Raw genomic sequence first — 72,089 nt, 5'->3', positions numbered from 1 at the left:
GTGCCGGCAGAAGGCAGAGAAGGAAAATTTCCCAGTTCTAACCTTGTCAGCTGGGACAGAGGAGCAGACGCCATGTCTTTTGTTCCACCAAAGTGGAATTAGGCAGTTCACGTCAGGCCGGAGAAGACAGGGAATTTCCCCAAAACAAGTGGAATCTTGGCAGCTGTTTGGGAATATTCCTTAAAGTCCCTGTCTTGAAGTAGACTAAGCACAGTTGGCTCCAATTATAGCCCTTAACACAGGAAATGAATGAGGGAGAGGCCCTCACATCTATTAGGCAGAGTAACAGAGAGAAAGAGTCAGTGTCCCCTTTTCAGGGATGGCCTGTGTTTCCTTCAGCGACTGAGTTGTATCAGGAGGCCTGTCTAGACATTGGTCATTCAATATATCAAGAGGGAGCTTACTGGCCTGGTTACTGACCAAACACATTCTTTAAGAGGCCCCTGGGTCCGGGTAGCCATGAAGGCCTGGACCTAGGGTAACCTCTGTCCATTTCCCCTGTTTACTAAGGTCAGGCACTGTTACAGGATCAGTCCTTTCTACATTTTGCAATCCAAATTGTTTCCGGTGTGTTAAGAAGGCATCCCAAGGGAGAATCCTTGGGGACCAAACAGGAGCTCCCATGTTCCACCTAGAGATAAAAGGAGAGAGAGAGAAGGTCCACTACCCCTAGACTCCATCCCGACTCCCCAGTAGCGTCCCAATGCACAGGATATGTCAGAGGTTCCTGAGGTGTCAACGTGACCCGAGGCATTCCTCGAACAAAATCGCTATGACCACCAACCAGCTGACTAAGGGCTCCTGAAGGAGGGATGCTAGCATCCCCCCGCTTCCCTGTTGCATTCTAGAGTACAGATGAGTGCCTGACATATGGACCTGAGTCTGCCTTGCTGAGAAGGCAGAGAAGAAACTGCCATTTTGAACCCGTGGAAAACACTAGAAAAGTTTGACAATGGGGAATTCCCCAATTGTAAGTAGTAGTTAGTAGAGGACATTGATAGAAAACAGTAAAGACAGAAATCCGTCATGATCTAAGCGACATTCCAACCCATATAGTCTTTATAGACAACTTCCCTAGGAAATGGCACCCAGTTGGGTTTTAATTCAGTGGGGTACTGGTTTCCACCAGCTCTCATGGAGGTCTCGTGGCCAGAAGGGGCTAGACCAGAGATGTGGAGGGGATCACGTTAGACCAATGAGGAGGGAACTTCACACGGGAGTCTTAGGATTGGCAGCCATGCTAGTCACTTAGGCGAATGTCCCCTGCCCAAGACAGACAACTTTATATAAGGACAGGAATAAAGAGAGGGCATCAAGTTTCTAGATCTTACTACCATTCTGGCCAAGGTTCTATCTTCCAACCAAAAAGCAGGCTTTCTCCTCCTGGTAGAGTAGCCACAGGCTAGAGGATTGCAGTCTGAGCAATCCACATGAAAGTGTTCCAATAAGACCATACTCCTCAAAAATCCCCTGAAATGAGGGGAAAGGAGGAAAGAGAAAGCATACCCACAATATTTGCACTGAAGCACAGAGTCCAGATGAAAAGACTCGAGGCCCCACATTTGGACACCAAAATGATGACGTTTTGGAATGATGGTGGGGTGATCCAGAGCCGACGACCAAGAAAGAATTCTTGAAGACGTCTTTGGTGCAAAAAGGTAATTTTATTAACGCATGGAAGAGCTGCACTGGGGTCCTGGTGGGTAGCTCACCATTTTACACCCTCAGGTTCGCAGGAGGTCAGGGATAGAGTGAGTCTCTCAGGAATTTTGGAAGCAAGGTTTCCAGCACATTGAGGGGCTAGCTGTTTCTAGGGAAACACCATTTATTACCTTTTAATAAAACTTCAGTCATGAGACCTTTTAGATGTATATCAGAGGCTTAGAGTATGATTGCCAGCATATATCTTGGGGCAGTTGAGATAAAGGAAGTTGACTTACAGGGTCCATGAGGTTTGGGTAATGTTAAGCTAAAGTTCTCTTTTGCCCCCGGCAAAGTGCCATTATCCAGGCAGCTGAGCTCCTAGAGGGAGGTCACTCTGCTGGTTTCAAGGACTTGTCAATGGGCTATATGCAGCAAGGGAATTTAATTTTTCATTCGCTTTTGTTTCTCACATTACCACGGCAAGGACTTAAGCCCCTTTTCCTTTGTTCTTGGGTAACCAGAAGTGTCCAAGGGATGTCACCCCCTCCCCCCGGGGTGGCAGGGGATGCCAGCTTGCACTTTACCCCTCAGCCTGCCTCATGCTCCCTCATCATAACTATTACCATGCTAACTCCAGCCTTTCGAGCACCAAGTCATCAGTGACAGGTCAATGGATCCTTTTGTATATCAGAAGCTGATTGCTTTCAGGTAGCATGGGAGCAGGGAGCATGGGAGTTTTCCAACAATCCCTGGTTTTTCACTGAGTTCTTGACAGGCCCAATGTGCCTGGTGGGAACCAAGATATAATTAGAAAAACAGCAAGGGATGGGGCGCCTGGGTAGCTCAGTGGGTTAAGCGGCTGACTCGTGATTTGGGCTCAGGTCATGATCTCACAGTTCCTGAGTTCCAGCCCCATGTGGGGCTCTGGGATGACAGCTCAGAGCCTGGGGCCTGCTTCAGATTCTGTGTCTCCCTCTCTCTCTCTCTCTGCCCCTCCCCCACTCATTCTCTCTCTCTCTCTCTCTCTCTCTCTCTGTCACTCAAAAAATAAACATTAAAAAAATTAAATTTGAATTTCCCTGTAAGCTGCAGCTAATTGACAAATATTTGAGGCTGGCAAAGTAAAATGTTTCTCCAGGAACTCCTTACTGTCTTAATGCTTTGCTAGAGGGGAAAAACAACCTTAGCTTGACAATAGCTATGCCTCCAGTGATCTGTGAGTCTTTAGCATATAAAATCCTCCTTGGAAACTTCCCTTTGGACTTTACCTTCCCAAAGCACAAAGTATATAACCAGTCACTCTTCACAACCCCAGTGCAGGCAGCATTTCCTGCTCACAGGTCCTGTCCCACTGCTTTAATAAAATCACCTTTTTGTCACCAAAGAATTCTTCAAGAATTCTTTCCTGGCCATCAGCTCTGAACCCCACAAACCCCACCATCATCCCCCAAAACTTTATCACGCTAAATCTGAGAGCCCTGCCTGCAAGCTATGTACATTCTTACCTCAGATAGGTCAAGGAGTCTTTTGGCCATCACCTTTTTTCCAGCCCTTTCCTTCAATGGATAGAGGCAGTGGTAATTAGGTGATGGTGGTGTTGGCTCACAGCTAACACTTAAGTGTGTGGAACGGGGCTCTGGTCTTGTACACTTTGATCTTTTTCTTGGCAGACCAGCTCAGGGATTGCAATGTGCATAGGCAAAATGCAGGCATTTCAGGCAGCAGGGGGGGAAGGTCTCAGCAGGGTGACCATTGTCATGCCAACCACAGCCTGCCAAGCACCATCTTCTCAGTAAGAAGATGACAATGTTTCCTCAGTGATACTGTTGGGAAAATGAATAAAGTTTTACACCATAAGATGGCTGATGGACTAAAACAAGCTCTGGTCTCTACCTTAGAGACCCCTCTTCCAGGTTCTTCTTGCCCTGTTTGCCACGTGCGCAGAAACCCCCACAGATATGGAAGCTGACAGCTATAAATTACCCTTCCCACTTGCATTCGGCGCTCAGATCTTTGGAGAAACGGTCTCCTCTGAGCCCGCCAGTGTTAAATCTCCGATCCACCAAGATCTCCGAGCGCCGCTTGGTTTTTCCGCCTGCGTTCCAGCCTGGTTCCGTAACAATATCAGAAACAGATTTGTCCAGATTGGCACAGAAAGGGAGTGGGAGCTTGCTGCCAATTACTGGGAGATTGCCGTCTAGGTGACAGCTGCATTGCCCCTGACTCCTTACTGCTGTTATATTCGCTTTGCCCTAGAAGTAAGGCAGGCTGCTTTCAACACCACCCTTTGTCTACAGGCAAACCTCTTGCGCTTAATGCTTTCCAACACCCTAGGGCTCCTGCTTCCTGTTGCCAATGTAAGTTTGGCAGGGAAGCCGATGAGGCACCCATTGTCCAAGCTATCCCAAAATCAGGGAACTTGCTATAAAAGACTTGACAATTAAAATCGGAGGAGAGGCTTGCCTCCCAAAGCCCCACAGGGAAGAACTGGTTAACAACAACAACAACAACAATAGTAATGTTTCTGCTGATTTAATAATAGCAAATAATAATATTAATAATAATAATAACATTATTATTATTATTATTAAATCAGAATAAACACTGAGGGCCAAAGTTGTTCACCTCAGATGAAAATGGGATGAAGCTGGGACTGCTGACATGAGCACTATTTCCTGGGCAAGCTTCGTGTCCTGAGAGTAAGAAGGGAACACCTTTGGGGTTGGGATGAAAGGAAGCACAAGCCCCAAGAACACTGTATCCTGACCTTGATAGGGCAGGAAGTCTTCTGGCTCTTGGTTTACACTTCCAACCAGTGGGCAGAGGCACTCGTGATCTAACATAACGTTGGCTTCTTTCTGCTGGCTGGCAGCCATGTCTGTGGAATTGGGTTCTGGCCCCAGAGTCCTTGAATGGACTCTCTTCCCTGACCATCTGGGGAAGAACAATGTTCATGCTCAAACTTTGATCTTTTCAGATTGCAGGAATGTCACAGGGGCCAGTGGGATCAGGGTAACCAACCCCCCACCCCCAGGCCAACAGAAGCATACCAAGCACACAGGTCTCGGGAAAGGAGGGCAATATGTCCTTAGGAATCACCATGTGTTAGCTGCTTGTGAATGCTAGGCACTCTCTGAGTCAAAGCCACATGGTTCGTGACTCTGACCTCTGATCTCCATCTCCCCTTGCACAGAAGTAAGGATGGCTCCCTCCTAATAACACTTGTGCCTTCCCCATGCTTTTTGCCTTCTGTTGCCAAGATAGGTCTCACGGGTGAGACCCATTGCCCACGTTCTCCTCGATGTAGGTGAACTTAGCAGGACTCCACATTAAAGTCAGAGGGAAATACTTCCAGGCTCGGACTCTCCCTCACTGGAAAACCTGGTTAGAAAGAGACCAGGGAAGTTGGAAGGGATGCACTTGGGTCCAAATTCTTTGTCTCAGATGATGATGGAATAAAGCTGTGAATGAAGTTACTTGCACGATTCCCCAGGGAAGCTGGGTGTCCTATGTCTATGGAAAACCTGTGGGCTATAGTGAAATGGAACATATTTTAGCTACACCTGGGAGCCCCAATGTAGCATAAAAACCCTACATTTGACCTCAAACAGTGTAGGAGGGCCCTGGACTCTTGCCAGCTTTGCAGCATTTCCTGTCAGTGGGTAATGAGAGACTAAGAGAAAAATTACCAGGTGTACTCACAACTGCAAAGAAAAGACCTCCCCCCTCCCCCCCCTTCCCGAAACCAGCCAGGGCGTGCCCGGTTGTAGTCTGACATAAAGGTGGGAACCAATCAAGTTCTGCTGAATGGTTTGAAATAAAGGCGGGAACCAATCAAGTTCTGCTGAGCGTTCAAATTTAAATGTTAACCAACAACAGCTCTGTAACCTCTAAAAAATATCCCTAACTTGTTTGCGCCTGTCTATAAAAGAAGCTGTAAGATCCTTACTCGGGGCCTCAGCGTCACCGGCAACGAGTGCGCGGAGGACCGGGTTCGAACCTGCAATAAACGACCCTTGCCGCTTGGCTTTGATTCTGGACTCTGGTGGTTTGTTTTGTAAGGGTTAAATTGTACTGTAGGGCTAACGCTTAGCTTGAAAGATAACAACTTTGTTCTGACACTGAAAGTCAAAAGATAACAACCTTGCTTTTATTCTTGTAAATCATACTTCATACTCTTGTGAATCAGGCTTTACCAATGAAGGAAACAACACCTCAAAAAAGAGCATCAGAGACAAGGTCAAGGAGATCCACTGGTTGCAACTTAGTGGCAGAAAGTCTAAAACAATCACCTCATTCGATAACTGTTTCTGACTCATCTGGCAACTGTTTCTAACTCATCTGGAAACTGTTTATCTGTTCTGTTCCCAGATAATGATAAAACGATGTGATCGGCTTTAAAAACTCTGTACCCCGGCTGTTCGGGGCCACACTCTTATCAAGAGTGTTGGTCCCGATCGGTCGGCCTTGCCTCTCATTGTAATAAACTTTGTTGCAACTGTCACTGGTGCCTGTAGCATTCTGTTCCAGGAGTCGCGTGGATACAACAGTTTTTTTTGGGGGGGGGGTCTCTCGAATCGGGGCATATCAGTAAAAGCAGTGGTGACTTGGAGCACAGAGTCTCAGTACGGGCTGATGCCCACGTCTGTGGGACTGGGTTCTGATTTTGTTTAGTTTTTTGAGTTGTTTCTTTCTACCTTCACCTGATGGCGAAACGGCTGGGCATGCAGGATCCCTTAGAGTCTCAGAAAGCAGGATGTTCAGGCAGTCTATGGCGGGGGCAGAGAGCATAGTAATAGTCACTGCACAAACATCAGACTTCGATGCCCCAAGTTTCTAGGAGGGCAACATGTTTTCCTTGATATCAGAAATCAGTTGTTTTTGGGGTAGAAAACTGAAAGGCCTGAGAAAATTGAAACTTAAAAGCTTAAGTTACGGGAAACTGAAACCTAACCAAGCTTAACCAGCTTGTTCCGCTTCTGTACAATTGCTTGGCGCGCCCATGTATTCCTGATCAATCATTATTGCCTGGCACATCCGTATATTCTTGATCAACCATTGTTACTTGGCACATCCGTGTACTCCTGATCAATCATTGTTGCTTGGCACATCCGTGTATTCCTGATCAATCATTGTGATACCCGTACCCCCGGTTGTGGTCTGACCTAAAGGCAGGAACCAATCGAATACTGTTAAGTGTCCAACTTTAAACACCAACCAATCGCAGCTCTGTAACTGTGGAAAATTCCTGATTTCCCCATGACTTGTTTGTACCTGTCTATAAAAGGGGTGTAAAAACCTCTCTCAGGGCCTCTTGGCGTCACCGGCAATGGGGGCACAGAGGTCCAGGTTCGAACCTGCAATAAATGACCCTTGCTGCTTAGCTTTGACTCTGGACTCTGGTGGTTCGTTTTTGGGGGTCTCTTAGACTATGGGCATTTCAAAACCACCTTCATGTATGCTCACTGGGAGTTAATCGGCCCTATCTGTAATGAGAAAGCATGGAATCATACCATTTGCAGCAACGTGGATGGAACTGGAAGGTATTATGCTGAGTGACATGTCAGTCAGAGAAGGACAGATATCATATGTTTTCACTCATACATGGTTCTTGAGAAGCTTAACAGAAGACCATGGGGGAAGGGAAGGGGAAACAATAGTTACAAACAGAGAGGGGGGGAGGCAAACCACAAGAGACCCTTAAATACAGAGAACAAACTGAGGGTGAATGGGGGGGTGGGGGAGAGGGAAAATGGGTGATGTGCATTGAGGAGGACACTTGTTGGGATGAGCACTGGGTGTTGTATGTAAGCCAATTTGACAATAAATTATATTAAAAAAATAATAATCAACCCTATCTGTATGACTTTTATTTTTACTACTGGCTGTGGCCCTGAAGGCCACAACTCCATCAGCTTTTGCCAAAGAAGTGAGGCCAACTGTCTCCCAATACCACCTGCCCCTACCCACAAGCAATCCTCTTGTGCTTAACACATTCGAGTCCCCAATACCTCTTCTTCCAAGTTAGATCTGGCAGACACCCCAAGGGCACTTGTTCCTCAAGCTATTCCAAATTGATGGGAATTTGGCAAGACTCCACAAATAAAATTGGAGAAAAAGGCTGCCAGACTCCGGCATGGAATGTCTTCCAGTGAACACACGGTTAGCATAAGTGTAAGGGAATTGAAGAGGATACACTGAGGGCTAAAGTGCTTCATCTCCGATGAGAACAGAATGAAACTGTAGATAACGTTACTAGCACAATTCCCTGGGCAAGTTTGTTGTCCAAGGAGTAAAAAAGACATGTGGCCTGAAGAGAAATGGAACATCCACTAGATATACCAGGGAGTCCTGTGGGCAACATCAAGCACCCCAACATCAATAAGGTCAGGAATGTGTCGAGCTATCGCCAGATTTCAAGCCCTTCCCATCTGTGGACAGAGGCAGTTGTGACTCACAAGGTAGGCTCTTGCCCCTGGAAAGTCGGCAGATCTGGGCTCTGGTATTTTAGTCTTTGAGTATCTTTGTGCCCTAACCTGCTCGGTGAATGGACTTTACATGCAGGAACGCTGAGTGTCTCAGGAGGTAGGGAGCTCAGGCTTTCCTGAAAAGGGTGGATAGAGAGAAGGGTAATGGTCCCATGCCAACAGAAACCAGCCAAACAGAGAGTTCTTACTGGCAGGAGGTCTACCTTTCCTTTTCCATATCAGAAAATAATTGTTATGTGATGCACACGGTGTGAGTGCAGGCTCCCCGGGAAGGACTGGGCGCTGTCTGAGGGACGGCCCTGTAGCTCCTGAATTTGATCCTAGGCCCTTGCTCCAGAAATGAGATAGGATCCTTCCCAACATCATCTGACCCTGTACACATGCAACCCTCTTGCACTGAACAGTTTCCAATGCCCTATGACATTTTTTGCCAAGGTAGGTCTTGTAGAGGAGCTCCATGAACTCATATTGCCAAGGCTATCCAAGATTACTGGGAACTAGTCACAACTCCATGATTTACATCAGAAAATTCTCCCAGATGATGTCTGTGAATGTCCCCTAATAAAATCCTCATTAATGAAAGAGCAAGGGAATCTGAAGGGATGCACGGAGGGCCAAATGTCTTCGTCTCCGATGAAAATGGTATAAAGCTTCAAATGAAGTCACCAGCACTTTTCCCTGGGCAAGGTTGGTGCCATCACCAACATCAGTGGGCCAGGTCTAAGGGGAACATCCATTAGCTACACTTAGGAGCCCTGTGTGCAAAAGGGCTATCACTATTTTCCACTCATTTCCTTCAGCGATAGAGCAGTGCTTAGGGGCTCTTGTCTGGCTCCTGGCTGAAACCCAAGTCCGTGGAAATGGGCTCTGACTTTTAGTTATGCAGTTTATTTTTTCTATCCTCACTTCTTCAAGGCATGGACTTTGTGTGGATAAACCGTTAGTATCTCAGAATGTAGGAAGCGCAGGCATTCCAGGAGGTTGGTAGAGAGCAGGAAGTGACCATCTGGGCCAACACAATCCTGCCAAGCACTGAATTCTAAGTAACAGAAGGACAACCTTTCTTCCCCAACATCAAAAACGAATTGCTGTGTCGTAGCACACCACCAGAGTGGGAGCTCGCCTAGAGTTTCTTGTCACTGTCTGAGGACAGACCAGTCAGTCCTGACTCCAACCCCTGATCTCAGTCTCTTTTTGCCACCAAAGTGAGTGGGGCTCTTTCCAGCACCACCTGTATTGAAGTGCATCGGGGTTTTACATTCTATACTCTATTTAACATCTAACCTGATTGCTTTGCAGCATGATACCTGTCTTTGAATTGTATTAAACACATAGGGGCACATCACTCTTTGTTTTTATTTCTTTGGCTAATTAGACATTATGATAACATATATGACTAAAGTGGGAAGCCTTTCAGAGGTTGAGGTTTGAGTAAGTCTGTGTGATCTCTGAACAGGTATCTGATATCTGACACAAATACAGAAATATCTAAATCCGCTTGAAAGACAGCCTGCCATTTGTGGTTCCTGCATTTTGTCAAATTCTATTAAGTATCACCTATAAGTGAGGAGTTTGAATATTTTGAAACACTTCTGACTAGGAAATGTCATAAAGAAACATTGAAACTTCATGACAACACATTCTGCTTTCATGTTTTTCTTCACTTATCCTAAATATCTGAGTGGAAACATTTGATTTTATTCTATTCGTGCTGAACTATAAGCATAAAGACAAAATAAAAGCAAGCATTCTTGGAATAAGTCAGTAGGGTCACAATAAACCATTAGGGTTCTTTTTTTTTTTTTTCTTTCGTTTTCTTTTTCTTTCTTTTTTTTTTGTTTTTTTTGTTTCTTTTAAGTGCTCTTTGGAATATGTTCAAAATGATGCCTCTGGCTTTGCTTTACTTTTTCAGGATTGCTTTCGCTACTTGGGTTCTTTTGTAATTCCATACAAATTTTAGGATCATTTGTTCTGTGAAAGATGTCAGTGGTATTTTGATAGGGTTTGCGTCAAATGTGTAGATTGCTTTGAGTAGTACAGACATTTTAACAATGTTTGTACTTCCAAACCATGGGCATGGGATGTTTTCCCATTTCTTTGTGTCCTCTCCCATTTCCTTCATAAGTTTTCAGAGTACACATCTTGTACCTCTTTGGTTGGGCTGATTTCTAAGTATCTTACAAAGTATCTTTGGTGCAATTGTCAATGGGATAGATTCATTGATTTATCTTTCTGGGTGGGTGGGGGATAGATGGGTGATGAATATTGAGGTGGGCACTTGTTATGATGAGCCAGGGGTGTTGTCTGTAAGTGAAGAATCACTGAATTCTAATCCTGAAACCAATATTGGACTGTATGTTAGCTAATGAGAATTTAAATAAAAATTTGGGAAAAAATAGGAAAAAATGAGCAGATGATTTGGTCTTGCTAATTTTACACCTCCATTTTGACGCTGCTATCCTGACTCAGACATTTTATCTTGGAGAACTCTGCTCACACACATGAACAATTTTGTTTTGGTGCTGTACCTCATAAACATCAAAGTCAGAAATATACCAACATAGGATGTTTGTGGATAAAGTGTCTTTCAGGGAAAAGTAATAAAACATTTCAATTACTTGATCAATTTAAAACACTATAGCTCAATGTACAGGTTCTAGTTCCTCTGAATTTATTTTATAATTAATGAAATTTTTTCAGGGCCAATTAATTTTTATGTAAAGAACTTGGTGTTCTATCCATAGCATAATGCATGAAGTATAGATTCTACTTTTTTAAAATTTTTAGAAAGGAAATCATATACTAAGATGTTAGAGCAGGGAGATCAATGGTATGTGATCTGCCATGGTGGACAATCCATAATCAGGTATAGACTAGCCACGTCCAGGTTTCATGTCTATGAAAAAGAAACACATCTGTATCCTGTTTCTTACTTAGACATCTACCACAGGGACCCAAATATCACCTTAACCAAAGCAAGAACTTTACCTTTGGAACACTGTGTGGCTTTGGAAAGGATCTATGTCCTTCTGAAGGACAGATCTCTGTATAACTAGCAGCAGAGGCAGGAGTGGAACTAGTCTACATGATTCAGAGACCTAGTGTTTCTGCCTGGTTGATATCCATGCCCTTTCTACTGGGAACAGTAGGTGGTACTGGGGTGGGGTGGTTGCTGAAGACCTACTTCCTGAGCAGTATTTGCTGCATTACCATGCCTCATAAGGCAAGGGAGCACACTCATGCACTGCTGAGTTAGTGATGTCCTGCGTACCTGGTGGTGGACACAGACCTGATTTTTCTTCACTGGCTCCACACATTTGCCGGTTTTATGCAGGTTTTTATGCCTGTATAAAATAAACTGGAATACTTAGTATACAGGCATGCCTGAGCACTCCCCACCTGACATCCTATCCAGTATTAATGGAACGTGACGTCACATCCTCTGGAGAACTGGCTTTTGTGGTTATGTACCTAAGCTCTCACTGTACAATGGGGTGACTGATCTGATCAAGAGACTAGGACTGGCCCAGACCACAGGAGGTGGGAAGAGTCCAGAGGAGAAGGCTGGGCTCTGCCGTTTTAGGCAATGGCTCAAACCCCTCCAATCATGTTTGCTTTAGAAAGGAGAGACTCTGATATTCTGGGACGAATCATGCTAGCACTTGCTGTCCATTTGGGGTCATTTTGCTATCCAATTCCTCACATGTACACTGGCACATACACTCTGAAGGTATGTTCAAGAAAGAGTGGACACTGGGGAAGTGACAACAGGGAAAGAAGAAAGAGGTTGGAGAGAGCTCTGCCATGGGGCAACAGCATCCATTTTCATAGCTGCATGCACAGAGGCCCAATGATGGTCATGGAATTCTTGAAGTTTGTAGGTTTCTGCTGGACCCAGGCCCATCCTTGGCCCCACCTCCAGAGGAAAGGCCTGGGGTCCTTTACCCCAACTCTGTGGGCACCTGAAATTATGATGAGCTAACTCCTCCTAGTTTATACAATAGATACAGGAGAAAAGGCTTCAGTGTTTTCCCATATAGTGTTGTGTTACCAGTGGGTTTCTCCAGAGTTCCATATAATCATAAAGTGTCAACTGGCCTTGGTTCTCCATCAATGACTCACTGTGTTCTGAGATACTAGAGAAGTGCTTGATATATTCTGGAAGCCTTTTAGGGCCTTAGAGAGGCTTGGGGACTTGGGGTGGTGAGGATTTGGGACAGGGAAGGACATGTCAGAGCACTGAACACTGAGTCTAGAGTCCAAGTACAATACCAGTCCATGTTGGGCCCCCAGGCTCTTCATTTGGAAATAAGGCGATTATTGCCTGGGCTGATGGGAGGATGCCTCATGAGTCAAGAGTATACACTGGAGATGGACAGACAAAGGGGAATGGCAGAAGCCTGAGATCCCTGGCACAACCCTGGAGCCTGTAGGTCCTGAGTTTTACCCAGGGAACTTAAAGGACCACTGCCTTCATGTCAGCCACATAAAGGTGCTAATTTTGTTTGGGGGTTTTCATGCCTGTGGCTCCAGTGCTAGTGCTGGACACCAGGGAACAGGCAGCCTCCTGTGTCAGTGGTACCCAGTGAGGTTTGCTGGGGGAATGGAACAAGAGAAAGGTCATGCAGAGGTCGTTCTTGATTTCCCCTGCCTCAGATACAACAGGAATCTCCCATTACTAGCAGTTATCTCCACAGAGTAAGCCGGCCAAAATCTGGACGGAGGGCCCCACGGTCCTTCTATTTACTCATTCAGTAACTGCTCCAAGCACTCACCTTGTGCTTGGGGATCTGGTGGACATAAGTGCAAGGCTTACAATGACAAAGTGGCCCCTGCCTGCCGGGTCTTCACAGTTTGGGGGGGAGATGAACAAAGATATGAAAGACAAGACATGTGAAAATAAAAGTGAGGGGGGGCACGAACTGTAATAGTGAAAACAACAAGTGTGTTGTGAGGACAGGCTGGGGAGTCACTGGAGGGTATGAGAGGCGTCACTGAGGTGAACAAGCTTGGAAAGCGTGCCTAGTCCTGAAGGATGCATATAGAGCTCAGGGCTATTAACAGGAAACCAGGCTGAGACGCACTAAGTACTAATAAAGAGGAGATATTTAATTGGGTGATGCTATCATTACTTATGCAGGACAAAAACCAGCCCTGGGAGGAAGAGATATTATAATTATTTTCTAGTTGTTGGATCTGTAAAGTGGAGGTAGCAAAGAGAACATAGGGAGAAGGGACACAAATGGTGGTCTATGCAAATTGATTGTTGTGCAGGGAGGCCCAAGTTATGTTAATATGTTGATTTGCATACATTTCACTGTGGCTAATAGTAAGAGTGAAGAAGGGAAGGCCTAGCTTCCAAAGATTAACAAGTCAAGGTCCTTTTAATTTCCCTTTATGCGAAGAAATTAGAGGGCCAGACAAGCCTCCATCTTTCCAAAAACTATTCTTCCTACTAGACTGCTCAAAGGGTATGGTCTTATTTGAATATTTTGTTTCAAGATGTCCTCTAGGACCCCTGTCAATAATAGTGCAATTACCCCAGTGAAGATTATGCTCAGTCTCTCCATAACAGGTTGTCCAAGGAATATTATTCCAGGGGTGGTCTGAATATCTGAGATTAGAGCAAGTTATAACATTGGGAGTGTGAGATATGTTTGTTTTTTTGTTTGTTTTTTAGGTATATCAAAGCTTGTGGCTGAGAAAAAGGTAACATTGTCTGGCCTTGTAGAGGTTTTGGGCTGTACATGAAAAAGCCAGTTGATTTTTTGTTGGAAACAAGCAGATAAGTTGCTAAGTTTAGTAGCACACATAGGAGGTGCTGGAGGAAGCCACCATTGAAGTCTTGGCATATAAAGCCAATGCTCTTGCTCAGTTTGGAAGGCCGGGTTGAGATTGGCTCCTTCCATGAACTCTGTCATTATTGCTAACAGGAATACCCCAGGCTAGGAGTGTTAAGCCAGCAAATAGAAGTGGGATAAGGAGATGAGCCCAATATGAATATTGAGCTTGGCCTGGACAATTGAAGGCAAGGAGAAGAATCAGGGTTACACATATCGAATTTTTGTGAATGACAGAAATCATGGCCATCAGATGTGAATTAGGGGTATATGCCATATTGTGTTCTAAGAGGATGATGGCCTGGCTAGATAGGCATTTAAGGCTCCCCGATGTTATGTCAGGGGCAAGGACTTGCATTTGTGGAGTGGCTTTAGGATGAAGAGTCCACGAAGAGGCTTCTTTCATCTTGAAAAAGGGGGGCAGTGGTTGCTCACTCAGAGTCATTCTCTGGAAGTCCTGGTTCATTGGAAGATATCCTGGGGGTCTCCACCATGCCATGGTAAGGCTTCACCAACTGAGAGGGAATACACAGAGGTTCAGAATCTGAAAGAACACAAGCATATCCTCAACCCCAGGTGAGAAGTTTAGTGGGCCCAGTCCGTGTGGGCCCCCCTTCGGGGGTTTTGCATAGAACCATAGGGTGAGAGGGTTTATCTTATTTTGAAGAATGCCACCCAGTCCTTGAGTAATCCTCAAGGACTGGGTGGCATTCTTCAAAATAAGATAAACCCTAATCAGGTTTAAAAACTTAAGAGTAATCATAGCACAGTCAAGAAGGAGCTGAGGTTGTAATGCAGACAGCCAGGTGTATCTCCCCCCCCCCTTTTTTTTAACATGTTTTGCACATATTATGTGCTCATTTTACATTTGCTTGGTATTGTGGATTGTAAGGAATGTGTGATTCCAACCAAGGCTTAAGTAAAACAACTTAAAAGGGCGTGTTGTCCTGTTGTTTTACCCTTTTGTTAAAACTATATTTATTTATTTACAAATAAATATGTTGATATATTCATTTATTTATAAACATTTTTATATTTGTTTATTTACAAATCAATATACTTATATAATTATTTATAAATAAACATATTTATATATTCATTTATTGACTTATTTATTATCTTTAAATTTTTTTTAAATTTTACATCTTTTTTACATATCTCTTACTTTTTTCTATACAAAGTTACTTATTTCCTTTAGCCTTAATTACAATTAGCAGAATTTTAACTCTTAGAAACCTTAGTCTCCAGTGAAAACTAACTAGTAGCCAATTGTAACCTGTCTGTTATATCAGAATATTTTTTAGGTTGTAGACTTATGAATCCATTAGGCATAAAGCATGTTTTTTAATGGATTTAAATATTTTTAGTTTTTTTTTCCATAAGAAGTCAGAAGCATAAACCTATGTTTAATAAGCAATGTTTCAGCATTCCATTTGACTTGCAAGAGGCTCAAATGTCCGATGAACTTAATTCAATTTATCATTTAAGAAAATTGTTCAAGTTTTAGGTTACCAAAGACCCTGAAAGCTATTTTAACAATTACCTGTGAAAACTATGAGACAAAGTTAACCATTACTTTAATTCATCTTTTTGCTAACAAATCGGATCAGAGATAACATGAGCTTATTTGACCTTTAGTAAACCTTAGTAGAATAAAGTTTTATAATTTAAAAGACGTGCCTATCTTAATATTTTATGTGTGTCCCTTCAAAGTTTACCATTGTCATTTTTTTCCCATGGAACCAGTGAGGAGATCTGAGGTCTAAGCAGTTATTTTTCTTTGCTTCTTGACAATGTGAGGAGGAGGAGCTGATACTACCTGAGGCATTGAAGAGCCAGATAGGCAGGACACACCCCAGATGGTGCAGAAACAGGAGGAGGAGGAAGGGAAGGCAGAAAAGGTGAGGTGCCTCCAAGAGGCCTGAAGGCAGACAAAGGCACAGAGGGCAGAGAAAAGAGTTCATGTGGTCCTAAAGCCTGTCATCTCAGATAGATGAACAGATATTGATTTTGTTTTTGTTTTTGTTTTTTGGATTATTTTGTTTTGTTTTGTTTTCCACTAGTGGAATTAGGCAGTCCATGTCGGGCCAGAGAAGACAGGGAAGTTCCCCGAAACAAAAGGAGTTTCTGCAGCTGCTTGGGAATGTTCCTTAAAATCTCCATCCTGAAGTAGACTAGCCAGAGACAATTGGCTCCAGTCATCATAGTTATTAATCCAGGAAACGAATGAGGGAGAGGCCCCTACATATAGTTAGAGTAGCCAGAGTGTATAGGGAGAAACTGTGTGAGAGAGAGAGTTAGAGTCCCCTATATTAGGGATGGTCTGTGTAAAATACACCGCACTATTTCAGTGCATTGTTTTACTGACAATGATTGGAAGCTGGGCTTGCTGCCTTGGTTGGGAATACTGCTCCATACCGGACAGTTGTTCAAAAGACACCAGAACAGCAGTGTCAAAGTGCTGCACAGCACGAGCCACACAAGCATCATGAAATTCTTGGGCACAGACAGCATATTGGGCTGGGGTCAAAATGATGTTCATAAGAGAGCCCCAGTCCCAGGCACACATGGAATAAGTACCAAATATATATATATATATATATATATATATATATATATTTAATGCTGGTTGTAAAAGAGCTGTGATGGACATACAGCTGAACTGATTTTTGCAATTCTTTTACTATTGGAAAGGCCTTCATGGACGTATTGCCCATTTTGCCTGACAACTGGAAACAGCTGAAATTGACCGGCCTTATGGGCTTCCTTAATGTACTTTTGCACTGGGGTGAGTGAGGACTTTATCAGAACCGGTCTGTGAGGTTTTAAGAGACTCCCTATCCTCCCACCCTTTTGAGGGAGGGGGAGTATCTTTTGGCTCTTAAGGCACAAAAGGCACAGGCTGACTATAAAAAAGCTCAGGTTTTTTTTCTCTATTTTGGGTAATTTTGCATCTTTATATACATCCTCTGAACTCAATGGGAGAAGGGCAGTATGGACAATGGACCAAATGAGGATTACCTCAGGGGGAATGTTAGCCCCCTCAGAATGCCGAGCTTTAAGTGTTTTCCCTACTTGTTCCCAAATATCAAGACCACAAGTTCCTTGTTTTTGGAACCAAGGGCAGTGTTGGTGGGTAATCATAATATAAGGTGTGGGGAATGAGCTTAGGAATTCCCTGGGCTTACACCAATGGGTTAACAAGGCATAAAGAATTACAAAACCATAGGATGCTCACACCCAAGTTTGGACAAACAAGATTAGGTAAATAAGTATAGAGAAGGTGGGGCAGAAGCCCCAGTATAGAGAGGGTGGGGCAAAGGCCCCAATATAGAACATAGGTATATGAAATAAATGAGATTAGATATTTGGGGTGGAAGCACCCCCCCCCCCCCCAAATTAGTACTATAGCAGAAACCTGCTTTCACAGGAAGGAAGGACCAAGCTAGGTGAACAGGTAAATTGGGCTATAGACCGCCGCCCTGCAGGTGAAGCAGCCCAGAGCGGAGATGATTAACAAAAGAAAAGGTGCCTTGTTAACTCTGAGGTCACGTGTCCTACCTGTCTCATCCCCTAGGCTAGCTAAGGTAAACAGAGGTCGTGCCTCCTGTCCCTTGTAAACAACCTTCCACCCCGACTGCCCGGCACCGTATTTTGTTTTGTATTAACCCAAACCCTTAACCCCGAATATCCTCAAGACGCCCTTTCCCTCATGTCCCCAAGTTAGTGTTTACAGATCATTGTCTCTTTGTGCACGTCCATCGCCATGTTTCTAAGCCTTCTGATCCTAATAAAAATGGGGCAAGGACCCTTATTCGGGGCTCTTGTCTTTTCCCGGACATTAGCCATGTCTCACTTTTCATCCTGCGTCCTGCTCTTCTGCTGGCCAAAAGAGAACTTTAGACTTAGAGTCTACGACAATAAGGAGTGCTTTCTGATTGAGGATAGTGTCGACCACCTTTTCCAATGACTGTAAAATAGGAATATATTGTTCCTGCTTTGGGATAAAGAGTCTCCCATAATGAACCTCTCAAAAGTTCCATGGCAGCAAATCCTAATATACTTTTGCTTTATCCCTTACCTCTTCCCCTTTGCTTGCTTCTTCAATTCCACATATGAGTGAATTATTGGATGTTATTTGTTTTTTCTGATTGACTTATCTCACCTAGCATCATACTATCTAGTTCCATCCATGTCCTTGCAAATGGAAAGGTTTCATTCCTTCTTTTGGCTATACACACACACACACACACACACACACACACATAGCCATTCATATCCATATATATCCATATATATATATATATATCCATCCATATATTCATATATATCCATATATATGCCCATATATTCATATATCCCTATATATAGTCATCTATCTATCTATCCATATATCCGTATATATATCCATACATATCCATGTATCTATCTATCTATCTATATATATCCATATATGTCCATCCATCTATAGAATATGGATAGAGGTAGAGAGTATGATGTTAAGTGAAATAAATCAATCAGAAAAAGACAAATGCCATCCAATAATTTTACTCATATGTGGAATTGAATTAACAAACAAGCAAATGGAAAAAAATAGAGATAGAGAGAATCCAGAAACAGACTCTTAAGATTAGAAATCAATCTGATAGTACCAGAGGGGTGGTGGATAGGGGGAGGTGGTAAAATCGGTGATGGGGTTTATGAGGTGTACTTGTCATAATGAGCACAGGATGACATATGGAATTGTAGACCTGAAAGTAATATAACTCTTCATATTAACCAACGGGAATTAAAGAAACAAAAAAGAAAATACACTGTGAAAAAGGACAAAAATTAAATGAGGACCTATCCAATCATTTCCTAGGTGAATTACATGAGAACTGAGTCATGGCACTCTTACATTACCTGCAGGGTTAAGAGCTACCTTGGAGGAAGTTAGTGTCCTCTAAGGCACATAGCACAGAGATTCCTCCTCACGTGGCCCCCTCCTGCTACCTTGCATGCAGAAATATTTAGTGGTAATTGTGCAGGCATTTAAGAAAAATCAGGATGATAATATTTTACAGATAGATCAATGGAATGGATTGCAATGGAAGGTCAGTGGGAAACACTCCGTGCATGCCATCCTGGGCCTGTACTTGTGACCCTCTTGACCCACCTCCAATACAGGTTCATTTTGTATGAATTCCTTTAACCACCAGCCATCCTTGCTCTGTGCCCAGCACTATATCTTTATTAGTGACCATGTCAAAACGTGACCTGTGCCATGTGGAGATGACTTCCAATGAGGAAGACAGAAATGAAAGGGGTGTCCATGTGGTTAGCAGGGATGGTGGACAACAGCAACGGGTCATTTAAAATAGAGACCTGCACTTCAAAGGAATCTTCTTCCAAAAGGAAAACATAGCACATAGGTCTTGTAAAAGGAATGAAGTAGAGCTTTGGGAAAAGTTTATTTTTATATCAAACAAAAGGTGTGTGATAATCTCACTTGTGTACTTATTCCTAGAACAAAGAATTAAACTGGAGTGGACCAGGGCTCTGTCTGGCCATTTGTCTCACCAAATTATAGCATTTTGGCAGAAATCTTCTAGCCTCTTTAATTTTTTCCAAGGGCTTCTCTAATCCTGTGGCAATCAAAGCATTCTCTTTGGAAACCTCCATTGTGTCATCTTCCTTATTCACTTTCCCTTCTTTGTTTATGAAGAAGTTTAACCAAACCAGGGTACATCTACAAGCAGCTTTCTGTACTATTTGGAAAGACAAAATAAGGATAATGAAGAAAATTAAAAATCCTGGCATTCAAAGACAATCACAGCCTAAACTATTTTTCCACTTATGAGCATGGAGTGGTCACAGGGAGTGGACCCCAGGGAGGGCTCAGACTTAAAATAGAGCAAGGGGGTGTAAATGGATAGAGGGAGGGCCAGAGTTCTGCATCAGTGATAAGAATGAGATAATGCAGAGGGTGACTGACTAGCACAGTCTTCCCCGGCTCAATGACTGACTCGGGAAGGAGAGACACCTGTGGGCTTTGGCAAAAATGTGCCGTCCATGAGTTCCACCTGAAAGACCTGTCAGCAAGAAGCCTGCCCAAATTATTTCCTCAGAATCATAAGGAAAGCCCTGGCTCTGTGTATGTGTCCCGCCCTTACCATTAGGACATAGGGGCAGCAGTGATACAGCTGTAGCAGGGATGTGCTCCCGGCTGATGGGCAAGTGTTTGGAAGAGGGACGTGTTGCAGGATTCCATCCAAAGGTACTTTCTGTGCTGGCCACATCCTGGAGCATCCTGCCCACATGAAAACCTGCTGTTGTTCAAAATGAAGGTATCTCCATTAGTGAGGGGAGGGAGGCCAACTGGATACCCATGCTGGTGCATACCCTAGACAGCTAAGCAACACCATGTGCTCAGGGACAGAAGGGCCAACTTTCCTCTGGGATATTAGACCCAGAGAGCCTTCAGTTTCCTCAGGAACTGACTGGGAAACTGGCACCATTCATACAGCCGTGGCTGTGTAAGTAACAGCCCCAGGGTCCTGGAACATGAACTGAGACCTAGCTAGAAAAGCAGCAATAGGATGTGCAGGAGTACAAGCAGTGTCAAAGCTCTGCATCTCCAAAGGGAATAGCATCCATCTGCGAAGGAGATTATCTTTATTAATTAACTCTTGATTCAGACAGGTGGACAGCTCCCTTCCTAAAACCTCTGGCTTAGCCTACACACAAGAATTCTCCAGTGGGCACCTGCACATGCTCTAGGTTTGGTGATGTCCACAAATTCTGAAACACAACTCCCAGGGCCCCTGTGGCCAAACCTATTGAACACTCATCAGTATTGTACCAGACTCCCCGCTTAATAAGAAAGGATATGACTCTGAGACACAGGCTCTGAAAGGATTCCAGGGAATCCCTTGTTTCAAAAGAAGAGCAATTATTTGCTATTGCTATAATAGCCTGCTTAGCAACAAGAGTTCAGGGACATAAGAGTCAGTTGTCCTCTTGGACATCAGGCTGAGAGCCCTCCACTGGCTCAGGAACTGACTAGAAACTAACTTCCAATCCTTGGAACATGGTTGTGTATGAGACAGCCACATGCCCTTGCTGTGTGAACTGAGACCAAGTTAGAAAAGCAGCAATGGGAGAAGAATGACTACAAGATGAGTCAAAGTTCTCCATTCAAATGGGCACAGGTCTAATCGAGGAAGGAGATATCTCTAACATCCCTTCCTCTTGTCCCACACAGGAGGTGGAATCCTCCCCTAAACACTGGCTTAAACTACCCTCAAGCAGTCTCCCTGGGCATCTTTACACACCCGAGGTTTGGGGATGACACATAATTCTAAAACGAAATTAAGAAGGGCCCAAAGCAATACCTATATCACCATCACAAGGACACCACCAAACTCCCAAGCTGAAACAAGAGGCTATTACTCTATGAAACTGGCTCTGAATAAATTCCATGCATAAACTGTCTTCACAAAAACGGCTAAGTGGTGGCAATGGAGACACAAACTGCCAGAGTTCTTCATCACACGTGAGATTTGGAGAATGTTGAGAATGAATACCCAGTGCAGTCTCCTCTCAACGAGGTTGTATCCAGAATAAGAAATGCCTGTGGGCTTAGGCCAAGGGAGCCTCTGAAGGACTACACGTGGGAGGCGGGAATGAGACCAATGTGGCACGCCGATGTGTTTCTTCATTTCTCCTAGGACCAGCAAGGAGGCCAGCTCCCCGCTAACACATCTGGCCCAGCCTCCAAACAAACAAGTCTTGTGTGGACCGCTGCCAAGGCCCCAGGGCTCTGGATATCCATGTAGTCCTGAAACCAAAAGGCTAGGGCTCCTTTGGCTCAAACTGTCCCACAGTCACAAGGGCTGATCCACATTGGACATCTCCAAGCCAGAGATAGAACTCTGAAAGAATGAATTTGTATGGATCCATAGACAAACCTTGATGGATTTTAAACAATGTCATTAAACTTGATATACCTAGGGCCAGAGCTCTTCATTAAAAATGAGAATTGGATCATGTTTAGAAAAAATGCTGAACCTGGAACTCAAAATCGGCTGTCCAATGCACCCAACCTTATGTCTCTCCCACACTCTACCAGGCACTCTCAATTCAGCCTTCCAGGGAAATCTGTGGACTGATATCAGTTCTGCCCCTGAAACCTCCCGAGACCTAACCCTGACCCTAGCCAAGGATCATTCCCTATGGGAGCCCAATTTGCAGGTCTGGGACAGAACGTTTATGGGACCAATAACAGATGCAGGATTATTCAGTATGGATGTTGAAACACCAACATGTGATATGCAGTATAGGGATGGAGCTGCACAAGGTGGATCCTGAAGGCAACCTAAGCTTGGCCCACTCCATAGGCTGGCCCTTGAGCCCAAAGACTAAGCCTGACCTACACCATCCCATGCGCCCTCAACTAAGCCCTCCAGGGAATTCATAGCACTGCTGGCGGGTTGAGACCCTGGCACTTCCTAGGAGCCAACCCTAACCCTAGTCATGGCCCTACTTCTAAGAGGGATCACCTCCTAGGTCTAAGAAACTGAACAGACTTGGCACACTTGGTGGGCGCTGACAAATTCAGTGAGAAACCCTGGAGTTGACCGTGAGATTTCCAGGGCCTGACTGGAACTTCAGAAAATGAGCCAGGGCCAAAACCTAAGCCTGGAACACACAATCAGCCCTGCAGTGCCCCCAAACACTTAGCGTGTCCTTCACACTAACAGGCACTCTCAACCTAGCCCTCCAGGTAGATCACTGAACTGGTGTCATTTCTGCCCCTGAAACCTCCCAGGACCTAACCCGAAACTTATTCAAGGCTCCATCCCCATAGGGGCCCGATTCCTAGGTGAGAACAGAACGGATATGGGGCCCATAAACGGTGCAGGATTATTCAGCATAGAATTTGAAATATCACCATGCCATTTCCAAAGCAGGGTTGGAGCTGCACAAGGGGGAAAATGAGGGCCAACCTAAGCTTGGCCCACACCCTAAGCTGGCCCTTGAACCCAAAGACTAACATGCACCCTCACATGCACCTTCCACTCAGCCCTCCACAGAGACCATTGCACTGCTGGGGGTTCAACGCCTGGAGCCTTCTGGAACCTAACCATAAACCTAGCCAGGGCTTTGGCCCTAAGGGGGACACCATGGACGTCTGGAAAAAAAAAATAATAATAACAGATTTGGGCCGATGATCAATGGGGAATATCTCAGCATGGAAGCCAGAATTTGCCATGACCTTTCCATGGCCGGGATGGAGCTGTAGGAAGGGATCCTGAGACCTTGCTTAAATCTGGCCCACGCTGTTAAACCTGGCTCCTGTTTTTAAACCCTAAACCTGACCCACACCCGGCCATGGACCCTCCATTCAGCCATCCAGGGAGATCTCGCCACTTTTGGTGGTTGTGCCCCAGGCACTTCCTGAGAGCCAACCCTAACCCTAGCCATGGCTCTGCTTCTAAGAAGGATCACCTCCTAGGTCTGAGAAAAGAACAGACTCATGATGGGTGCCCTAATATTGAGCGAGGTATGCTGAAGTTGACCATGTGATTTCTTGGGGCTTGAATGGAGCTTCAAGGGGGATCTGGTGCCTAAACATAAGCCTGGAACACACAATTGGCCGTCCACTGCACCCAAACCGTATGTCTGTCCCGCACCCTAACAGGTGAACTCAACTGACCCTTCCAAGGAGATCAGAGGACTGGTGTTGGTTCTGATCCTGAGATTTCCTGGGACCTAACCCTGACCCTAGACAAGGCTCTTTCCCTGTTGGGGACCAATTTGTAGGCCTGAGAACAGTAAACGGATTTGGTGCCCGTAACCAGTGGAAGATTATTCAGCATGGAACTTGTAAAATCACCATGCCATTTCCAAAGCAGGGATACAGCTTCCCAAGGAGGATCCTGAGGCCAAAGCTAAGCTTGGCACACACCCTAGGCCAACCCTTGAACCCAAAGACAAAGCATGACTCACACCCTACCATGCAACCTCAACTCAGACCCCTGGGGAGAACCCTGCCTTGCTGGGGTTTCAGCCCCTGGAGCCTCCTGGGACCTAACAAGAACCCTAGCCAGGGCTCTGGCCCTAAGGGGACCCACCATAGACGTCTGCAAAGAGAACAGATTTGGGTTCAATGGCCAATGGGGAATACCTCAGCATGGAAGCCAGACATTTTGCCATGGCATCTCCATGGCTAGGTTGGAGCTATAGGAAGGGACCCCCGAGACCTTGCCTAACTCTGGCCCATGCAATCTTCTGGTGCCTGATTCAAACACTAAACCCGACCCACACCTGACCATGTGCCCTCAACTCAGATGTCCAGGCAGATCACTGCACCGTTGGTTGTGCTCCTGGCACTTCCTGGGAGCCAACCCTAACCCTTGCTGAAGTTCTACTTCCCAGGGGGCCCACCTCCTAAGTCTGAGAAAAGAACAGACTTGGGGCCCATGATGGGCACTGAAATATTCAGCAAGGAACCCTGCAGTGCAGTTCACCACAAGATTTCAAGGGCCTGAATGGCACTTCAAAGGGGATCCGGGGCCAAAACCTATACCTGGAACACCCAGTTGGCCATCCACTGCATCCTAATTCTATGCCCATCCAACACCCTAACAGGAACCCTCAACTCAACCCCCCTGGGCAAACCACTGGACAGTGTCGGTTCCACCCCTTAAGCCTCCCAGTACCTAACCCTAACCCTAGCCATGGCTTTTCCCTATGGGGGCCCAATTGCTAGGTCTGAGAACAGAATGGATTTGCGGTCCATACCAGTGTGGGATTATTCAGCATGGAACTTGAATATTTCATGTAATTTCCAAAGCAGGGATGGAGCTGCCCAAGGGGGGGACACTGTGGCTAAAACCTAAGCTTGGCCCACACACTTTGCCAGCCCTTGAACACAAAGACTAAGCCTGACCTGCACACTACAATGCTCCCTAAACTCAGCCTTCCAGGGAGACTACAACACTGCTTGGGGTTCCATCCCTGTCACCTCATGGGACCTGGCCCTAACCCTAGTCAGGGCTCTGGCCCTAAGGGGGCCCACCATGGAGGTCTGATAAAAGAACAGATTTGGGCCCAGTGACCAACATGGGAATATCTTAGCATGGAAGTCAGAATTTTGCCATGACATTTCCACGGCAAGAATGGAGATGAGGGAGGGGATCTTGAGACTTTGCGTAACCCTGGCCCACAGAATCTTCTGCCTCCTGAATCCAAACCCTAAGCCTGAACCCCAACTGCCTGTGCGCCCTCAACTGAGCCATCCAGGCAGATCATGGCACTGTCAGTGATTGTGCCTCTAGCAATTCCAGGGAGCCAACCCTAACCCTAGCCACGGCTCTGCTTCTAAGGGGGCCCACCTCCTAGGTCTGACAAAAGAACAGTCTTGGGGCACAGGATGGGTGCTGAAATATTCGGCAAGGAACCCCGCAGTTGACCAGGAGATTTCCTGCCTGAATCGAGCTTCAGAAGGGGCTCTGGGGCCCAAACCTAGACCTGTAACCCACAATTGGCCATCCGCTGTACCAAAAACCCTATGCCTGCCTCACACCATAATGGCTGCCCTTAAGTCAGCCCTCTGGAGAGATCACTGGACTGGTGTCAGGTCTGCCCTTGAAACATCCCTGTACCTAGCCCTAACCCTACCCAAGGCTCTTTCCCTTTGGAGACTCAATTCCTAGGACTGAGATCAGAACAGATTTGGGGCCCTCTCCAAACCCAGGGTGTGTGAAGGTGCCCAGGGGGAATGCTTGTGGGTAGGCTAAGCCAGAGGTTGGGGATGGATTCTGCCTCCTGTGTGGGACAAAAGGAAGGGAAGAGTGGGGCCTCCTTCCTCAATATCCCCCTTGCCCATTTGAATGCACAGCTTTGATTCACCTTGTAGTCATCCTCTCCCCTTGCTGCTTTCCTAACTTGGTCTCAGTTCACACACAGAGACCCTGTGTCTGTCCCCTACACCAACCAGGGTCCCCGCTGTGGAGGTGAGTTTCCAAGCCTTTCTTGAGCCAGTGCAGGGCTCTCAGAGTCTGATATCCCAGGGGACAGCTAGCCCCATGGTCCCTGAGCCCTTGGTGCTGGGCTGGCTATAGTACTGTGGGAATGGGTAACCACATGGACCCCAGCCACTAATGGATGGAGCTACCCTCATTCAGAAAAATAGTCTGTGCATGTGAAGCATGCTCCATGACCTAATCGTCTCACAAAAAGCCTTTTGAATAAATAGTGCACCAAGGTCTCATTCCCACCCCTTGATCATCACATGGAAGCACATTCTTCATATCTCAGACCCACTGCTGCCCCTGTTGACGGATATGATGGGCAGAAGCACACCAGAGGCCAAAGTTCCCATCTATTTTTTAAGGAGACCCTTAAAAAGCCCCTTTCTCACAGGGTTCCAAAGGGCATCCTTTGGAGCTCTCCTGTAGCCAAAGCCTCCAAAAACTTCTTGTGATTCCTGAGCAAGCAGGCTTGCAAATATATTGTGCTATTCAGGTTCTTCTAAACATGATCCAATTCTCATCCTTAATGAAGAACTCCGGCCCTCGATGTATCTAGTTTCATGACATTGCTTTATTATCCATCAAGGTTCGTCTCGGGTTCCATACAAATTCATTCTGAGTACTATCTCCGACTTGCATATCTCCAAGGGTGACCAGCCCTTGTGATTGTGTAACAGATGGAGCCAAAGGGGCTCTGGCATTTTGGTTTCAGGACTAGATGGAAATCCAGAGTCCTAGGGCATCATAAGGAGTACAGCCAAGAACTGTTTTTGTGGATTCTGTGCCAGACATATTAGTGTGGGGGCTGGCCTCCTTTTGGGCCTAGGGGAAATGAAGGTAAACATCTCCATTCCACATGGATCTCATTCCCATTGGATGGAAATATTGAACGCACTTTGGTCCTGGCTGCAGCTATTCCCTACCCCTTACTGTTTCTGACTCCCTCTTCATTCACCCTTAAGAGCCATGGAGCCAGCATTCACTCAGCAGACACCCAGGGATGGGCGTCGGGTTCCCACTCAGTCCTGTGCTCAGTAACAGCCATGGGCATCGGATACCTCAAAGGAGCATAGCCCTCCTATCCCTGAGCTTGGGGCTTGGTTGTTTGTAGCAAGGGGTTGGGGAGGGGTGTCAGCTCGCATTCTTGCTCTGCCTAATTGAGGCACCTTCCTTCTGAAAAGCAGACAGTTCATACAGGAGCAGTAGGCTCCAGAAGGTGGTCAGCACAGAAAGAGCCCTTTACAGGTAGAATGCACCAATGCCCTCTCCACACTTTGGAGCCACAGCTGGGGTCACCTCCCAGCTACAGCACTGTCACTGCTCACTCCATTCAATCATGGGAAAAGCAAAAAAGCAGACAAAGTTCCAGGGCTCTCTAGGTCCTTCTGAAGGAAGAAGGCAGGCCTGTTGGTGACAGGGCTCCCAGATGGAGGATCTAGAGGGCGATTTTGCCTGAGCCCTCTGGTGTTTCTTCTTCTTCCCACAGCCAGCCACGTTTCTGGGGGCTGGTGCTGGGTACTCCCTTCTCCATAGAATTCCCCTTCCAAGTTCTAAAGAGCTCCGGTCCTCCCTATCCACCGTGACACATCTTTGCTCTCTTGTACAAACAAGGTTCTTCCCACAATCTGTTCAGAGTCAGCCCTATCCTGTGCCTTCCACCTGGGAGTCTCATCCAGTCCTTGTGGTTGGGGGACAAATTTTGCCACAGGGCTCCTTCTTTGTTAAGCCACTGGGTTTCAGAAGTATGCGGCCATTCAGGGACTGAGGACATTCGAAGGATCCCAGCAGAGGATGTTTGGTGTGTAGGCTGGGCCAGAGATTTGGGAAGGGAGCTACTCCCTCCTTCTGGGCCCAGGGCAAATGAAGCAAGACATTCTCTTTTGAAATGGATCCCCATTACCACTGGAAATGCTGAGCTATGGCCTTCTTAGTTCCCATTTACTTCCCCTTGCTGTGTTTCTGACCATTTGTTTTTCCCTTTAGGAGCCAAGGAGCCATCATTCACTCAGCTGGCACCCCTGAGTAGGCCGCAAACTCCCCCTTTGCTCCTGTGCTAGTGATGGCTATCAGGCTCTGTTATACCAAAGGGAAGAAGGCCTTTAGCCCCTGGGAACTTGGTGCTTGGCCTGCTGTGCTATGGAAGGTGAAGGGGAGCCAGCTTGCCTCACTGACCCAGATGACTGAGTTGCCTTCATTCTGAGAAGCAGGCAGTTTGCATATGGGCTGTGTGAACCAGGAGGCGGTCAGCATTGGAAGAGCCCTTGCCAGGAATGAGAGAACCAAGTCCTTGTTGCAGATTCCTGAGCCAGAGCCATCAGATCTCAGTAGCTCCAGATCCAACACTGCTGCCTCCTTCAACTGATGGGAAAAGTGGCAGGGATAGACCAATCCAGAAATCACTGGCTTCTAAAGAATGAATTCAGGCTTCTTGTTCCCAGGGCTCTCAGTTGTAGTCCTTCAGAGAGCTCCCTTGACCTAAGCCCACAAGCCTTTCTTATTCCAGATACAACCTGGTGGATAGACTGCGCTGGGTACTTCATTCTCAGCTTTCTCCAAATCTCATGTGTGATGAAGAACTCTGGCAGTGTGTGTCTCCATTGGCACCCATTAGCCCTTTTGATGAAAGAGGGTTTGCACGGCAGCTTTTCTGAGACAGTGTCTCAGAGTACTATCCTCTTGTTTCAGCTTGGGTATTTGGTGGTGTACCAGTGATGGTGATAGAGGTGTTGTATTGGGTCCTTCTCAATTTGGTTTCAGAATGATGTGGCCCTCCCCAAACCAGGGTGTGTGAGGGCGTCCAGGGAGAATGCGTGTGGGTAGGCCAAGCCAGAAGTTGGGGGTGGATACCGTCTCCTGTGTGGGACAAAAGGAAGGTATGGTCAAGGCCTCCTTCCGTGTTTTCCCCCATGCCCCTTTGAATGCACAGCTTTGACTCCCCTTGTAGTCATTCCTCTCCCATTGCAGCTTTCCTAACTTGGTCTCAGTTCACACACTGAGACCATGTGACTGTCCCGTATACAAGCAAGTTACAAGGATTGGAAGCGAGTTTCCAGTCAGTTCCTAAGCCAGTCAAAGGCTCTCAGTGTCTGATATACCAGAGGACAATTGACCCTCATGTCCCTGAGCTCTTGTTGCTTGGTCGAGTATTATTGCAATATTAAATAATTTCTCTTTGGAAACAAGGGTCTCCCTGGAATCATTTCAGAGCCCTTGTCTCGAGTCATAATCTTTACTATTAACCTGGGAGTGTGGTACAGTCCTGGTGATTGTGCAGTAAGTTTGGGCGCAGGCACCCTGAAATTTGGGTTTCAGAATTTGTTGACATCACCAGGTCTAGAGTATGTGCAGGTGCCTAGTGGAGGATGCTTGTGTGTAGGGTAAGCCAGAGGTTTTAGAAACGGAGCTCACCTCCTGTCTGAATCAAGAGTTGATTAAGAAAGGTATATTTTTTGACAACAGATGCTATTCCCTTTGGAGATGCAGAACATTGGCACTGCTGGTACTCATGCTCATCCCATTGCTGCTTTTCTAGCTAGGTCTCAGTTCGGGTTCCAGGGGCCATGGGCATACAAATGGTGCTGGTTTCCCAGTCAGTTACCGAGGAAATTGAAGGTATATGCGTCTAATATCCTAGAGGAAATCTGGCCCTTTTTCTCCCTGTGCATATGATGTTGCTTAGCTGGCTAGGGTATGCACGCGCATGGGTATCCAGTTGGCCCCCCTCCCCTCACTAATGGAGGTCCCTTCATTTTGAACAACAGCAGGTTTTCATGTGGGCAGGATGCTCCAGGATCTGGGCAGCACAGAAATTATCTTTGGATGGAATCCTGAGCCAAATCCTGCTTCCAAACACTTGCCCATCAGCCAGGACATCCCTGCTACAGCTGTATCACTACTGCCCCTATGCCCTGATAGCAAGGGCAGGACACATACCCAGAGCCAGGGCTGTAGCTCTGATCCTGAAGGAAAAATCTGGGCAGGTTTCTTGCTGACAGGGCTTTCAGGTGGAACTCACAGATGGCACCGTTTGTCAAAGCCCACAGGTGTTTCTCCATCCTGAGTCAGTCAGCAAGTTGGGGAAGGTTGTGCTAGTCATGTCACATCATTATCCCTGATACAGAACCCTGGCCCTCCCTCTATCCATTTTAACCCCTTTTCTCTATTTTAAGTCTGAGCCCTCCCTGGGGTCCATTCCATGTGATTGTCTTACAGTCAAACACTGGACTCTCCACTGAGGATTTTGGTCTAGTCGTTGTGACTATGGCACATGTTTGGCAAAAGAGCCCCTAACTCTTCAGGAGGATAGTTTGCCCTGTATGTTTCTTAATCTCTGCATGAGTCTTGCAGAACACAGGTTTCTGACCAAGTAGGCCTGTGTTTTTGTTTTTGTTTTGCCATGGACAGATCTAGTTTCAGGGGTTTGGTGTAATAGTTCTGCTGGTTTGGTGGATGAGAAATTACACCAAATCCATTGTCCTATGTTCACTTTTCTAATGATGAGTGAGGCTGGACGTTCATTGCTTACAGCCATTTCCAAAACGTAGCCACTCTTCTCAGTTCTGGGGTGAACCAGCTGAAAACACTCTCATGGACTTCCCCAGGGGACACAGACAGTGATCCATGTCCAGCAAGTAAACTTCACTCTTTGGGAATCCACTAAGCTATTATTGACTGCCTTCAAACCAGGGGAACAATGTTGGAATGATTGGAGGTCAGTGTCAAGATTTTTTACACAAATTCTATCACTTTCTTCTTTTTTCTGTGCTTGTTCCATCTCTTTCTATGTCTCTCTATTCCTCTCTCTCTCTCCCCTCCATCCCTCCCTATGCCTTCTGTCCACATTTGCTCCCTTTGTCTCTCCTCTCCCCATGCAAATGGAGAATCAAGAACTTAACTTGGAGGCTACCATATGAGATCCCTATATGGGAAAGAATTAAATAAGTTCCCGGGTGAAAATATTGAAATAGGCTCAGTTCAAACTGAATTCTGACATTTCCCCTATGAGTGAGACTGTGAGTAAAATATCATCCTGATGAGTCTCCTTTGAGACCACAGCCCTGTATTTATAGAGACTTTGAGTCAGTGTCACACAGCTATGTTGTGCCTGGATCCCTCTCCCACAAAAATTGTGAGCTATTAAAGTTTTGTAGTTTCAAGAGTCAAGATTTTTGATAATGCTGTCAGAGATGAGTGAATAACTCACAATCTATGAGGTCCCAGCCTCTGGTCTATGCCCTGCCTCTTCCATGCCTCTCTTTTCCCAGGAACCCACAGCTGTATTTTCCACCTTTCTAATGTTTCTAATGGACAAACTTAATTCTGTCTCCTAGTCTCTGCACCAGCAATTTCTTCTTCCTGACACATGCAGACATGTGAAGTGTGGTTCCCTCTTGTCATGATGGCCCCGGCAAATGTCACCTCTGTGAGGCCTCTCACACCCTCCAGTGACTCCCCAGCCTGTCCTCACAGCACACTTGCTCTTTTCAAGATTACATTTCTTGCCTTTTCTTCACACGTCTTGCCTTTCATACCACTGTCCATCTCCCCTGCAGACTGTGAAGAACTGGCAGGCAGAGACCACTTTGCACTGTAAGCCTTTCACTTAGGCCCACCAGATCCCCAAGAACAAGGTGAGTGCTTGGAGCAGTTATTGAATGAATAGAACCACCGTGGAGCCCTCCATCTAGATTTTGACCGGCTTACTCTGTGGAGATAATTGCTAGTAATGGGAGATTCCTGTTGTATTTGAGGTAGGTGAAATCCAGAACAACCTCTGCATGACCTTTCCCCAACCCATTTCTTCCAGCAAACCTCAGTGGGTACCACTGACACAGGAGGCTGCCTGTTCCCTGGTGTCCAGTGCTAGCACTGGAGCCACAGGCATGAAAACCTCCAAACAAAATCATGTTTTGTTTTTATGTGGCTGACATGAAGGCAGTGGCCCTTTAAGTTCCCTAGGTAAAACTCAGGACCTACAGGCTCCAGGGTTGTGCCAGGGATCTCAGGCTTCTGCCATTCCCCTTTGTCCATCTCCAGTGTATACTCTTGACTCATGAGGCATCCTCCCATCAGCCCAGGCAATAACCACCTTATTTCCAAATGAAGAGCCTAGGGGCCCAACATGGACTGGTATTGTACTTGGACTGTAGACCCAGTGTTCAATGCTCTGACATGGCCTTCCCTATCCCAAGTCCTCACCACCCCAAGTCCCAAAGCCTATTTTGGCTCTCAAAGACTTCCAGCAAGTATAAAGCATATTTCTAGTCAATCAGAACTCTGTGAGTCATTGATGGACACCCAAGGCCAATTGACCCATTATGATTAGATGGAACTCTGGGGAAACAAAACAATCTACAGGAAAACACTGAAGCCTTTTCTTCTGTAGCTATTGTCTAAACTAAGGGTAATTAGCTCATCATAATTCCAGGTGCCCACAGAGTTGGGCTGCAGGACCCTAGTCCTTTCCTCTGGAGGCTGGGCCAAGGATGGCCCTGGGTCCAGCAAAACCTATGAACATTAGGAAATCCTTGCCTGTCTTTGGGCCTTTGAGCATTCAGCTAAGAAAATAGATGCTGCTACCCCATGGCAGACCTCTCTCTAACTTCTTTCTTCTTTCTCTCTTGTCACTTCCCCAGTGTCTGCTCTTTCTTGAACACACTATCAGTATGTGTGTGCGAGTACACACGTGGGGTTTTGGATAGTAAAATGATCCCAAATGGAGAGCTAGTGGGCATGATTCCTCCTAGAAGAGTAGAGTCTGTCATTTCCAAAGCACACATGATGAAGGGATTGGAGTCATGGCCTAAAAAGGCAGAGCCCAGCCTTCTCCTCTGGACTTTTCTCACCTTCTGTGATCTGGGCAAGTCATAGTCTTTATCATTTTAGTCACCCCACTGTACCATGAGAGCTTGGGTACATAAGTATAAAAGCCAGTTCTCCAGAGGATGTGATGTCTGGCTCTATTACACTGGATAGGGTGTAAGGTGGGAGTGTTCAGCCTCACCTGTATATTACGTATACCGGTTTACTTTAGACAGGCCTAAAACCCTGCATAAAACAGATGAGTGTTTGGAGCCAATGAGGAAAAATCATGTCTGTGTCCACTACCAGGTATGCAGGACAGCAATCGTCAACAGTGCATGAGTGTGCTCCCTGCATTATGAGGTATGGTAATGCAGCAAAGGCTCTGCTCAAGAAGTTGCTTGTTGTTGCTTAAGCAACAACCCCACCCTACTACCAAATATTGTTCCCAGTATAGAAGGCATGGATAGCAACCAGTCAGGGGCACTATATCTCAGAATCAGAGTCTACTTCCACACCTTCCTCTTGTGCTAGGCATGCAGAGATCTGTCCTTCAGAAAGATATAGATCCTCTCAAAGTCACACGGTGCTCCAATAGTAAAGTTCTGCTTTGGTTAAGCATGAGATTTGGGCACTTGCAGTAGATTTCAAAGTAACAGTGGCACAAACAGAATACACATGTGTTTCTTCTTCATATAAATTAGCCCAGATTTGGCTAGTCTATAATTGATTATGGATTGCTCACTATTAGAGATAAAATATTATTGATCTCCCTGCTCTAAAATCTCAGTATATTATGTCCTTTCTTAAAATTTTAAAAAGCAGAATCTATGCTTAATGCATTGTGCTGTGTCGAGAACATCAATCATTTATATAAAAATTATTTGGACCTCAAAAAAATTCCTTAATTATAAAATAAATTCAGATAAACTAGAACTGGAAAGTTAAGCTATACTTTTTTAAATTGATCACGTAATTGAAAAGTTTTATTATTGTTCCCTGAAAAACAGTTTATCCACAGACATCCTATGTTCGTATATTTCTTATTTCAATGTTTAGTTAGCACAACACCAAAACAAAATTGTTTGTGTGAGCTCAGTTCTCCAACATAAAATGTCTGAGCCAGGATAGCATGGTCAAAATGGAGGTGTAAAAATAGCAAGACCAAATCATCTGCTCATTATTTTCCTAGTTTCACCCCTCCCCAATAGTTATTTAACTCTCGTTAGTTAACATACATAACATTAGAATTCAATGATTCTTCACGTACAGACAACACCCAAGGCTCATCATAACAAGTGCCCTCCTCAATACTCATCACCCATCTATCCCATCCCCCACCGACCCAGAAAAAGAAATCAATGAATCGATCCCATTGACAATTGCACCAAAGATACTTTGTAAGTTACTTAGAAATCAACCTAACCAAAGAGGTATAAGATCTCTACTCTGAAAACTTATACAGGAAATGGAAGAGTACACAAAGAAATAGGAAAACATTCCATGTTCATGTTTTGGAAGTACAAACGTGCTTAAAATGTCTATACTACCCAAAGCCATCTACACATTTAAGGCAATACCTATCAAAATACCGCCAGCATCTTTCACACAGATAGAACAAAAAATCCTAAAATTTATATGGAATCACAAAAGACCCTGAAGTGCCAAAGTAATCCTGAAAAAGAAAAGGAAAGTTTGAGACATCATTGTGGAATATATACCAAAGATAACTTAAAAAATGGAAAAAGAAAAAAATATTCTAATGATTTCTTGTGACCGACTCACTTATTCCAAGAATGCTTGTATTCATTTTGTCTTTATGCTAATAGTTCAGCAGCAATATCATAAAATCAAATGTTTGGCATTCAAATATTTAGCAGAAATTAATAAAAAATGAGATAGAATGTGTTAACATGAAGTTTCAGTGTTTCATTTTTACATTTCCTAATCAGAAGTGTTTCAAAATATTCAAACTCCTCATTTCTAGGTGATAGTAGAATTTGACAAAATTCAGAAGCCACAAATAAAAGACTTCCTTTCAAGTGAACTTAGGTATTTCTATATTTGTGTCAGGTATCAGGTACCTGTTTGGAGATCACACAGAATTATTCAAAGCTCAAGCTCTGGAAGGCATCCCACTTTAGTCACATATGTTATTATAATGCCTATGTAGCTGAAGGCATAAAAACAGAGTGATGTGTTCCCATGTGTTTAATGCAATCCAAAGACAAGTAGCATGTTGCAAAGCAATCAGGTTAGATGTTAAACAGAGTAGAGAATATAAAATCCAAATGCACTTCAGTGCAGGTGGTGCTGAAAACAGCCCAGCTTACTTCAGGGGCAAGAAGAAACTGACTGAGATCAAGAGTCAGAGTCAGGAGCACCTGGTCTGTCCTTAGACAGTGACAAGAAATACTAGGCAAGCTCCCACTCTGGTGGTGTACTACAACACAACCATTTGTTTTTGATGTTGGTTAAGAAAGGTTGTTCTTTTGTTACTGAGAACTCAGTTCTTGGCAAGATTGTGTTCACCCAGTTGGTCACTCCCTGCTCTCTACCAACCTCCTAAAATGCCTGAAGTTCCTTCATTCTGAGATATAACGGTTTGTCTATGCAATGCCCATATTTTGAAGATGCAGGGATAGAAAAAATAAACTCAATAGCTAACAGATGAGAGCCCATTTCCACAGAGTTGGGTATGAGTCAGAAGCTAAACAAGAGACCCAAAATCACCATTGTTCTACCACTGAAGGAAAGGAATGGAAAATAGTGACAGCCCTTTTGCACACATGGCTCCAACATGTAGCTAAAGGATGTTCCCCTTAGATCTAGCCACTCATTTTTGGTGATGACACCAACCTTGCCTCGGGAAAAGTGCTAGTGTCCTCATGTGAAGCTTGATACCATTTTCATCTGTGATGAAGATATTTGGCCCTCAGTGCATCCCTTCAGATTCCATTGCTCTTTCATTAATGAGGATTTCATTAGAAGACATTCACAGACATCATCTGGGAGCATTTTCTTATTTTAATCATGGATTTGTGACTAGTTCCCAGTAATCTGGAATAGGCAAGGCAACAGGAGTCCATGGAAGTCTTCTGCAAGACGAACCTTGGCAAAAGGAGGCACAGGGCCTTTGAAACTGTTCAGCAGAAGAGGTTTGCATGTGCACAGGACTTGGGTGATGTTGGGAAGGATCTGATCTCATTTCTGGAACAAGGGCCTAGGGTCAAATTCAGGAGCTACAGGACTGTCCCTCAGACAGCACCCAGTAATTCCCAGAGAGCCTGCACTCACACCGTGTGTCATCACATAGCAGGTAATTTATGATATCAAAAAGTAAAGGTTGACCTCCTGCAAGGAAGAACTCTGTGTTTGGCAGAATTCTGTTGGCACAGGACCGTTGCCCTGCTCTCTGTCCACCCCTTTCAGGAAAGCCTGAACTACCTACCTCCTGAGATACTCAGGCTTCATGCATGTCAAGTGCATTCATCAAGAAGGTTAGGACACTAAAATACTCAAAGACTAAAATACAAGAGTCCGAATCTGCAGACTTGCCAGGAGCAAGATCCTACCTTGTGAATCACAACTGTGTCTTTCTACAGATAGGCAGCATTTGAAACTTGGTGATGGCTTGACACATTCCAGACCTCATTGAAGTTGGGGTGCATGACTTTTGCCTATACAACTCCCTGGTATATATAGTGGATGTTCCACTTCTCTTCAGGCCACAGGTCTTTCTTACTCCTTGGACACCAAACATACCCTGTGAATTGTGCTCAGAACATTATCTACAGCTTCACTCTGTTCTCATCTGAGATGAATAACTTTGGCCCTCATTGTATCCTTTTCAATTCCCTTACACTTATCCTCACCATGTGTTCACTGTCACACATTCAGTGCCAGAGTCTGGCAGCAGTTTTCTCCAATTTTAATTGTGGAGTCGTGCCAAATTCCCATAAGTTTGGAATAGCTTTGGAAACAGGTGCCCCTGGGGTGTCTGCCAGCTATACCCTAGGAACAGGAGGTATTGGGGACTTGAATGTGTTAAGCACAGGAGGATTGCTTGTGGGTAGAGGCAGGTGATATTCGGAGACAGTTGGCCTCACCTCTGGGGTAAAAGCTGAAGGAGATGTGGCCTTCAGGGCCACAGTCAGAAGGAAAAAAAGTCACACAGATTGAGCTCATTAACTCCTAGTGAGCAAACATGAAGATTGTTTTCTACCCTCAGAACAACTAATTTCTGGTATCAAGGGGAAAATGTTTCTTCACACAGACTTGGGGCATTGAAGTCTTAGGTTTGCACAGTGACTATTACTGGGATCTGTGCCCCTGCCATGGACTGCCTGAACATCCTGCTTTCTAAGCCTCTAGGTGTTCCCACATACCCACTCCATTTCCACAGCAGGTGAACGTGAAAGAAACTACTCAAAACCCTAAAACTCACAACACAATCCCACAGACTTAGGCATCAGCCCATATTGAGACTCTGCCCTCCAAATCATACTGATTTTACCTGCTGGCAGGAAAAGCTTCAAAGCTGGCAAGTGTCCTAGCCCTCCTACACTATTTGAGTTCAAATGTAGGGTTTTGATGCTACTTTAGGACTTCTTTTGGAAACCAGACAGCCTCTAGGAGCTTTCTTCCCCGCTGTGGTGAGGCCCCTCTCTTTGTAGATTGCCCCATGTATGTGTACAGTAACAGAGGTGTCCTGGGAGTCGTTTGACTCGCTTGTCCTTGCTAATGGTGAGGGCTTGCATTAAGGCATGTCACTGCATACCCTACCTTTTGAATGCCCCCCATGATGAAACTGCTACCATCACTGAACAAGGTGAGGACTGAGTTCTGTCCAACCTGGTCATGCAGATCTGGACAGCTTGCAAATACTTTATTGTTCACCTCATAACAGTCATGATCTGGTTTCCCTTTCTCAGAAGGTAGGGAAGTTGCAAGGTTCAGCGTCTGTACTGTTTTAAGAGTGACCAACAGATTTTCACAGAGAAGCCCCTGGTGTTGTGCTAGACAAGAGTTGGAGGGGCATGAGAATTTCTTATCGTGGACAAAAAGATTCCACACTGAAACAATCTGTGGCCAGCCACAACCTGCTGGGAAGGACCCTCAAGGACGCACAGTGGTACATCGACCTTATCACCTGAAATCTGAGAGAAGTAAGCCCCCCACCAACCTACCACACCACTGCCTATCATCTCTCCTCCTCCCCTAGGATGAGCCCAGTTCTGGCTCTGCAGATATTGGCATCAAGGGATGACAATCCCTGGGCCTCTGCAGCCTTCCTTTTTCACCCAGGGCTGAGACCTTCCACCTCTCCCAGGCTGAGACACAGCAAAGTTCTCTTAAATGAACACCAGAACATAAATCCACTCCACCATCAAGAGTCACCTCAGGGCACAGTCTCAGCCCCCTCCTTGGGGCTTCTGAAACACACGTCTCTCTGACCCAAGCAGGTACTGAGATATGACTTCACAGAACGAATCAACCTCTCAGCCCTCCATATCACTGTGCTCCTGTGGGCGGAGAGACATCAACACCCCTGGCTGTAGTTGGAGATGTAGGAAAATGCAGGAGCCAGGGGCAGGGGTAAAAAACGGAAGTGGCTGTACCACATTTTCTGAAATTCACTTTAAAAGGCTTTTGCATATTCTGCAGGCCAAGGGCTGATGCCTGCCCTGAGGCAGGCTTTATCTCTAGGAAGGCGACTTTGGCCTCTGTCCAGGCAGGGTGTTCTCAGTCTGGCCCTACCAAGAGATTATAGAGTGGTCTTGCTATTGGTGAAAATCTGGGAATCCAGATTCAGCAGAATCCCATAGCCCCCAGGAATTCTCGTAGCCCCCTCTCAGTTTCGGGCTAGGTTAGGGAGGTGATAACCTTTTTCTCTGGCTTCAGTGCTCTCTTTCCATTAGACTCGATACCCTGAGTCTGACAGGAGTTGGAGGAGGACCCTTATGCCCTCTGTACTCTTGGGTATTGCTGGCAAACAGGAAGTCATTGACATGCTGGAAAAGGGTGTGGCCTCCCTCAGAAAGCCGGCAAGGCCTCCGGCCAGTGTCTCCCCAAAAAGGGCAGGTGAGTTTTTAAACCCCTGTGGGAGGTGGGTCCAAGTCAGTTGCATTTGACACCCTGTGTCTGGTTTGGTCCATTCAAAGGCAAACAAGGGTTGGGTTGGGGGGTCAAGCAGAGGCAGAAGAAGGAATCCTTTGAGTCTAGACAGGTAAACCAGCTGGCAGAGCCTGGGATCTAGCTGAGGAGGGTGTACGGGTTCGGGACCACCAAGTGTAAGACTTGAACTGGTCAGTACCCTCCTCCCGGCTTCCTGACTGGCAAGAATGGGTGTTCCAGGGTGACTGGCATTCAACCATCATGCCTGATTTCTTGAATGCCTGCCCTTGCCTCTTGTGGAAGGGGGCATTTCCTCTGTATCTGCGGTTGAGCCCCTGGGATTAACTCTACAGTGACAGGGGCCTTGTAATCTCTTACCGTGTGGCTCCTGAATTCACATAAAACTCAAATAGTTTGGCCCCCTACTTTTATTTTGATCGTGGGTTCATGGGTGCCAAGAAGAAGTGAGCCTGGCCCCCCTCAATCTGAATCTATTCCTGCTTTAATGTCCTTTCTCCTTGCAGCAGGCACATTGTTTTCTTACTAACGAGGTTTTGGGCCTCCCCCCTTTTGGCGGCTGGACCTTCCCTGTCCTTTTGTCATGTCTCTCTTGTGCCTCAAGGTCAAACGGGGTGTAAGCCTTGCATAGTATCTCATAATAATCTCAGGGGGGTTTCCCTTGAGCTGGGCATATCCATGGGCTTCTTTGCCCCTGCTCAGATCCCCCAGAAGAGAGCCTCTTGGTACCAGCAGCTGTGGACCAGCATCTGGAGAGTGCCTGCGCTTGGCAGAGGGTACAATCTGGCCACTGGTGTGGGAAGAGAGAATCCGCCATGCCCAGAGGTGGTGGGGAGACCAAAGGTGGCAGAGTATCGGGAACCAGGAGGTTCATATGGCAGGGGCAAGATTGGTTCTTCCTCTGGTTCACCGGCGAGGATTTTTGGAGGTCAGGACTTATATAGGAACTGATAAGGGTAACCTGGGTCTCTGGCGACAACATGCCAGATGTAGCAGACTGTTGGGACATCCAAGGTTCCCTCTGAGGGCCCTCCTACACCAAAAGTGGGCCATTCTAACTCACATAAGGTCCTTAACTTGCCAGGGGTTATCTTAATTCCATAGTCTCCCTGAAACCCCTTCTTTGCTCTGTCCCAATTCCATAACGTTCCTGTGAGGCAGAGTCACAAAGACAGACAGAGGGTTAGGGGTGCCCCTTCTAATGAGGAGACCAGTCAGATGCCCATCTGGCTGTGTCCCGAAGGAACTTAGGTGACGCCTAGCTGTAGCAGTCTCAGCTTTGTGACTTACAATCGGAAACAATTCCAATGCCACCATAGACTGTATGCAATTCACCACGGAATCGCAGATGGGCCCACTCAGACTCCGTGGACTTTTGGGGACATTAAGGGTGTCCTCCCATTGAGCCACAGAATCAAATTCGGCAGGTAAGCCAAGCTGAATTGTACATTCACACTCACATACACACCAGAGGTTATTACATTCCTCCCACAGAATTTCTACAGATGAGACCACTGAGGTCTCTGGGGAGTGATCGGGTCCCCCTTCCACCACTATGGGTGGGCTGATGAGGTGCCGCACCAGATTTCCTATCAGACTACTGAGGTCTCCAGGGAGTGATCGGGTCCCCCTTCTACTACCATGGGTGGGCAGGACAGGACAGAATTGGGTCCCCAGCCTTACCAGTATCCAACGTCGGGTCCAGATCCTCACCTGCCAAGTATCCTTGAGTACACCAGGAATGGTGGAGCGGGGCTGGCGTGAGGCAACCGAGTGGGAGACTGCCAAAATTCAGGCAGGGCTAGCCTTCTCCGTTGCGATTCCTCATCTCGTCACCGCCTTGCCGGTTTCCCAAACCGGTGGCAACAATGGGCCAGCACAGTTGAGTTTCCCGGTCAGGGAACCAAATGTTACGTAAACTGGTCTGGATCACTTGGCAGAAGAACCAAGGGGCACTCGGAGATCTTGGAAGGCAGAAGGTTTATTTTCTACTGGTCGGCTCAGAGGAGATAGTTCTCCAGAGGTCTGAGCCCAGAGCATCAACAGAGGGGACAATTTATAGCCTGTAACTTCTGCATTCCTCATTAGTAGTAATTTGGTGCCTGCAGCAAGCAGGGCGGGAAGAAGAACCTGGAAGGGGAGTCTTCAGGCAGGGACTGGAATTCCCTTGTCAGTCCTTTTCTGCTAACTCATAACAGATTTTTCCCTATCATGACATTCCTCAGACACTCCTGGCTGTTCAAGGACAAAGGAAAGGACAGAAAACAAGTGGTTAAGCTGATAGAGCCTCCATCAATTGACAAGTATCTTGGTAAATAAGAAAAAGACAGGAGCCTTTCTCTCCAGAAACCTATGAACTCCTTTTCCTGGAGCCCCTCCATAGTGATGTGAGAAACAAAGGCAAGAAAGAAATGACAGATAAAACTGAATTTCCTGGGGCCCCTGGGTGGCTGAGTCCCTGAAGCCTCCAACTTTGGCTCAGGTCATCTCACAGTTCCTGAGTTCCAGCCCAATGTGGGGCTCTGCGCTGACAGCTCAGAGCCTGGAATCTGCTTCAGATACTGTCTCCCTATCTCTCTGCCCCTCTCCTGACACATATTCTGTCTCTCTCTCTCTCTCTCTCTCTCTCTCTCTTTCTGTCTCACTCTCTCCTCTTCTGTCTCAAAAAATACACGTTAAAAAAATTAAAATTTAATTTCCTTGTCACCACTGACAAACATTTGAAGCTGGCAGAGTAAAATGCTTCTCAGGAACTCCCTATTGCCTTAATGTTAATATTTTGCTAGAGGTGAAAAGCAACCTTAGCTTGACAATAGCTAGGCCTCCAGTAATCTTTGAGTCTTTAGCATATGAAAGTGCTTGTCACTTGCCATTTGACTTTACCTTCCCCAAGCCCATATTATATAACCAGTCATTCTTCACATTATTAATAACAATAACAACAGTAGCAATAATAATAATAATAAAATAAACCCCAAACACACTGAGAACCAGAGTTCTTCACCTCAGGTGAAAATGGAATGACCTTTGACAAGAACACCATTTCCTAGGAATTTGGTGTCAGCAGAGTAATAGGGAAACACCTGGGGGTTTGGGATGAAAGAAAGCACCAGTCACAAGAACATGATTCCTGAGCTACATAGGGCAGGAAGGCTTCTGACACTCATGATCTAACTGAATGTTGGCTTCTTTGTGCTGTCTGGCAGCTGTTATAGGTTGCGATCGCTTATGAACTCCGGACCGCAAAAACAGGATCAAAACAAATTTATTACAGCCAGGCCAGACAGGAAAATACAACAGGTCCCAAAAGTCTGGCCCTGAACAAGCTTTGGGAATGTCTTATATAGGCTGTATTGACCACTCGAGTTGCAAAGGGTGGCAGTTTGAAAGGGCGAGCACCAAGTACACAGTCCTGAAGAATTTTAAAATATAACTTGTTGACTCTAGCTAGTTAAGAGCTGAATCATTAGTCTTCAATCTAGTTCAAACAGAATGCGGTGCCCGAGAATAGGGAAGGGTGATTACACCAAGCAGGTTTACAGAAGCTCAAACAAGCAGTTAAGACAAAGTTCTATTTCTTAGTAACTCGGCAAATGTGGCTTAAAGCAGAACTAACATCTAGGGAACAGAAACTGCACTCCTAGGAAAGCCCAAAATAAACACTGGTTCAGCATCTTATACTCTGGGGTACTTCTAAGCTTACATAGGTCATAGTTTACTCCTGGGCTACAGGAGACTAGCTATGTTTGCCCTTTACAGCAGCCATGTCTGTGGAATTGTGTTCTGGACCTGCAGTCCTTGAATGGACTCTGCCCTGACCATCTGTGGAAGAACAATGCTCATGATCAACTGATGTTCTCAGAATGCAGGAACATCAGTGGGCCAGTGGGATCAGGGCAACCAACCCTGCTCAGGCGAACAGAAGCCTTCCAAGTGCAGAGGTCTCCATATAGGAGGGCAATATGTTCTTAAATACCACCATGTGTTAGCTGCTTGTGAATGCTGGACACTCTCTGAGTAACAGTCAAATGGTTCCTGACTCTGACCTCTGATCTCCATCTCCCTTTACACAGAAGTAAGGATGGCTCCCCCCATAAGACTTTCACCTTTCCCTGGCTTTTTGCCTTCTGTTGCCAAGATAGGTCTCACAGGTGAGCCCATGGAGAAACCTTTGCCCATGTTCTCCTGGATGTAGGGGAACTTAGCAGGTTTCCATACTTGAAATCGTAGAGAAATACTTCCAGGCTCAGACTCTCCCTCACTGGAAAACCTGGTTGGAAAAGGATCAAGGGAATTGGAAGGGATGAACTTTGGTCCAAATTGTTTCTCTCAGATGATAATGGAATAAATCTGTGAATAAAGTGACTGGCATAATTCCCAGGGAAGCTTGACGTTCTAGGACTAGGGACTATGCACTATAGAGTGCATATAAAGAAATGGAACCTGTGCACTATAGAGAAATGGAACATGTCTTACCTACCCTTGGGAGTCCTAAAGTAGCATCAAAACCCTACATTTGAACTCAAATAGTGTAGGAGGGCTAGGACACTTGCCAGCTTTGAAGCTTTTCCTGCCAGCAGGTAAAATCAGTATGATTTGGAGGGCAGAGTCTCAATATGGGCTGATGCCTAAGTCTGTGGGATTGTGTTGTGAGTTTTAGGGTTTTGAGTAGTTTCTTTCACGTTCACCTGCTGTGGAAATGGAGTGGGTATGTGGGAACACCTAGAGGCTTAGAAAGCAGGATGTTCAGGCAGTCCATGGCAGGGGCACAGATCCCAGTAATAGTCACTGTGCAAACCTAAGACTTCAATGCCCCAAGTCTGTGTGAAGAAACATTTTCCCCTTGATACCAGAAATTAGTTGTTCTGAGGGTAGAAAACAATCTTCATGTTTGCTCACTAGGAGTTAATGAGCTCAATCTGTGTGACTTTTTTTCCTTCTGACTGTGGCCCTGAAGGCCACATCTCCTTCAGCTTTTACCCCAGAGGTGAGGCCAACTGTCTCCGAATATCACCTGCCTCTACCCACAAGCAATCCTCCTGTGCTTAACACATTCAAGTCCCCAATACCTCCTGTTCCTAGGGTATAGCTGGCAGACACCCCAGGGGCACCTGTTTCCAAAGCTATTCCAAACTTATGGGAATTTGGCACGACTCCACAATTAAAATTGGAGAAAACTGCTGCCAGACTCTGGCACTGAATGTGTGACAGTGAACACATGGTGAGGATAAGTGTAAGGGAATTGAAAAGGATACAATGAGGGCCAAAGTTATTCATCTCAGATGAGAACAGAGTGAAGCTGTAGATAATGTTCTGAGCACAATTCACAGGGTATGTTTGGTGTCCAAGGAGTAAGAAAGACCTGTGGCCTGAAGAGAAGTGGAACATCCACTATATATACCAGGGAGTTGTATAGGCAAAAGTCATGCACCCCAACTTCAATGAGGTCTGGAATGTGTCAAGCCATCACCAAGTTTCAAATGCTGCCTATCTGTAGAAAGACACAGTTGTGATTCACAAGGTAGGATCTTGCTCCTGGCAAGTCTGCAGATTCGGACTCTTGTATTTTAGTCTTTGAGTATTTTAGTGTCCTAACCTTCTTGATGAATGCACTTGACATGCATGAAGCCTGAGTATCTCAGGAGGTAGGTAGTTCAGGCTTTCCTGAAAGGGGTGGACAGAGAGCAGGGCAACGGTCCTGTGCCAACAGAATTCTGCCAAACACAGAGTTCTTCCTTGCAGGAGGTCAACCTTTACTTTTTGATATCATAAATTACCTGCTATGTGATGACACACGGTGTGAGTGCAGGCTCTCTGGGAATTACTGGGTGCTGTCTGAGGGACAGTCCTGTAGCTCCTGAATTTGACCCTAGGCCCTTGTTCCAGAAATGAGATCAGATCCTTCCCAACATCACCCAAGTCCTGTGCACATGCAAACCTCTTCTGCTGAACAGTTTCAAAGGCCCTGTGCCTCCTTTTGCCAAGGTTCGTCTTGCAGAAGACTTCCATGGACTCCTGTTGCCTTGCCTATTCCAGATTACTGGGAACTAGTCACAAATCCATGATTAAAATAAGAAAATGCTCCCAGATGATGTCTGTGAATGTCTTCTAATGAAATCCTCATTAATGAAAGAGCAATGGAATCTGAAGGGATGCACTGAGGGCCAAATATCTTCATCACAGATGAAAATGGTATCAAGCTTCACATGAGGACACTAGCACTTTTCCCGAGGCAAGGTTGGTGTCATCACCAAAAATGAGTGGCTAGATCTAAGGGGAACATCCTTTAGCTACATGTTGGAGCCATGTGTGCAAAAGGGCTGTCACTATTTTCCATTCCTTTCCTTCAGTGGTAGAACAATGGTGATTTTGGGTCTCTTGTTTAGCTTCTGACTCATACCCAACTCTGTGGAAATGGGCTCTCATCTGTTAGCTATTGAGTTTATTTTTTCTATCCCTGCATCTTCAAAATATGGGCATTGCATAGACAAACCGTTATATCTCAGAATGAAGGAACTTCAGGCATTTTAGGAGGTTGGTAGAGAGCAGGGAGTGACCAACTGGGTGAACACAATCTTGCCAAGAACTGAGTTCTCAGTAACAAAAGAACAACCTTTCTTAACCAACATCAAAAACAAATGGTTGTGTTGTAGTACACCACCAGAGTGGGAGCTTGCCTAGTATTTCTTGTCACTGTCTAAGGACAGACCAGGTGCTCCTGACTCTGACTCTTGATCTCAGTCAGTTTCTTCTTGCCCCTGAAGTAAGCTGGGCTGTTTTCAGCACCACCTGCACTGAAGTGCATTTGGATTTTATATTCTCTACTCTGTTTAACATCTAACCTGATTGCTTTGCAACATGCTACTTGTCTTTGGATTGCATTAAACACATGGGAACACATCACTCTGTTTTTATGCCTTCAGCTACATAGGCATTATAATAACATATGTGACTAAAGTGGGATGCCTTCCAGAGCTTGAGCTTTGAATAATTCTGTGTGATCTCCAAACAGGTACCTGATACCTGACACAAATATAGAAATACCTAAGTTCACTTGAAAGGAAGTCTTTTATTTGTGGCTTCTGAATTTTGTCAAATTCTACTATCACCTAGAAATGAGGAGTTTGAATATTTTGAAACACTTCTGATTAGGAAATGTAAAAATGAAACACTGAAACTTCATGTTAACACATTCTATCTCATTTTTTATTAATTTCTGCTAAATATTTGAATGCCAAACATTTGATTTTATGATATTGCTGCTGAACTATTAGCATAAAGACAAAATGAATACAAGCATTCTTGGAATAAGTGAGTCGGTCACAAGAAATCATTAGAATATTTTTTTCTTTTTCCATTTTTTAAGTTATCTTTGGTATATATTCCACAATGATGTCTCAAACTTTCCTTTTCTTTTTCAGGATTACTTTGGCACTTCAGGGTCTTTTGTGATTCCATATAAATTTTAGGATTTTTTGTTCTATCTGTGTGAAAGATGCTGGCGGTATTTTGATAGGTATTGCCTTAAATGTGTAGATGGCTTTGGGTAGTATAGACATTTTAAGCACGTTTGTACTTCCAAAACATGAACATGGAATGTTTTCCTATTTCTTTGTGTACTCTTCCATTTCCTGTATAAGTTTTCAGAGTAGAGATCTTATACCTCTTTGGTTAGGTTGATTTCTAAGTAACTTACAAAGTATCTTTGGTGCAATTGTCAATGGGATCGATTCATTGATTTCTTTTTCTGGGTCGGTGGGGGATGGGATAGATGGGTGATGAGTATTGAGGAGGGCACTTGTTATGATGAGCCTTGGGTGTTGTCTGTACGTGAAGAATCATTGAATTCTAATGTTATGTATGTTAACTAACGAGAGTTAAATAACTATTGGGGAGGGGTGAAACTAGGAAAATAATGAGCAGATGATTTGGTCTTGCTATTTTTACACCTCCATTTTGACCATGCTATCCTGGCTCAGACATTTTATGTTGGAGAACTGAGCTCACACAAACAATTTTGTTTTGGTGTTGTGCTAACTAAACATTGAAATAAGAAATATACGAACATAGGATGTCTGTGGATAAACTGTTTTTCAGGGAACAATAATAAAACTTTTCAATTACGTGATCAATTTAAAAAAGTATAGCTTAACTTTCCAGTTCTAGTTTATCTGAATTTATTTTATAATTAAGGAATTTTTTTGAGGTCCAAATAATTTTTATATAAATGATTGATGTTCTCGACACAGCACAATGCATTAAGCATAGATTCTGCTTTTTAAAATTTTAAGAAAGGACATAATATACTGAGATTTTAGAGCAGGGAGATCAATAATATTTTATCTCTAATAGTGAGCAATCCATAATCAATTATAGACTAGCCAAATCTGGGCTAATTTATATGAAGAAGAAACACATGTGTATTCTGTTTGTGCCACTGTTACTTTGAAATCTACTGCAAGTGCCCAAATCTCATGCTTAACCAAAGCAGAACTTTACTATTGGAGCACCGTGTGACTTTGAGAGGATCTATATCTTTCTGAAGGACAGATCTCTGCATGCCTAGCACAAGAGGAAGGTGTGGAAGTAGACTCTGATTCTGAGATATAGTGCCCCTGACTGGTTGCTATCCATGCCTTCTATACTGGGAACAATATTTGGTAGTAGGGTGGGGTTGTTGCTTAAGCAACAACAAGCAACTTCTTGAGCAGAGCCTTTGCTGCATTACCATACCTCATAATGCAGGGAGCACACTCATGCACTGTTGACGATTGCTGTCCTGCATACCTGGTAGTGGACACAGACATGATTTTTCCTCATTGGCTCCAAACACTCATCTGTTTTATGCAGGGTTTTAGGCCTGTCTAAAGTAAACCGGTATACGTAATATACAGGTGAGGCTGAACACTCCCACCTTACACCCTATCCAGTGTAATAGAGCCAGACATCACATCCTCTGGAGAACTGGCTTTTATACTTATGTACCCAAGCTCTCATGGTACAGTGGGGTGACTAAAATGATAAAGACTATGACTTGCCCAGATCACAGAAGGTGAGAAAAGTCCAGAGGAGAAGGCTGGGCTCTGCCTTTTTAGGCCATGACTCCAATCCCTTCATCATGTGTGCTTTGGAAATGACAGACTCTACTCTTCTAGGAGGAATCATGCCCACTAGCTCTCCATTTGGGATCATTTTACTATCCAAAACCCCACGTGTGTACTCGCACACACATACTGATAGTGTGTTCAAGAAAGAGCAGACACTGGGGAAGTGACAAGAGAGAAAGAAGAAAGAAGTTAGAGAGAGGTCTGCCATGGGGTAGCAGCATCTATTTTCTTAGCTGAATGCTCAAAGGCCCAAAGACAGGCAAGGATTTCCTAATGTTCATAGGTTTTGCTGGACCCAGGGCCATCCTTGGCCCAGCCTCCAGAGGAAAGGACTAGGGTCCTGCAGCCCAACTCTGTGGGCACCTGGAATTATGATGAGCTAATTACCCTTAGTTTAGACAATAGCTACAGAAGAAAAGGCTTCAGTGTTTTCCTGTAGATTGTTTTGTTTCCCCAGAGTTCCATCTAATCATAATGGGTCAATTGGCCTTGGGTGTCCATCAATGACTCACAGAGTTCTGATTGACTAGAAATATGCTTTATACTTGCTGGAAGTCTTTGAGAGCCAAAATAGGCTTTGGGACTTGGGGTGGTGAGGACTTGGGATAGGGAAGGCCATGTCAGAGCATTGAACACTGGGTCTACAGTCCAAGTACAATACCAGTCCATGTTGGGCCCCTAGGCTCTTCATTTGGAAATAAGGTGGTTATTGCCTGGGCTGATGGGAGGATGCCTCATGAGTCAAGAGTATACACTGGAGATGGACAAAGGGGAATGGCAGAAGCCTGAGATCCCTGGCACAACCCTGGAGCCTGTAGGTCCTGAGTTTTACCTAGGGAACTTAAAGGGCCACTGCCTTCATGTCAGCCACATAAAAACAAAACATGATTTTGTTTGGAGGTTTTCATGCCTGTGGCTCCAGTGCTAGCACTGGACACCAGGGAACAGGCAGCCTCCTGTGTCAGTGGTACCCACTGAGGTTTGCTGGAAGAAATGGGTTGGGGAAAGGTCATGCAGAGGTTGTTCTGGATTTCACCTACCTCAAATACAACAGGAATCTCCCATTACTAGCAATTATCTCCACAGAGTAAGCCGGTCAAAATCTAGATGGAGGGCTCCACGGTGGTTCTATTCATTCAATAACTGCTCCAAGCACTCACCTTGTTCTTGGGGATCTGGTGGGCCTAAGTGAAAGGCTTACAGTGCAAAGTGGTCTCTGCCTGCCAGTTCTTCACAGTCTGCAGGGGAGATGGACAGTGGTATGAAAGGCAAGACGTGTGAAGAAAAGGCAAGAAATGTAATCTTGAAAAGAGCAAGTGTGCTGTGAGGACAGGCTGGGGAGTCACTGGAGGGTGTGAGAGGCCTCACAGAGGTGACATTTGCCGGGGCCATCATGACAAGAGGGAACCACACTTCACATGTCTGCATGTGTCAGGAAGAAGAAATTGCTGGTGCAGAGACTAGGAGACAGAATTAAGTTTGTCCATTAGAAACATTAGAAAGGTGGAAAATACAGCTGTGGGTTCCTGGGAAAAGAGAGGCATGGAAGAGGCAGGGCATAGACCAGAGGCTGGGACCTCATAGATTGTGAGTTATTCACTCATCTCTGACAGCATTATCAAAAATCTTGACTCTTGAAACTACAAAACTTTAATAGCTCACAATTTTTGTGGGAGAGGGATCCAGGCACAACATAGCTGTGTGACACTGACTCAAAGTCTCTATAAATACAGGGCTGTGGTCTCAAAGGAGACTCATCAGGATGATATTTTACTCACAGTCTCACTCATAGGGGAAATGTCAGAATTCAGTTTGAACTGAGCCTATTTCAATATTTTCACCCGGGAACTTATTTAATTCTTTCCCATATAGGGATCTCATATGGTAGCCTCCAAGTTAAGTTCTTGATTCTCCATTTGCATGGGGAGAGGAGAGACAAAGGGAGCAAATGTGGACAGAAGGCATAGGGAGGGATGGAGGGGAGAGAGAGAGAGGAATAGAGAGACATAGAAAGAGATGGAACAAGCACAGAAAAAAGAAGAAAGTGATAGAATTTGTGTAAAAAATCTTGACACTGACCTCCAATCATTCCAACATTGTTCCCCTGGTTTGAAGGCAGTCAATAATAGCTTAGTGGATTCCCAAAGAGTGAAGTTTACTTGCTGGACATGGATCACTGTCTGTGTCCCCTGGGGAAGTCCATGAGAGTGTTTTCAGCTGGTTCACCCCAGAACTGAGAAGAGTGGCTACGTTTTGGAAATGGCTGTAAGCAATGAACGTCCAGCCTCACTCATCATTAGAAAAGTGAACATAGGACAATGGATTTGGTGTAATTTCTCATCCACCAAACCAGCAGAACTATTACACCAAACCCCTGAAACTAGATCTGTCCATGGCAAAACAAAAACAAAAACACAGGCCTACTTGGTCAGAAACCTGTGTTCTGCAAGACTCATGCAGAGATTAAGAAACATACAGGGCAAACTATCCTCCTGAAGAGTTAGGGGCTCTTTTGCCAAACATGTGCCATAGTCACAACGACTAGACCAAAATCCTCAGTGGAGAGTCCAGTGTTTGACTGTAAGACAATCACATGGAATGGACCCCAGGGAGGGCTCAGACTTAAAATAGAGAAAAGGGGTTAAAATGGATAGAGGGAGGGCCAGGGTTCTGTATCAGGGATAATGATGTGACATGACTAGCACAACCTTCCCCAACTTGCTGACTGACTCAGGATGGAGAAACACCTGTGGGCTTTGACAAACGGTGCCATCTGTGAGTTCCACCTGAAAGCCCTGTCAGCAAGAAACCTGCCCAGATTTTTCCTTCAGGATCAGAGCTACAGCCCTGGCTCTGGGTATGTGTCCTGCCCTTGCTATCAGGGCATAGGGGCAGTAGTGATACAGCTGTAGCAGGGATGTCCTGGCTGATGGGCAAGTGTTTGGAAGCAGGATTTGGCTCAGGATTCCATCCAAAGATAATTTCTGTGCTGCCCAGATCCTGGAGCATCCTGCCCACATGAAAACCTGCTGTTGTTCAAAATGAAGGGACCTCCATTAGTGAGGGGAGGGGGGCCAACTGGATACCCATGCGCGTGCATACCCTAGCCAGCTAAGCAACATCATATGCACAGGGAGAAAAAGGGCCAGATTTCCTCTAGGATATTAGACGCATATACCTTCAATTTCCTCGGTAACTGACTGGGAAACCAGCACCATTTGTATGCCCATGGCCCCTGGAACCCGAACTGAGACCTAGCTAGAAAAGCAGCAATGGGATGAGCATGAGTACCAGCAGTGCCAATGTTCTGCATCTCCAAAGGGAATAGCATCTGTTGTCAAAAAATATACCTTTCTTAATCAACTCTTGATTCAGACAGGAGGTGAGCTCCGTTTCTAAAACCTCTGGCTTACCCTACACACAAGCATCCTCCACTAGGCACCTGCACATACTCTAGACCTGGTGATGTCAACAAATTCTGAAACCCAAATTTCAGGGTGCCTGCGCCCAAACTTACTGCACAATCACCAGGACTGTACCACACTCCCAGGTTAATAGTAAAGATTATGACTCGAGACAAGGGCTCTGAAATGATTCCAGGGAGACCCTTGTTTCCAAAGAGAAATTATTTAATATTGCAATAATACTCGACCAAGCAACAAGAGCTCAGGGACATGAGGGTCAATTGTCCTCTGGTATATCAGACACTGAGAGCCTTTGACTGGCTTAGGAACTGACTGGAAACTCGCTTCCAATCCTTGTAACTTGCTTGTATACGGGACAGTCACATGGTCTCAGTGTGTGAACTGAGACCAAGTTAGGAAAGCTGCAATGGGAGAGGAATGACTACAAGGGGAGTCAAAGCTGTGCATTCAAAGGGGCATGGGGGAAAACACGGAAGGAGGCCTTGACCATACCTTCCTTTTGTCCCACACAGGAGACGGTATCCACCCCCAACTTCTGGCTTGGCCTACCCACACGCATTCTCCCTGGACGCCCTCACACACCCTGGTTTGGGGAGGGCCACATCATTCTGAAACCAAATTGAGAAGGACCCAATACAACACCTCTATCACCATCACTGGTACACCACCAAATACCCAAGCTGAAACAAGAGGATAGTACTCTGAGACACTGTCTCAGAAAAGCTGCCGTGCAAACCCTCTTTCATCAAAAGGGCTAATGGGTGCCAATGGAGACACACACTGCCAGAGTTCTTCATCACACATGAGATTTGGAGAAAGCTGAGAATGAAGTACCCAGCGCAGTCTATCCACCAGGTTGTATCTGGAATAAGAAAGGCTTGTGGGCTTAGGTCAAGGGAGCTCTCTGAAGGACTACAACTGAGAGCCCTGGGAACAAGAAGCCTGAATTCATTCTTTAGAAGCCAGTGATTTCTGGATTGGTCTATCCCTGCCACTTTTCCCATCAGTTGAAGGAGGCAGCAGTGTTGGATCTGGAGCTACTGAGATCTGATGGCTCTGGCTCAGGAATCTGCAACAAGGACTTGGTTCTCTCATTCCTGGCAAGGGCTCTTCCAATGCTGACCGCCTCCTGGTTCACACAGCCCATATGCAAACTGCCTGCTTCTCAGAATGAAGGCAACTCAGTCATCTGGGTCAGTGAGGCAAGCTGGCTCCCCTTCACCTTCCATAGCACAGCAGGCCAAGCACCAAGTTCCCAGGGGCTAAAGGCCTTCTTCCCTTTGGTATAACAGAGCCTGATAGCCATCACTAGCACAGGAGCAAAGGGGGAGTTTGCGGCCTACTCAGGGGTGCCAGCTGAGTGAATGATGGCTCCTTGGCTCCTAAAGGGAAAAACAAATGGTCAGAAACACAGCAAGGGGAAGTAAATGGGAACTAAGAAGGCCATAGCTCAGCATTTCCAGTGGTAATGGGGATCCATTTCAAAAGAGAATGTCTTGCTTCATTTGCCCTGGGCCCAGAAGGAGGGAGTAGCTCCCTTCCCAAATCTCTGGCCCAGCCTACACACCAAACATCCTCTGCTGGGATCCTTCGAATGTCCTCAGTCCCTGAATGGCCGCATACTTCTGAAACCCAGTGGCTTAACAAAGAAGGAGCCCTGTGGCAAAATTTGTCCCCCAACCACAAGGACTGGATGAGACTCCCAGGTGGAAGGCACAGGATAGGGCTGACTCTGAACAGATTGTGGGAAGAACCTTGTTTGTACAAGAGAGCAAAGATGTGTCACGGTGGATAGGGAGGACCGGAGCTCTTTAGAACTTGGAAGGGGAATTCTATGGAGAAGGGAGTACCCAGCACCAGCCCCCAGAAACGTGGCTGGCTGTGGGAAGAAGAAGAAACACCAGAGGGCTCAGGCAAAATCGCCCTCTAGATCCTCCATCTGGGAGCCCTGTCACCAACAGGCCTGCCTTCTTCCTTCAGAAGGACCTAGAGAGCCCTGGAACTTTGTCTGCTTTTTTGCTTTTCCCATGATTGAATGGAGTGAGCAGTGACAGTGCTGTAGCTGGGAGGTGACCCCAGCTGTGGCTCCAAAGTGTGGAGAGGGCATTGGTGCATTCTACCTGTAAAGGGCTCTTTCTGTGCTGACCACCTTCTGGAGCCTACTGCTCCTGTATGAACTGTCTGCTTTTCAGAAGGAAGGTGCCTCAATTAGGCAGAGCAAGAATGCGAGCTGACACCCCTCCCCAACCCCTTGCTACAAACAACCAAGCCCCAAGCTCAGGGATAGGAGGGCTATGCTCCTTTGAGGTATCCGATGCCCATGGCTGTTACTGAGCACAGGACTGAGTGGGAACCCGACGCCCATCCCTGGGTGTCTGCTGAGTGAATGCTGGCTCCATGGCTCTTAAGGGTGAATGAAGAGGGAGTCAGAAACAGTAAGGGGTAGGGAATAGCTGCAGCCAGGACCAAAGTGCGTTCAATATTTCCATCCAATGGGAATGAGATCCATGTGGAATGGAGATGTTTACCTTCATTTCCCCTAGGCCCAAAAGGAGGCCAGCCCCCACACTAATATGTCTGGCACAGAATCCACAAAAACAGTTCTTGGCTGTACTCCTTATGATGCCCTAGGACTCTGGATTTCCATCTAGTCCTGAAACCAAAATGCCAGAGCCCCTTTGGCTCCATCTGTTACACAATCACAAGGGCTGGTCACCCTTGGAGATATGCAAGTCGGAGATAGTACTCAGAATGAATTTGTATGGAACCCGAGACGAACCTTGATGGATAATAAAGCAATGTCATGAAACTAGATACATCGAGGGCCGGAGTTCTTCATTAAGGATGAGAATTGGATCATGTTTAGAAGAACCTGAATAGCACAATATATTTGCAAGCCTGCTTGCTCAGGAATCACAAGAAGTTTTTGGAGGCTTTGGCTACAGGAGAGCTCCAAAGGATGCCCTTTGGAACCCTGTGAGAAAGGGGCTTTTTAAGGGTCTCCTTAAAAAATAGATGGGAACTTTGGCCTCTGGTGTGCTTCTGCCCATCATATCCGTCAACAGGGGCAGCAGTGGGTCTGAGATATGAAGAATGTGCTTCCATGTGATGATCAAGGGGTGGGAATGAGACCTTGGTGCACTATTTATTCAAAAGGCTTTTTGTGAGACGATTAGGTCATGGAGCATGCTTCACATGCACAGACTATTTTTCTGAATGAGGGTAGCTCCATCCATTAGTGGCTGGGGTCCATGTGGTTACCCATTCCCACAGTACTATAGCCAGCCCAGCACCAAGGGCTCAGGGACCATGGGGCTAGCTGTCCCCTGGGATATCAGACTCTGAGAGCCCTGCACTGGCTCAAGAAAGGCTTGGAAACTCACCTCCACAGCGGGGACCCTGGTTGGTGTAGGGGACAGACACAGGGTCTCTGTGTGTGAACTGAGACCAAGTTAGGAAAGCAGCAAGGGGAGAGGATGACTACAAGGTGAATCAAAGCTGTGCATTCAAATGGGCAAGGGGGATATTGAGGAAGGAGGCCCCACTCTTCCCTTCCTTTTGTCCCACACAGGAGGCAGAATCCATCCCCAACCTCTGGCTTAGCCTACCCACAAGCATTCCCCCTGGGCACCTTCACACACCCTGGGTTTGGAGAGGGCCCCAAATCTGTTCTGATCTCAGTCCTAGGAATTGAGTCTCCAAAGGGAAAGAGCCTTGGGTAGGGTTAGGGCTAGGTACAGGGATGTTTCAAGGGCAGACCTGACACCAGTCCAGTGATCTCTCCAGAGGGCTGACTTAAGGGCAGCCATTATGGTGTGAGGCAGGCATAGGGTTTTTGGTACAGCGGATGGCCAATTGTGGGTTACAGGTCTAGGTTTGGGCCCCAGAGCCCCTTCTGAAGCTCGATTCAGGCAGGAAATCTCCTGGTCAACTGCGGGGTTCCTTGCCGAATATTTCAGCACCCATCCTGTGCCCCAAGACTGTTCTTTTGTCAGACCTAGGAGGTGGGCCCCCTTAGAAGCAGAGCCGTGGCTAGGGTTAGGGTTGGCTCCCTGGAATTGCTAGAGGCACAATCACTGACAGTGCCATGATCTGCCTGGATGGCTCAGTTGAGGGCGCACAGGCAGTTGGGGTTCAGGCTTAGGGTTTGGATTCAGGAGGCAGAAGATTCTGTGGGCCAGGGTTACGCAAAGTCTCAAGATCCCCTCCCTCATCTCCATTCTTGCCGTGGAAATGTCATGGCAAAATTCTGACTTCCATGCTAAGATATTCCCATGTTGGTCACTGGGCCCAAATCTGTTCTTTTATCAGACCTCCATGGTGGGCCCCCTTAGGGCCAGAGCCCTGACTAGGGTTAGGGCCAGGTCCCATGAGGTGACAGGGATGGAACCCCAAGCAGTGTTGTAGTCTCCCTGGAAGGCTGAGTTTAGGGAGCATTGTAGTGTGCAGGTCAGGCTTAGTCTTTGTGTTCAAGGGCTGGCAAAGTGTGTGGGCCAAGCTTAGGTTTTAGCCACAGTGTCCCCCCCTTGGGCAGCTCCATCCCTGCTTTGGAAATTACATGAAATATTCAAGTTCCATGCTGAATAATCCCACACTGGTATGGACCGCAAATCCATTCTGTTCTCAGACCTAGCAATTGGGCCCCCATAGGGAAAAGCCATGGCTAGGGTTAGGGTTAGGTACTGGGAGGCTTAAGGGGTGGAACCGACACTGTCCAGTGGTTTGCCCAGGGGGGTTGAGTTGAGGGTTCCTGTTAGGGTGTTGGATGGGCATAGAATTAGGATGCAGTGGATGGCCAACTGGGTGTTCCAGGTATAGGTTTTGGCCCCGGATCCCCTTTGAAGTGCCATTCAGGCCCTTGAAATCTTGTGGTGAACTGCACTGCAGGGTTCCTTGCTGAATATTTCAGTGCCCATCATGGGCCCCAAGTCTGTTCTTTTCTCAGACTTAGGAGGTGGGCCCCCTGGGAAGTAGAACTTCAGCAAGGGTTAGGGTTGGCTCCCAGGAAGTGCCAGGAGCACAACCAACGGTGCAGTGATCTGCCTGGACATCTGAGTTGAGGGCACATGGTCAGGTGTGGGTCGGGTTTAGTGTTTGAATCAGGCACCAGAAGATTGCATGGGCCAGAGTTAGGCAAGGTCTCGGGGGTCCCTTCCTATAGCTCCAACCTAGCCATGGAGATGCCATGGCAAAATGTCTGGCTTCCATGCTGAGGTATTCCCCATTGGCCATTGAACCCAAATCTGTTCTCTTTGCAGACGTCTATGGTGGGTCCCCTTAGGGCCAGAGCCCTGGCTAGGGTTCTTGTTAGGTCCCAGGAGGCTCCAGGGGCTGAAACCCCAGCAAGGCAGGGTTCTCCCCAGGGGTCTGAGTTGAGGTTGCATGGTAGGGTGTGAGTCATGCTTTGTCTTTGGGTTCAAGGGTTGGCCTAGGGTGTGTGCCAAGCTTAGCTTTGGCCTCAGGATCCTCCTTGGGAAGCTGTATCCCTGCTTTGGAAATGGCATGGTGATTTTACAAGTTCCATGCTGAATAATCTTCCACTGGTTACGGGCACCAAATCCGTTTACTGTTCTCAGGCCTACAAATTGGTCCCCAACAGGGAAAGAGCCTTGTCTAGGGTCAGGGTTAGGTCCCAGGAAATCTCAGGATCAGAACCAACACCAGTCCTCTGATCTCCTTGGAAGGGTCAGTTGAGTTCACCTGTTAGGGTGCGGGACAGACATACGGTTTGGGTGCAGTGGACGGCCAATTGTGTGTTCCAGGCTTATGTTTAGGCACCAGATCCCCCTTGAAGCTCCATTCAAGCCCCAAGAAATCACATGGTCAACTTCAGCATACCTCGCTCAATATTAGGGCACCCATCATGAGTCTGTTCTTTTCTCAGACCTAGGAGGTGATCCTTCTTAGAAGCAGAGCCATGGCTAGGGTTAGGGTTGGCTCTCAGGAAGTGCCTGGGGCACAACCACCAAAAGTGGCGAGATCTCCCTGGATGGCTGAATGGAGGGTCCATGGCCGGGTGTGGGTCAGGTTTAGGGTTTAAAAACAGGAGCCAGGTTTAACAGCGTGGGCCAGATTTAAGCAAGGTCTCAGGATCCCTTCCTACAGCTCCATCCCGGCCATGGAAAGGTCATGGCAAATTCTGGCTTCCATGCTGAGATATTCCCCATTGATCATCGGCCCAAATCTGTTATTATTATTTTTTTTTTCCAGACGTCCATGGTGTCCCCCTTAGGGCCAAAGCCCTGGCTAGGTTTATGGTTAGGTTCCAGAAGGCTCCAGGCGTTGAACCCCCAGCAGTGCAATGGTCTCTGTGGAGGGCTGAGTGGAAGGTGCATGTGAGGGTGCATGTTAGTCTTTGGGTTCAAGGGCCAGCTTAGGGTGTGGGCCAAGCTTAGGTTGGCCCTCATTTTCCCCCTTGTGCAGCTCCAACCCTGCTTTGGAAATGGCATGGTGATATTTCAAATTCTATGCTGAATAATCCTGCACCGTTTATGGGCCCCATATCCGTTCTGTTCTCACCTAGGAATCGGGCCCCTATGGGGATGGAGCCTTGAATAAGTTTCGGGTTAGGTCCTGGGAGGTTTCAGGGGCAGAAATGACACCAGTTCAGTGATCTACCTGGAGGGCTAGGTTGAGAGTGCCTGTTAGTGTGAAGGACACGCTAAGTGTTTGGGGGCACTGCAGGGCTGATTGTGTGTTCCAGGCTTAGGTTTTGGCCCTGGCTCATTTTCTGAAGTTCCAGTCAGGCCCTGGAAATCTCACGGTCAACTCCAGGGTTTCTCACTGAATTTGTCAGCGCCCACCAAGTGTGCCAAGTCTGTTCAGTTTCTTAGACCTAGGAGGTGATCCCTCTTAGAAGTAGGGCCATGACTAGGGTTAGGGTTGGCTCCTAGGAAGTGCCAGGGTCTCAACCCGCCAGCAGTGCTATGAATTCCCTGGAGGGCTTAGTTGAGGGCGCATGGGATGGTGTAGGTCAGGCTTAGTCTTTGGGCTCAAGGGCCAGCCTATGGAGTGGGCCAAGCTTAGGTTGCCTTCAGGATCCACCTTGTGCAGCTCCATCCCTATACTGCATATCACATGTTGGTGTTTCAACATCCATACTGAATAATCCTGCATCTGTTATTGGTCCCATAAACGTTCTGTCCCAGACCTGCAAATTGGGCTCCCATAGGGAATGATCCTTGGCTAGGGTCAGGGTTAGGTCTCGGGAGGTTTCAGGGGCAGAACTGATATCAGTCCACAGATTTCCCTGGAAGGCTGAATTGAGAGTGCCTGGTAGAGTGTGGGAGAGACATAAGGTTGGGTGCATTGGACAGCCGATTTTGAGTTCCAGGTTCAGCATTTTTTCTAAACATGATCCAATTCTCATTTTTAATGAAGAGCTCTGGCCCTAGGTATATCAAGTTTAATGACATTGTTTAAAATCCATCAAGGTTTGTCTATGGATCCATACAAATTCATTCTTTCAGAGTTCTATCTCTGGCTTGGAGATGTCCAATGTGGATCAGCCCTTGTGACTGTGGGACAGTTTGAGCCAAAGGAGCCCTAGCCTTTTGGTTTCAGGACTACATGGATATCCAGAGCCCTGGGGCCTTGGCAGCGGTCCACACAAGACTTGTTTGTTTGGAGGCTGGGCCAGATGTGTTAGCGGGGAGCTGGCCTCCTTGCTGGTCCTAGGAGAAATGAAGAAACACATCGGCGTGCCACATTGGTCTCATTCCCGCCTCCCACGTGTAGTCCTTCAGAGGCTCCCTTGGCCTAAGCCCACAGGCATTTCTTATTCTGGATACAACCTCGTTGAGAGGAGACTGCACTGGGTATTCATTCTCAACATTCTCCAAATCTCACGTGTGATGAAGAACTCTGGCAGTTTGTGTCTCCATTGCCACCACTTAGCCGTTTTTGTGAAGACAGTTTATGCATGGAATTTATTCAGAGCCAGTTTCATAGAGTAATAGCCTCTTGTTTCAGCTTGGGAGTTTGGTGGTGTCCTTGTGATGGTGATATAGGTATTGCTTTGGGCCCTTCTTAATTTCGTTTTAGAATTATGTGTCATCCCCAAACCTCGGGTGTGTAAAGATGCCCAGGGAGACTGCTTGAGGGTAGTTTAAGCCAGTGTTTAGGGGAGGATTCCACCTCCTGTGTGGGACAAGAGGAAGGGATGTTAGAGATATCTCCTTCCTCGATTAGACCTGTGCCCATTTGAATGGAGAACTTTGACTCATCTTGTAGTCATTCTTCTCCCATTGCTGCTTTTCTAACTTGGTCTCAGTTCACACAGCAAGGGCATGTGGCTGTCTCATACACAACCATGTTCCAAGGATTGGAAGTTAGTTTCTAGTCAGTTCCTGAGCCAGTGGAGGGCTCTCAGCCTGATGTCCAAGAGGACAACTGACTCTTATGTCCCTGAACTCTTGTTGCTAAGCAGGCTATTATAGCAATAGCAAATAATTGCTCTTCTTTTGAAACAAGGGATTCCCTGGAATCCTTTCAGAGCCTGTGTCTCAGAGTCATATCCTTTCTTATTAAGCGGGGAGTCTGGTACAATACTGATGAGTGTTCAATAGGTTTGGCCACAGGGGCCCTGGGAGTTGTGTTTCAGAATTTGTGGACATCACCAAACCTAGAGCATGTGCAGGTGCCCACTGGAGAATTCTTGTGTGTAGGCTAAGCCAGAGGTTTTAGGAAGGGAGCTGTCCACCTGTCTGAATCAAGAGTTAATTAATAAAGATAATCTCCTTCGCAGATGGATGCTATTCCCTTTGGAGATGCAGAGCTTTGACACTGCTTGTACTCCTGCACATCCTATTGCTGCTTTTCTAGCTAGGTCTCAGTTCATGTTCCAGGACCCTGGGGCTGTTACTTACACAGCCACGGCTGTATGAATGGTGCCAGTTTCCCAGTCAGTTCCTGAGGAAACTGAAGGCTCTCTGGGTCTAATATCCCAGAGGAAAGTTGGCCCTTCTGTCCCTGAGCACATGGTGTTGCTTAGCTGTCTAGGGTATGCACCAGCATGGGTATCCAGTTGGCCTCCCTCCCCTCACTAATGGAGATACCTTCATTTTGAACAACAGCAGGTTTTCATGTGGGCAGGATGCTCCAGGATGTGGCCAGCACAGAAAGTACCTTTGGATGGAATCCTGCAACACGTCCCTCTTCCAAACACTTGCCCATCAGCCGGGAGCACATCCCTGCTACAGCTGTATCACTGCTGCCCCTATGTCCTAATGGTAAGGGCGGGACACATACACAGAGCCAGGGCTTTCCTTATGATTCTGAGGAAATAATTTGGGCAGGCTTCTTGCTGACAGGTCTTTCAGGTGGAACTCATGGACGGCACATTTTTGCCAAAGCCCACAGGTGTCTCTCCTTCCCGAGTCAGTCATTGAGCCGGGGAAGACTGTGCTAGTCAGTCACCCTCTGCATTATCTCATTCTTATCACTGATGCAGAACTCTGGCCCTCCCTCTATCCATTTACACCCCCTTGCTCTATTTTAAGTCTGAGCCCTCCCTGGGGTCCACTCCCTGTGACCACTCCATGCTCATAAGTGGAAAAATAGTTTAGGCTGTGATTGTCTTTGAATGCCAGGATTTTTAATTTTCTTCATTATCCTTATTTTGTCTTTCCAAATAGTACAGAAAGCTGCTTGTAGATGTACCCTGGTTTGGTTAAACTTCTTCATAAACAAAGAAGGGAAAGTGAATAAGGAAGATGACACAATGGAGGTTTCCAAAGAGAATGCTTTGATTGCCACAGGATTAGAGAAGCCCTTGGAAAAAATTAAAGAGGCTAGAAGATTTCTGCCAAAATGCTATAATTTGGTGAGACAAATGGCCAGACAGAGCCCTGGTCCACTCCAGTTTAATTCTTTGTTCTAGGAATAAGTACACAAGTGAGATTATCACACACCTTTTGTTTGATATAAAAATAAACTTTTCCCAAAGCTCTACTTCATTCCTTTTACAAGACCTATGTGCTATGTTTTCCTTTTGGAAGAAGATTCCTTTGAAGTGCAGGTCTCTATTTTAAATGACCCGTTGCTGTTGTCCACCATCCCTGCTAACCACATGGACACCCCTTTCATTTCTGTCTTCCTCATTGGAAGTCATCTCCACATGGCACAGGTCACGTTTTGACATGGTCACTAATAAAGATATAGTGCTGGGCACAGAGCAAGGATGGCTGGTGGTTAAAGGAATTCATACAAAATGAACCTGTATTGGAGGTGGGTCAAGAGGGTCACAAGTACAGGCCCAGGATGGCATGCACGGAGTGTTTCCCACTGACCTTCCATTGCAATCCATTCCATTGATCTATCTGTAAAATATTATCATCCTGATTTTTCTTAAATGCCTGCACAATTACCACTAAATATTTCTGCATGCAAGGTAGCAGGAGGGGGCCACGTGAGGAGGAATCTCTGTGCTATGTGCCTTAGAGGACACTAACTTCCTCCAAGGTAGCTCTTAACCCTGCAGGTAATGTAAGAGTGCCATGACTCAGTTCTCATGTAATTCACCTAGGAAATGATTGGATAGGTCCTCATTTAATTTTTGTCCTTTTTCACAGTGTATTTTCTTTTTTGTTTCTTTAATTCCCGTTGGTTAATATGAAGAGTTATATTACTTTCAGGTCTACAATTCCATATGTCATCCTGTGCTCATTATGACAAGTACACCTCATAAACCCCATCACCGATTTTACCACCTCCCCCTATCCACCACCCCTCTGGTACTATCAGATTGATTTCTAATCTTAAGAGTCTGTTTCTGGATTCTCTCTATCTCTATTTTTTTCCATTTGCTTGTTTGTTAATTCAATTCCACATATGAGTAAAATTATTGGATGGCATTTGTCTTTTTCTGATTGATTTATTTCACTTAACATCATACTCTCTACCTCTATCCATATTCTATAGATGGATGGACATATATGGATATATATAGATAGATAGATAGATACATGGATATGTATGGATATATATACGGATATATGGATAGATAGATAGATGACTATATATAGGGATATATGAATATATGGGCATATATATGGATATATATGAATATATGGATGGATATATATATATATATATGGATATATATGGATATGAATGGCTATGTGTGTGTGTGTGTGTGTGTGTGTGTGTGTATAGCCAAAAGAAGGAATGAAACCTTTCCATTTGCAAGGACATGGATGGAACTAGATAGTATGATGCTAGGTGAGATAAGTCAATCAGAAAAAACAAATAACATCCAATAATTCACTCATATGTGGAATTGAAGAAGCAAGCAAAGGGGAAGAGGTAAGGGATAAAGCAAAAGTATATTAGGATTTGCTGCCATGGAACTTTTGAGAGGTTCATTATGGGAGACTCTTTATCCCAAAGCAGGAACAATATATTCCTATTTTACAGTCATTGGAAAAGGTGGTCGACACTATCCTCAATCAGAAAGCACTCCTTATTGTCGTAGACTCTAAGTCTAAAGTTCTCTTTTGGCCAGCAGAAGAGCAGGACGCAGGATGAAAAGTGAGACATGGCTAATGTCCGGGAAAAGACAAGAGCCCCGAATAAGGGTCCTTGCCCCATTTTTATTAGGATCAGAAGGCTTAGAAACATGGCGATGGACGTGCACAAAGAGACAATGATCTGTAAACACTAACTTGGGGACATGAGGGAAAGGGCGTCTTGAGGATATTCGGGGTTAAGGGTTTGGGTTAATACAAAACAAAATACGGTGCCGGGCAGTCGGGGTGGAAGGTTGTTTACAAGGGACAGGAGGCACGACCTCTGTTTACCTTAGCTAGCCTAGGGGATGAGACAGGTAGGACACGTGACCTCAGAGTTAACAAGGCACCTTTTCTTTTGTTAATCATCTCCGCTCTGGGCTGCTTCACCTGCAGGGCGGCGGTCTATAGCCCAATTTACCTGTTCACCTAGCTTGGTCCTTCCTTCCTGTGAAAGCAGGTTTCTGCTATAGTACTAATTTGGGGGGGGGGGGGGTGCTTCCACCCCAAATATCTAATCTCATTTATTTCATATACCTATGTTCTATATTGGGGCCTTTGCCCCACCCTCTCTATACTGGGGCTTCTGCCCCACCTTCTCTATACTTATTTACCTAATCTTGTTTGTCCAAACTTGGGTGTGAGCATCCTATGGTTTTGTAATTCTTTATGCCTTGTTAACCCATTGGTGTAAGCCCAGGGAATTCCTAAGCTCATTCCCCACACCTTATATTATGATTACCCACCAACACTGCCCTTGGTTCCAAAAACAAGGAACTTGTGGTCTTGATATTTGGGAACAAGTAGGGAAAACACTTAAAGCTCGGCATTCTGAGGGGGCTAACATTCCCCCTGAGGTAATCCTCATTTGGTCCATTGTCCATACTGCCCTTCTCCCATTGAGTTCAGAGGATGTATATAAAGATGCAAAATTACCCAAAATAGAGAAAAAAAACCTGAGCTTTTTTATAGTCAGCCTGTGCCTTTTGTGCCTTAAGAGCCAAAAGATACTCCCCCTCCCTCAAAAGGGTGGGAGGATAGGGAGTCTCTTAAAACCTCACAGACCGGTTCTGATAAAGTCCTCACTCACCCCAGTGCAAAAGTACATTAAGGAAGCCCATAAGGCCGGTCAATTTCAGCTGTTTCCAGTTGTCAGGCAAAATGGGCAATACGTCCATGAAGGCCTTTCCAATAGTAAAAGAATTGCAAAAATCAGTTCAGCTGTATGTCCATCACAGCTCTTTTACAACCAGCATTAAATATATATATATATATATATATATATATATATATATTTGGTACTTATTCCATGTGTGCCTGGGACTGGGGCTCTCTTATGAACATCATTTTGACCCCAGCCCAATATGCTGTCTGTGCCCAAGAATTTCATGATGCTTGTGTGGCTCGTGCTGTGCAGCACTTTGACACTGCTGTTCTGGTGTCTTTTGAACAACTGTCCGGTATGGAGCAGTATTCCCAACCAAGGCAGCAAGCCCAGCTTCCAATCATTGTCAGTAAAACAATGCACTGAAATAGTGCGGTGTATTTTACACAGACCATCCCTAATATAGGGGACTCTAACTCTCTCTCTCACACAGTTTCTCCCTATACACTCTGGCTACTCTAACTATATGTAGGGGCCTCTCCCTCATTCGTTTCCTGGATTAATAACTATGATGACTGGAGCCAATTGTCTCTGGCTAGTCTACTTCAGGATGGAGATTTTAAGGAACATTCCCAAGCAGCTGCAGAAACTCCTTTTGTTTCGGGGAACTTCCCTGTCTTCTCTGGCCCGACATGGACTGCCTAATTCCACTAGTGGAAAACAAAACAAAACAAAATAATCCAAAAAACAAAAACAAAAACAAAATCAATATCTGTTCATCTATCTGAGATGACAGGCTTTAGGACCACATGAACTCTTTTCTCTGCCCTCTGTGCCTTTGTCTGCCTTCAGGCCTCTTGGAGGCACCTCACCTTTTCTGCCTTCCCTTCCTCCTCCTCCTGTTTCTGCACCATCTGGGGTGTGTCCTGCCTATCTGGCTCTTCAATGCCTCAGGTAGTATCAGCTCCTCCTCCTCACATTGTCAAGAAGCAAAGAAAAATAACTGCTTAGACCTCAGATCTCCTCACTGGTTCCATGGGAAAAAAATGACAATGGTAAACTTTGAAGGGACACACATAAAATATTAAGATAGGCACGTCTTTTAAATTATAAAACTTTATTCTACTAAGGTTTACTAAAGGTCAAATAAGCTCATGTTATCTCTGATCCGATTTGTTAGCAAAAAGATGAATTAAAGTAATGGTTAACTTTGTCTCATAGTTTTCACAGGTAATTGTTAAAATAGCTTTCAGGGTCTTTGGTAACCTAAAACTTGAACAATTTTCTTAAATGATAAATTGAATTAAGTTCATCGGACATTTGAGCCTCTTGCAAGTCAAATGGAATGCTGAAACATTGCTTATTAAACATAGGTTTATGCTTCTGACTTCTTATGGAAAAAAAAACTAAAAATATTTAAATCCATTAAAAAACATGCTTTATGCCTAATGGATTCATAAGTCTACAACCTAAAAAATATTCTGATATAACAGACAGGTTACAATTGGCTACTAGTTAGTTTTCACTGGAGACTAAGGTTTCTAAGAGTTAAAATTCTGCTAATTGTAATTAAGGCTAAAGGAAATAAGTAACTTTGTATAGAAAAAAGTAAGAGATATGTAAAAAAGATGTAAAATTTAAAAAAAATTTAAAGATAATAAATAAGTCAATAAATGAATATATAAATATGTTTATTTATAAATAATTATATAAGTATATTGATTTGTAAATAAACAAATATAAAAATGTTTATAAATAAATGAATATATCAACATATTTATTTGTAAATAAATAAATATAGTTTTAACAAAAGGGTAAAACAACAGGACAACACGCCCTTTTAAGTTGTTTTACTTAAGCCTTGGTTGGAATCACACATTCCTTACAATCCACAATACCAAGCAAATGTAAAATGAGCACATAATATGTGCAAAACATGTTAAAAAAAAGGGGGGGGGGAGATACACCTGGCTGTCTGCATTACAACCTCAGCTCCTTCTTGACTGTGCTATGATTACTCTTAAGTTTTTAAACCTGATTAGGGTTTATCTTATTTTGAAGAATGCCACCCAGTCCTTGAGGATTACTCAAGGACTGGGTGGCATTCTTCAAAATAAGATAAACCCTCTCACCCTATGGTTCTATGCAAAACCCCCGAAGGGGGGCCCACACGGACTGGGCCCACTAAACTTCTCACCTGGGGTTGAGGATATGCTTGTGTTCTTTCAGATTCTGAACCTCTGTGTATTCCCTCTCAGTTGGTGAAGCCTTACCATGGCATGGTGGAGACCCCCAGGATATCTTCCAATGAACCAGGACTTCCAGAGAATGACTCTGAGTGAGCAACCACTGCCCCCCTTTTTCAAGATGAAAGAAGCCTCTTCGTGGACTCTTCATCCTAAAGCCACTCCACAAATGCAAGTCCTTGCCCCTGACATAACATCGGGGAGCCTTAAATGCCTATCTAGCCAGGCCATCATCCTCTTAGAACACAATATGGCATATACCCCTAATTCACATCTGATGGCCATGATTTCTGTCATTCACAAAAATTCGATATGTGTAACCCTGATTCTTCTCCTTGCCTTCAATTGTCCAGGCCAAGCTCAATATTCATATTGGGCTCATCTCCTTATCCCACTTCTATTTGCTGGCTTAACACTCCTAGCCTGGGGTATTCCTGTTAGCAATAATGACAGAGTTCATGGAAGGAGCCAATCTCAACCCGGCCTTCCAAACTGAGCAAGAGCATTGGCTTTATATGCCAAGACTTCAATGGTGGCTTCCTCCAGCACCTCCTATGTGTGCTACTAAACTTAGCAACTTATCTGCTTGTTTCCAACAAAAAATCAACTGGCTTTTTCATGTACAGCCCAAAACCTCTACAAGGCCAGACAATGTTACCTTTTTCTCAGCCACAAGCTTTGATATACCTAAAAAACAAACAAAAAAACAAACATATCTCACACTCCCAATGTTATAACTTGCTCTAATCTCAGATATTCAGACCACCCCTGGAATAATATTCCTTGGACAACCTGTTATGGAGAGACTGAGCATAATCTTCACTGGGGTAATTGCACTATTATTGACAGGGGTCCTAGAGGACATCTTGAAACAAAATATTCAAATAAGACCATACCCTTTGAGCAGTCTAGTAGGAAGAATAGTTTTTGGAAAGATGGAGGCTTGTCTGGCCCTCTAATTTCTTCGCATAAAGGGAAATTAAAAGGACCTTGACTTGTTAATCTTTGGAAGCTAGGCCTTCCCTTCTTCACTCTTACTATTAGCCACAGTGAAATGTATGCAAATCAACATATTAACATAACTTGGGCCTCCCTGCACAACAATCAATTTGCATAGACCACCATTTGTGTCCCTTCTCCCTATGTTCTCTTTGCTACCTCCACTTTACAGATCCAACAACTAGAAAATAATTATAATATCTCTTCCTCCCAGGGCTGGTTTTTGTCCTGCATAAGTAATGATAGCATCACCCAATTAAATATCTCCTCTTTATTAGTACTTAGTGCGTCTCAGCCTGGTTTCCTGTTAATAGCCCTGAGCTCTATATGCATCCTTCAGGACTAGGCACGCTTTCCAAGCTTGTTCACCTCAGTGACGCCTCTCATACCCTCCAGTGACTCCCCAGCCTGTCCTCACAACACACTTGTTGTTTTCACTATTACAGTTCGTGCCCCCCCTCACTTTTATTTTCACATGTCTTGTCTTTCATATCTTTGTTCATCTCCCCCCCAAACTGTGAAGACCCGGCAGGCAGGGGCCACTTTGTCATTGTAAGCCTTGCACTTATGTCCACCAGATCCCCAAGCACAAGGTGAGTGCTTGGAGCAGTTACTGAATGAGTAAATAGAAGGACCGTGGGGCCCTCCGTCCAGATTTTGGCCGGCTTACTCTGTGGAGATAACTGCTAGTAATGGGAGATTCCTGTTGTATCTGAGGCAGGGGAAATCAAGAACGACCTCTGCATGACCTTTCTCTTGTTCCATTCCCCCAGCAAACCTCACTGGGTACCACTGACACAGGAGGCTGCCTGTTCCCTGGTGTCCAGCACTAGCACTGGAGCCACAGGCATGAAAACCCCCAAACAAAATTAGCACCTTTATGTGGCTGACATGAAGGCAGTGGTCCTTTAAGTTCCCTGGGTAAAACTCAGGACCTACAGGCTCCAGGGTTGTGCCAGGGATCTCAGGCTTCTGCCATTCCCCTTTGTCTGTCCATCTCCAGTGTATACTCTTGACTCATGAGGCATCCTCCCATCAGCCCAGGCAATAATCGCCTTATTTCCAAATGAAGAGCCTGGGGGCCCAACATGGACTGGTATTGTACTTGGACTCTAGACTCAGTGTTCAGTGCTCTGACATGTCCTTCCCTGTCCCAAATCCTCACCACCCCAAGTCCCCAAGCCTCTCTAAGGCCCTAAAAGGCTTCCAGAATATATCAAGCACTTCTCTAGTATCTCAGAACACAGTGAGTCATTGATGGAGAACCAAGGCCAGTTGACACTTTATGATTATATGGAACTCTGGAGAAACCCACTGGTAACACAACACTATATGGGAAAACACTGAAGCCTTTTCTCCTGTATCTATTGTATAAACTAGGAGGAGTTAGCTCATCATAATTTCAGGTGCCCACAGAGTTGGGGTAAAGGACCCCAGGCCTTTCCTCTGGAGGTGGGGCCAAGGATGGGCCTGGGTCCAGCAGAAACCTACAAACTTCAAGAATTCCATGACCATCATTGGGCCTCTGTGCATGCAGCTATGAAAATGGATGCTGTTGCCCCATGGCAGAGCTCTCTCCAACCTCTTTCTTCTTTCCCTGTTGTCACTTCCCCAGTGTCCACTCTTTCTTGAACATACCTTCAGAGTGTATGTGCCAGTGTACATGTGAGGAATTGGATAGCAAAATGACCCCAAATGGACAGCAAGTGCTAGCATGATTCGTCCCAGAATATCAGAGTCTCTCCTTTCTAAAGCAAACATGATTGGAGGGGTTTGAGCCATTGCCTAAAACGGCAGAGCCCAGCCTTCTCCTCTGGACTCTTCCCACCTCCTGTGGTCTGGGCCAGTCCTAGTCTCTTGATCAGATCAGTCACCCCATTGTACAGTGAGAGCTTAGGTACATAACCACAAAAGCCAGTTCTCCAGAGGATGTGACGTCACGTTCCATTAATACTGGATAGGATGTCAGGTGGGGAGTGCTCAGGCATGCCTGTATACTAAGTATTCCAGTTTATTTTATACAGGCATAAAAACCTGCATAAAACCGGCAAATGTGTGGAGCCAGTGAAGAAAAATCAGGTCTGTGTCCACCACCAGGTACGCAGGACATCACTAACTCAGCAGTGCATGAGTGTGCTCCCTTGCCTTATGAGGCATGGTAATGCAGCAAATACTGCTCAGGAAGTAGGTCTTCAGCAACCACCCCACCCCAGTACCACCTACTGTTCCCAGTAGAAAGGGCATGGATATCAACCAGGCAGAAACACTAGGTCTCTGAATCATGTAGACTAGTTCCACTCCTGCCTCTGCTGCTAGTTATACAGAGATCTGTCCTTCAGAAGGACATAGATCCTTTCCAAAGCCACACAGTGTTCCAAAGGTAAAGTTCTTGCTTTGGTTAAGGTGATATTTGGGTCCCTGTGGTAGATGTCTAAGTAAGAAACAGGATACAGATGTGTTTCTTTTTCATAGACATGAAACCTGGACGTGGCTAGTCTATACCTGATTATGGATTGTCCACCATGGCAGATCACATACCATTGATCTCCCTGCTCTAACATCTTAGTATATGATTTCCTTTCTAAAAATTTTAAAAAAGTAGAATCTATACTTCATGCATTATGCTATGGATAGAACACCAAGTTCTTTACATAAAAATTAATTGGCCCTGAAAAAATTTCATTAATTATAAAATAAATTCAGAGGAACTAGAACCTGTACATTGAGCTATAGTGTTTTAAATTGATCAAGTAATTGAAATGTTTTATTACTTTTCCCTGAAAGACACTTTATCCACAAACATCCTATGTTGGTATATTTCTGACTTTGATGTTTATGAGGTACAGCACCAAAACAAAATTGTTCATGTGTGTGAGCAGAGTTCTCCAAGATAAAATGTCTGAGTCAGGATAGCAGCGTCAAAATGGAGGTGTAAAATTAGCAAGACCAAATCATCTGCTCATTTTTTCCTATTTTTTCCCAAATTTTTATTTAAATTCTCATTAGCTAACATACAGTCCAATATTGGTTTCAGGATTAGAATTCAGTGATTCTTCACTTACAGACAACACCCCTGGCTCATCATAACAAGTGCCCACCTCAATATTCATCACCCATCTATCCCCCACCCACCCAGAAAGATAAATCAATGAATCTATCCCATTGACAATTGCACCAAAGATACTTTGTAAGATACTTAGAAATCAGCCCAACCAAAGAGGTACAAGATGTGTACTCTGAAAACTTATGAAGGAAATGGGAGAGGACACAAAGAAATGGGAAAACATCCCATGCCCATGGTTTGGAAGTACAAACATTGTTAAAATGTCTGTACTACTCAAAGCAATCTACACATTTGACGCAAACCCTATCAAAATACCACTGACATCTTTCACAGAACAAATGATCCTAAAATTTGTATGGAATTACAAAAGAACCCAAGTAGCGAAAGCAATCCTGAAAAAGTAAAGCAAAGCCAGAGGCATCATTTTGAACATATTCCAAAGAGCACTTAAAAGAAACAAAAAAAACAAAAAAAAAAGAAAGAAAAAGAAAACGAAAGAAAAAAAAAAAAAAGAACCCTAATGGTTTATTGTGACCCTACTGACTTATTCCAAGAATGCTTGCTTTTATTTTGTCTTTATGCTTATAGTTCAGCACGAATAGAATAAAATCAAATGTTTCCACTCAGATATTTAGGATAAGTGAAGAAAAACATGAAAGCAGAATGTGTTGTCATGAAGTTTCAATGTTTCTTTATGACATTTCCTAGTCAGAAGTGTTTCAAAATATTCAAACTCCTCACTTATAGGTGATACTTAATAGAATTTGACAAAATGCAGGAACCACAAATGGCAGGCTGTCTTTCAAGCGGATTTAGATATTTCTGTATTTGTGTCAGATATCAGATACCTGTTCAGAGATCACACAGACTTACTCAAACCTCAACCTCTGAAAGGCTTCCCACTTTAGTCATATATGTTATCATAATGTCTAATTAGCCAAAGAAATAAAAACAAAGAGTGATGTGCCCCTATGTGTTTAATACAATTCAAAGACAGGTATCATGCTGCAAAGCAATCAGGTTAGATGTTAAATAGAGTATAGAATGTAAAACCCCGATGCACTTCAATACAGGTGGTGCTGGAAAGAGCCCCACTCACTTTGGTGGCAAAAAGAGACTGAGATCAGGGGTTGGAGTCAGGACTGACTGGTCTGTCCTCAGACAGTGACAAGAAACTCTAGGCGAGCTCCCACTCTGGTGGTGTGCTACGACACAGCAATTCGTTTTTGATGTTGGGGAAGAAAGGTTGTCCTGTTACTTAGAATTCAGTGCTTGGCAGGATTGTGTTGGCCCAGATGGTCACTTCCTGCTCTCTACCAACCTCCTGGAATGCCTGCGCTTCCTACATTCTGAGATACTAACGGTTTATCCACACAAAGTCCATGCCTTGAAGAAGTGAGGATAGAAAAAATAAACTGCATAACTAAAAGTCAGAGCCCATTTCCACGGACTTGGGTTTCAGCCAGGAGCCAGACAAGAGCCCCTAAGCACTGCTCTATCGCTGAAGGAAATGAGTGGAAAATAGTGATAGCCCTTTTGCACACAGGGCTCCTAAGTGTAGCTAATGGATGTTCCCCTTAGACCTGGCCCACTGATGTTGGTGATGGCACCAACCTTGCCCAGGGAAAAGTGCTGGTGACTTCATTTGAAGCTTTATACCATTTTCATCGGAGACGAAGACATTTGGCCCTCCGTGCATCCCTTCAGA

General features: G+C 45.3%; 2 long non-coding RNA genes across 2 annotated transcripts; one reads left to right on the top strand and one right to left on the bottom strand.

Annotated features, from left to right (window-relative positions):
* Positions 1 to 17,706: 17,706 nt before the first annotated feature.
* Positions 17,707 to 34,048, bottom strand: LOC125156902 (uncharacterized). The gene is made up of 3 exons (XR_007148838.1): positions 34,037 to 34,048; positions 32,036 to 32,041; positions 17,707 to 17,906 (listed from the first exon to the last, which is right to left on the bottom strand). It is a non-coding gene; the product is annotated as an uncharacterized LOC125156902 (long non-coding RNA).
* Positions 34,049 to 46,769: 12,721 nt separating this feature from the next.
* Positions 46,770 to 63,111, top strand: LOC125156920 (uncharacterized). Its single transcript, XR_007148843.1, has 3 exons — positions 46,770 to 46,781; positions 48,777 to 48,782; positions 62,912 to 63,111. It is a non-coding gene; the product is annotated as an uncharacterized LOC125156920 (long non-coding RNA).
* The last annotated feature ends 8,978 nt before the right edge of the window (positions 63,112 to 72,089 follow it).

The sequence above is a fragment of the Prionailurus viverrinus genome, chromosome X, assembly GCF_022837055.1.
Source record: "Prionailurus viverrinus isolate Anna chromosome X, UM_Priviv_1.0, whole genome shotgun sequence".
Lineage (NCBI taxonomy): Eukaryota > Metazoa > Chordata > Mammalia > Carnivora > Felidae > Prionailurus > Prionailurus viverrinus.
This window is presented reverse-complemented; position numbering and strand designations above follow the sequence as displayed.